Below are 72,089 nucleotides of genomic sequence, written 5' to 3'. Positions count from 1 at the left end.
GTTGAGACACAAGGACCAGAACTGCACACTGTATTTCGAATGAAGCTGAATGAAGATATAGATCTATATAGGTGTCCAGGTTTTAGAAGCCCACCTCCACACTTACTGAGGCTAGCAGATGGGGGAGATCCAACAACATGGTTTCATCCCCATTGTGCTCCCAAGAAAAGCTGGCGATAGCAGTAAAATTGCATAGCTCCTTTCAGGAACTGCAACTAGCAGCTGGGCCTGTTCCCAGCTGGCCAGCCGGCCCAGAATATGACCAAGGAATTTGTCAGCAAGGGATAAACCTCCTATCCATCTGAAGTTTTAGTGGGACAGTCACTCTTGCGGGATTTCCCTGGGACTTCCTGGATTGGTGGGGCTCCAGTGATTCCTTTGAAAGGAGAGCCAGCAAAAGGACTTGTTTGTAGGGCTGCCAAGCTCCCGGTCCAGACGGGGATTCCCTCACCTGGAAGGTTCCCAACCCCCTGGCCCATATTGGGCTTGCAGGGGGAACCTCCCCCAACATCACCGGCATGATGGCTTCACCCAGAAGTGACATCATTGCGCCATTGCCATCATGCGCAACCGCTCTAGGCATTTCTGGGAAAACTCTATGGTTTTCCGAGACGCTCTAGCCATTTGGGAGGGAAAACTGTATGGTACAATAGGTACCATACAATTTTTCCCTCCCAAATGGCTAGAGCATCTGGGGAAACCACAGAGTTTTCCCAGAAACGCCTAGAGCGTCCGCACACAACATTGCAATGACATCACTTCTGGGTGACATCATTGTGTCATGCATGCGCTTTGCACATGCACGAAAGTCCCTCACCAGAGAATACATGGGACTTGGCAACTCTACTTGTTTGGGCTCTCTCAGTCAGACTGTGCAGCAGCCCAATCTGGAAGAGAAAGGATGCAAAGTATTGCTCCCAGTTGCTCAGACCATAAAGACTTCTTACAAAGAGCACTGGAGAATGACCAGCTTTAGGGGTCAAGCCTAGCAGCCCCAACTACTGACAAACCAGGGCATGAGAATCTGAATCCCTTTCTTAGTAGTGTTGCCTAACTCCAGGTGGTGGCTGGAGATCAATTACAACTGATCTCCAGATGACGGAGATCAGTTCACCTGGATAAAATGGCTGCTTTGCAAAGTGGATTCTATGGCATGATTCCCAAGTTTGCCTTTTTTCACTGCTGTGACACACTGAGCTGACATTTTCACTGAACTATCCACTATAACCCCAAGATCTCTTTTCAATCTCAGCAAGGTAAGCAAATTGAGGTAGATCAGCCACAAATAAATTAGTTAGCTCACATTCTGATATCTCATCCTTATTTGCGTACTAGGCAAAGTCATATTTTTTGTTTTATTTTTCTTGGAGGCCAAGTTTTTTTTTTCTTCATGTAGTTTCCTCACATGATACTAATCAATGATGGCTATAAAATGCAAATATACCCATCATTTGGGAGGACAAAAAAAAAAAGGAGGTTGCGAGGAGAGAGCTGGATATAGACAGGCAGGAATGCAGAGGTAGCACAGCAAGTTTCTAGCTGGAGATTCCTGAAACTAGAAGTATAGGTTTGAAGAAAGAGCTGCTCCAGTTGTCCCCTGGAGATCTAGTGCAGGCACTGCCATCTGCTTCTAGGAGTTTATTTGCCTCTTATACATTCTTCTGATATACTTGTAAGTGAAATAGCTATTACTCACTAGTCTCCTGTGTTCTCCTACAAAAGAAACTAAATCCTGCTGATAATGCATAGGAATGTAAGGTGCATTTAATAAAATCATGTGTGCGGTGGGGATCCTAAGAGAATTTCTAGAAGGCATCTCCAAAACTTCACCAAGAGGCAAGGCAGGCACCAAGACGGGCAAGGCAGTTGGCCCCCTTCCTGGACCCCGACGACCTAGCAACAGTGATCCATGCTACGGTCACCTCGAGGTTGGATTACTGCAATGCCCTCTACATGGGGCTGCCCCTGTGCCAGACCCGGAAATTGCAGCTGGTGCAGAATGCCGCGGCCTGGCTGTTACTGGGCCTCCCAAGATGGGGGCACATTCGGCCGGGTCTTCAGGCTCTGCACTGGCTTCCAATAACATACCGGGTCCGGTACAAGGTGCTGGTCATTACCTTTAAAGCCCTATATGGCCTGGGACCTGCCTACCTGAGGGACCGTCTCTCCCCACACGTTCCCCAGAGAGTACTGAGGTCTGGGACTCAAAATCTTCTCAACATCCCAGGCCCAAGGAAGTGCGTCTCAAGATAACTAGAGACAGGGCCTTTTCTACAATGGCCCCTATGTGGTGGAACCAGCTACCGGAAGAGGTGAGGGCCCTGCGGGATCTTACTCAGTTCCGCAGGGCCTGTAAGACGACCCTCTTCCGGTTAGCCTACGCCTGACTGGATAAATGTAGCTTTCTAGATTTCTGTGATTACTGTATAGTTTTAATGCTAAAAAATTTTAAGGTTTTTAGGTTTTTAAATGCTTGATTTTAAATGTAATTACTTTGTTCCAATTTTATGGTTTTATTGTTTGTTGTAAGCCGCCCTGAGCCACTCGTGGGAAGGGCGGGATATAAATCCCGGAATAAATAAATAAAAGGATAACAATTTACCTTGGGGCAGGACTACTGATAGGAGGACACTAGTGGAAAAAAAAGATTTTGAAGGCCCTACATTTCCATGGGAGCCCAGAAGGCTAGGCAAGACTCCACTGATGTCTGGCCATAAATGCAATAGACACTTCGTTGTGGGGTAGAGGAGCAGGAAAGATCATCTTTCAGCCTGATCTCCTTAAAATTATAGAATCGTAGAGTTGGAAAGGACCTCCAGCAATGTTCCCTCTAAAGTGAGTTAGTGTGAGTTAGCTGACAGATTTTTAGCCTCCAGCTCACAGATTTTTGTCTTAGATCAGGAAGGATGACCCCAGATCACAATAATTTATACAGTAGCTCAAAACTTTAATGCCAGTAGCTCACAAAGTAGAATTTTTGCTCACAAGACTCTGCAGCTTAGAGGGAACATTGACCTCCCAGATCACACACCTGCACAATGCAGGATATTCACAAGTACCTTCCCCCACACCCCAGAATGATCCTTGTTCCATGCCCAAAGATGGCAAAAAACCACCTGGATCCTTGGTAAAACTGGCCGGGAGAAAAATTGCTTCTTGGCCCCAAAGTGGCAATCAGTATTTCCCTGGGCACATAAGAAAGGGCCATGAGAACTAAGCACTGATGTAACCCTTCCTGCCCTCCCTCTTATGACCTGCCTAAGTTCACAGAATCAGCATTCCTGTCAGATGGCCATCTAGCCTCTGCTTGCAAACTTCTAAAGAAGATCCCACCACCTCTCAAGGAGGCCTCAAGAATTGCTCTGTCAGGAAGATCTTCCTAATGTTTAATCAAAAACTCTTTTGCTTTAATTTCAACCCATTGGTTCTGGTCCAGCATTCTGGGGCAACAGAAAACAACTCCATGCCATTCTCTATATGACAGTCCTTCAAGTACTTGAAGATGGTTATTACATCACTTCTCAATTATCTCCTCTCCAGGCTAAACACACCCAGCTCCTTCAACCTTTTCTCATAGGACTTGGTCTCCAGAACTCTCACCATGTTCACTGCCCTCCTCTGGACACATTCCAGATAGTCAGTTTGGTGTAATGGTTAAGTGCATCTGGGAGAAACATGTTTGATTCCCCGCTCCTCCACATACAACTGCTGGAGTGACCTTGGGTCAGTCATAACCAGGGCTTTTTTTGTAGAAAAGGCCCAGCAGGAACTCATTTGCATATTAGACGACATCCCTTGACATCACCATTACTCCACTCAGGGCTTTTATGCAGAAAAAGCCCAGCAGGAACTCATTTGAATATTAACCCACCCCCACTGACACCAAACCAGCTGAAACTGTGTTCCTGTGCATTCCTACCCAAAAAAAGCCCTGGTCATAACTCTCTCAGAACTGTTCTCTCAAGAGCAGTCCTCAGAGGGCTCTCTCAGCCCCACCTACATCACAGGATGTCTTTTGTAGGGAGGAGAAGGGAAATAAGCTTGGAAACTGCTCTGAGACTCCAAGTGAAGGGTGGGGTATAAATCCAATCTCTTCTTTTTGTTTTAAATTGTGGTGCCCAAAACTGAACAAAATACTCTAGGTGAGATCTAACCAGAACAGAATAAAACAATTTATTTCAAGAAACTAGGTGTTCATGCACTACCCCAATGCCAGTTCTGGGCTGCAACTTCCTTCCTTCATTATGTGTTCTGTTTTTGCCACGCTGAGCACCATATCCTTCACCAGAGAAGACTGAGGAAAAGTAGAAATTGAGCAGTTCTGCCCTCCCTTCATCACCTGTTACAATTTCATTTTTTGTCCCCTCAATGGGCCTACCATGTTGTTGACAAAAGACTGTGTTTATCAACAACCCCCATAACTGTATTGGACTCTTATGGACTGTATATGGATTGGCATTTGCACCATGCCAATTATGGGCAACAGGCCCACATGGAATGTCATTTTGCTGAACCAGGCCAGGTTCAGAACACTCCTCTGAACCTGTTAGCACTCTGTTAGCAACTTTGTTTATCCAGCTATAACTACGCCAGATCATGCTTCACCTCCTTGACTGCATAGCCAATGCAGACCATCAACTGTGATCCCGATTCCTGCAAACACGAGCAGCTACAGGCCAAAGGGAAGCCATGCTCCTGGAGAATTTTAAAAGGACAACATATTTTCCTGTCAGCCTCCATGAAGATGCTTTGGAAGGCTCACGTACCGCATACCAACACCATTGAATAAGCTTTACTTATGCAACTGTAAATGCCCTGCTGCTAACAAAGAACTGTTGCAATGAACAATAGCCTTTACACTCTGATCAGTTTGGGCCCATTATTGCAAGTGACACTGGTCGTCTCATGCTACCCCTTCTTCTTCCCTTTGTCTTTGCTGTGGAACTGTCTTTCGTCTCACCGGACAGGTAGAATATACCCATCATCAATTCATCTTGCTAATGCAAACGTCTCTGTCTTTTCCTACCTATTTCTCCTAGTGCTGTATTGCTTGTGTTGAATGCATGTTTTCTTTAATTTGTGTGATTGAAATTATCTCCAAAAAATTATTCTTATTTAAGTACAGAACTTTCCTTATTGACTGTGGGGTCTCCTGGGAAATACTGACTCCAGTATACATAGGTCATTGGTTCCTAATTATTTTTGCCATCTTACTCATCTAACTAAAAGTCCACAAAATCAATTTATAAGGCAATTTGGCTAACAATGTCCTTGCTCTTTTTCTTATTTTGAACATAAGAAAAGAACCCATGTTCATTGTTTTTAGCATTTCTCACTAACCTAAGCTCATACTGAGCTTTAGCTTTTCTAATTCTCTCTCTACATGCACTAGTTATTTGTTTATATTCATCTTTGGTTATAAGGTCCTCCTTCCATTTCCTAAATGAGTCTTTTTTTAGTTCTCAAGTCTTAAGAAAGCTGTTGCATGAGGATATTGTGAGGATAAAGAGAAAGGAAGCATGGACTTTCCTGCTCTATTTGGTGGAAAGGAGTGAAATAAATAGGATGAATAGAATGAAAATAGCCAATTATTCAGTCAGTCAGTCAGTTTATTGCGGCTCTAGGCCAATCAACAACAACAACACAACTCATCAATAACAGTACAACACAACACCAAGCTAAAATATAACATAACAATATAAAACTATGTACAACCATCAAAATAGTAATAAAATTATCTGACGTAGGCAACACTTAACTAAGGGCATCTTCTTTCAAATACAAACAGCATTCAATTTCTTCCTGTCAAGGTCGGTAACATATAGAAACTTAGCAAGATCCAGAGAAAGTTGATCACTCCCATCCCCTAAGAGGAAGTAAATGACTTGGGCCTGATTTAAAGATTTAGCTAGCATTAGATGGTTCCGCAGAAGTCTGTACCTTGCCTCTGTATGGAAAAGACAGTTCAGAATGAGATGTGGAACCGTATCGACCTCCTCCAGGCCGCACAGACATATCCTGTCTTCTAACGGGATCTTGTGGAAACGGCCCCTCAGTACTGCTGTGTCAAGAATGTTCAGGCGTGCCAAGGACAGCATCCGCCTGATCTTAATTGGCTGTATCTTTTCTAGATACCTGGCACATTTAAGATCACTTGTAAAAAAGGTTGGGATATACGTCCCCCCAACTTTGGCCAGAGATTGTTTTAACTCCAATCCCAGTAATCGGTCTTTGATAATTACTTTTGCCCCGTTCTTGAACATGAGGGCTAGGGAATCAATATTCAGATCACATTCCTCTAGTTTGGAATTTAATTTCCTCAACCAATTGCTAACAAATGAGTCATAGAAGATTTGATGTACTATATCATCCGGATGAATAGAATGAAAATAGCCAATTATTGGCATAACTAAAAGTCACATGATTTGTTTTTTGGGTGGTAGATTGGGGGTCCAGAGGAAGTATTTGCCTGAAGGTTAGTGGCAGCACCCCTCACTTTCCAATGTGGAAGAGGAACCAGAAAACAAAGACTGGCACAGTAACAGCATACACAATCCTTTTCCACCAGACTCCCTCCCTGCCTAAGATGAACTGCCAACAAACCTTGTTCCTATGGCATTTAACATTCATTGTGCAGGGGGTTGAACTAGATGATCCTGGAGGTCCCTTCCAACTCTATAATTCCAAGCTGTAGGAGCCAAGATCCTCCAAATACAAAAGAGTTTACTGTAGAAATCATGCTATGACATAGAGAAGAAGGAAGCATCTTATACAACCGGTCATTAATAAAAATGGGATGATGCCTACAGTGCAGCTTTGCTGAATCACACCCCCAAGCTTTCTCCCAGCTGGAAACAACTATTTATTGTTTAAAATTTCTTTGTCATTGGTAATTTTTTTTATTTCTTAGTCATCCATCACAGGTGCATATCATTATCACAAAGAATGGAATTCTTCTGTAACCTTTTATTTCTCCTCCCTGTTTTAGCCATGGGACTATTAAAGCTTCACTAAATTTAATTGTACCTTCAAAAGGCCTTGTTAAACTCATCATTCTTGTAAAAGAAATGGTTACATCCCTCCTGAGTTAAGTTACATCCATGCATTTTTGTCAGATTGGGTTGTCAGAGATCAGAAGCCTGCCTGTACAGGGTAACTGTATGAGGAAGGTTTTCCGTCTTGATTTTTTTTTTTTTTGGGGGGGGGGGGATAAGCACAGCAACTCTGCCAGGAAAAAGGAGGCAACTCTCATCACAAGATTAGCCCAACTCATGAAGTGGATAATAACTATGACAGATAAATAAAACCCTTTACTCAGAGATGCTGTTGTTATTGCTTAACATGGCCTTAGATGTGGATTTAAAAAATCCTGCAAAATCTGACCATGTACAGATAGGAGATTCTCCTGAAAATCTGGGGAAATCCCCAGCTTTACAAGAAATAGTTTTTTTAGAATTATGAGGGAAGGTTAACATTGCCCTCAAAAGGGGATGTCAACTGAAACATCATAAAATCTCTTGAGATCACAGATTCAGATGGGAGCCATGTTGGTCTGAAGCAGCAGAACAAAGTTCGAGTCCAATGGCACCTTTAAGACCAACAAAGTTTTATTCAAGGCATAAGTTTCCATTTGTGCACACACTTATTCAGATACATTGAAATGGAAGTTACCAATCCATACATATGGGTAAAGGGTGAGCAGTAAATTATTATACAACATATCAAATTGCGGTTTGTTACCATGCATCTATTTGTTTGTTTGTTTGTTTTATTATATTTATATCCCGCCCTCCCCTGGTGGGCTCAGAGCGGCTAACAACAATTAAAACAGCATAAAATTAAATTGTTACAATAAAATCATAGTAAATTATTAAAACATCTCAAACGTATACAGTTTTAATCCCTAGATGGTGGTATTATTAATTCTTGATTAGCGCTGTTTGCCATGATGTTATTGAATATTATTGAGCGCCTTACATTTGGTTTGGATCGGGTTAAAATATTAATGCAGCGGGGTGGTGAAGCACTGGTCACCTCCATTTAGATGTTAAAAGCCTGTTTAAACAGTTCTGTCTTGCAGGCCCTGTGGAATTGTGGCAAGTCCCAAAGGGCCCTGATGTTTTCAGGGAGAGCATTCCAGAGGATAGGGGCTGCCACTTGCCATACAACATATTCAAGTTTCCTCAGAGGCTGAGGGAATTCATATGTTGATCAGATGCTGCTAAACCCATCAGCCAAGCCACCACTGGAGTAAGGCAAGACCAACCAGGACATGTTCCAGTCATCGCCAGGGTGCAGCTTCCTGATAAGGTCATTATCTATTATTTATCTCTTTCTTTAGTTCCACCCAGTTGTTGCACAGCCAGATCTTTCAAAAAGGCAGCCCTGTTAGTGTGGGGGGATCTGCCATTCATCTATCCCCACTTCTATTTTTTTCTCTCCCCCCCTTAATTTTCAGAACTCGTCATCCATCCTAGTTGATAACTTAGAATGTTTTTAACCATATAACAGCAAACTTTTTTTTAATATTATGAACAGGAGGGAGTTGTTAGTTCCCCATAAACAAAGTAGTAAAAAGATGCTTCTCCCCCTCCACCCTTTACATACATGATAATAAGTGCCCAACTGCCTTAGTGATAACTGAATGAGGAACAGAAGTTAGAACATTTATTTATTTATATATTTCACCTTTCTCCCCAAGGGGGACCCAAAGTGGCTTACATCATTCTACTCTCCTCCGTTTTATCCTCATAACAACGTCATAACAATCTAGGGTTACTAGATCCAGATCACCTGCAAGCAGGGGAATGGGGAGATACTCTGGAAGTGGGAAGTGACATCACCCCCATTCCTCCCCCCAAAAAATGGCATTGCATACAACATGTCTGCATTATCCAGAAGTGACATGTGCACAGTGGTGACATTAGGAGTGATATTTGGTTTTTGAGCAAACCATAGAGTTTTGCCCCAAAACAGAGCATCATCCCCCCCCCCCCACAATCACCAAAATGCTGAAGTCACTTCCAGGTGATGTCGGCACACCATGTGTGACATCACTGTTTGGATAGTTGGAGGGAATTCCCTCCCACCAGCCAGCTGGCTGATGGCAGGCAGGCAGGAGCCCACAAAAAATGGGAGATTGCTCAAACCCACTGGGCAGTTGGCAACCCTATAACAACCCTATGAGGAAGGTTATACTGAGAGCTTCAGAAGTGTTTCCTTTTAAAAGGCCATGGCACTCTTTCAGTACTTTCCTTTCATCATTGTCATCTCTTTTTTTAATGCATTTGGAAATTAGTGAATTGCAGATAATTATCTTGGTGCTTGGGGGGCAACTGTGGGACAGCTTCTAGTGTCCTGGCCCCACTGATGGACCTCCTGATGGTACCTGTTTGTTTGTGGGTTTTTGGCCACTGTGTGACACAGAGTGTTGGAATGGATGGGCTATTGGACTGATTCAACATGGTTTCTCTTACGTTCTTATTATACTTTGATGCTGCCATTTTAGACCATGCTGGTTTTATTGCTGATGCCTTGCTGTTTGATTTTTATTATGTTAATATGCTGATGCTTTGCTTTTACCAGGCCTTGATTTCAGAAGGAGCTCACAGGAGCACATCTCCTGAACCTTTCTGGTGCCCCCCCTCCTCACCTACCTTGTCTATTGAATAGTAGGTGCAGCTGTAAAACAATCCCTGGATTAGGAGAATGGGCAGCTGGGCAGCCACCAGGAGCTTTGCCACATCCCCAGCAGCCCTCATTAACCCCTGGGAAAGCCCACACCACCATATGCTAATGAGTTACGCAAATGAGCTCCACCATCTATTTTTCTACAAAACGTCCCCTGACTTTTACTACCTTTTTTACTCATCCAGAATGCTATTTAACAGAAAGTTAGGATGTAAATATTTAAATTACATAAATGTCATTATTAATATTTTGCTAAGGTTATCATGAGCCCTGAGATAACTGATTTTTCTCTCCCCTCCCCTCCCCCCCCGGCTTGCTTAATCATATCAGATTTCAAAAGCTCAGCAGGGTCAGCCCTGGCTAGTATTTGTATGGGAGACCACCAAGGAATACCAGGGTCATGATGCAGTGGAAGACAATGGCAAACCACCTCTGAATGTCTCTTGCCTTGAAAACATCACAGGGTCACAAGAGTCAGTTGTGACTTGATGGCACTTTACACACACACACAGACACAGACACAGGTTGCTGATTTTAATCAGAAAAACCACATTTGGCTGTACCTGATCCATTGTGAATGGACTGCGAGGTAACAGTTATCACAGTCACTCACAGAAAGTGAGGCTGGATGGACCTTAGTCTGATTGAGCAAGACACTTTTCATGTTCTTATATCCGCAACCAATTAGCACCAAGCTCCCACAATGTCAGTGGTGATTCAAGACCACTTGAATCACTTTCGGGGACGGACGGTGGCTCAGTGGTAGAGCAACTGCTTGGGAAGCAGAAGGTCCCAGGTTCAATCCCTGGCATCTCCAAAAAAGGGTCCAGGCAAATAGGTGTGAAAAACCTCAGATTGAGACCCTGGAGAGCCGCTGCCAGTCTGAGATGACAATACTGACTTTGATGGACCAAGGGTCTGATTCAGTATAAGGCAGCTTCATATGTTCAAGACAGTCTCCTTAATTACACACAGGTCAAAACCATGGGCTGTGTTAAAATATATTGCTCCATTGCTGTGCATTCGTTTTGAAACACAGCAAGAGAGGCAGTAGCCAATTATGCTAATCCCCAGTAACCAGGATGGTGAAATTAATGGGCTCTGCCTGACAACGGGTTAGAGAACCTTTTAACTTTGTGCCTTGCATTTAACCCAATTGACTCTGTAGTGCAGATGATCAATTCTTTTGGAGAGGAAATTCTGCATTGCACTCCGTTGCATAGCTGTCTGATGGTGTTCTGTGAAACAGCTTCCAAGAAATGAATCTTGATTTATTATTTATGGGGTAAAACCTCATTATCCCTTATCAGTCTGAAGGCACTATTGGCAAGAAAAAGGAGAAAGCTCACTATGCATTTCTGTTTTCCATCCTCTGTTTATGGAACATAATGCCCAGAAATCTTGACTTGAACAACTGTTCTGGGCTAATAATTTGCATTTAAATGTCTCATTGGTAGAATATGATTTTTTATACCCACAGGTAACAAAAGTTCTTCCTTTAGCTGAGCAGGAGACCATAAGCATTTTAAGGATGCATTGAACCTGTGGCATCTGCTTTCTGTTTACTGTGACCTAAGTATCTCAGAAGGAATTTCACACATTACGTTGAACAAATGTACATTTATGCTTTAATTATGCAGAACTCTTTGTATGAATTTCTGAATCCCACATTCATTTTGATATGGGGTTGCCAGTGCCCCCCTGGGTCACTGTCAGAGAATAGGGGATAGGGTTGCCACATCCAGGCTGGAAAACTCCTGGAGATTGGGTAATGGAGCCTGGGGAGGACAGGAACCTCAGTGTGGTACAATGCCACCCTTCAAAGCATCCATTTTCTCCAAGAAACCTGATCCCTGTAGTCTAGAGATGACCTGTAACCCCAGGGGATCCCCAAGTCCCGCCTGAAGGCTGGCATCCCTAGTTTAACACCCTATAAAATCAAAGGTCCAGTTCACATATAGAGTTGTTTGCCTCTTACATGAATGTGTGCTCAGTTGTAAGAATAATTCAACATTCATACACATACTGGGCTGCATCTCAGAGAAGATTTCTACACATACCATAGCTCTTAGTCTCATACAGCACCTAACACTAACAATGCAATCCTAAACAGAGTTATGCTCTTCTAAGACCTTTGACTTCTAATGACCTTAGAAGGGTAAAGGTTCATAAGCAAATCATAACAACCAAGGAAGTCAACTTCTTTTAAACTGGTCCTTTAACCCCAGCGCTTCTCTTTGCATTGGCTCAAGCCATCGCTTCCCCACCAGTTGCTCCATGGTGCCTTTTGCTTTGGGGCTTCTTCCCACTCCTGTCATGGCAGCTGGAACTCCAAAAAACCAGCACCCTGTTGCTGTGATGGTAATGGGAAGGAGCCGTGATGCAAGAGGTGCCCACAGAGCAACTAGTGGGGAATCCATCGCTTGAGCTGGTGCAGGGAGAAGCATGGGGCAGAGCAAATACTAGTGAGGAACCAGTCTTAGTGTAAGGTATAGCTTCTAATTAATCCCTGAAGTGTTAGTGCAAGTTTAATGTGCAAACAGGTTGATTTGTCCATCAATCTCTTTTCCCTTCCCCTCCCCTACCCACACCAGGCACCATGTGAGGTGGGTGGGGCTGGGAGAGCTCTTTTGAGAACTGGTCATGAGAGAACAGCTCTGAAAGAGTATGTGACTGTCACAAAATCATTCCAGCAGGTGCATGTGGAGGAGTAGGGAATCAAACCCAGTTCTCCCAGATTAGAGTCTTCACTCTTAGCCACTACTTCAAACTGGCTGTCCAGAATACAATTTAAACATCAAACAAGGAAAACACCTGGACTGCCAACAGGTCTGAAGAAAAAGAATGTCTGTCCTGAACTTTCAGTTCTTATTCCTGCCACTGCTCCAAATGGCATGGGGGGATTAAACTGGCAAAAAACTGACATCACTTCCAGAGAAGTGATGGCAAGGAGCTCTAGGAATTGCCAGAAGCTCTATGGTAAACCATAGAATTCCTGGCAATTCTTACAACTATATGTCACCACTTTTGTGTTTTTCCAGAAAATATGTCAACATAGCAGTGGCAACAGCCCCCATGTTCTTGCTATCAACCATTTCACCAGTTGCCAGGTTTAGCTTGGCAACCCTAGGAAATGGGTAGTTGAAACGTTTCATGGAGGTAAATAACATCATCTGTGTTTTGCTGCAAATCAAATTGATAATAATGAGACAGCTAGAAGGACTAGTTTGAAAGCTTGCTACCCTATATGCACACAGAAGGTCCCAGGTTCTGTCCCCCACATCAGCCATTCAAAGTATCAGATAGTAGGTGATAGGAAAGACCTCTATCCAAAACCAGAAACAGCAGCTTCCAGTAAGAAGAACAGAACAGAAAACACTGATCTTGAAAGTTCAATAATTTGGCTCAGAATAAGGCACTTTCATATATTCATATGTTGCTGTTTCAGGAACTTATAAATTTTTGAATGCAAGTAGGAACAGGAAAGAATTGCAAGTAAGAAAAATCAAGAGTTTTCTCCTTTCCATGTAGGGGCATCTGTTAACAATTTGTTGATAAAAGAAGAATTTCCCAGGTGTAGTGTTTATTCTCCCAGTCACAATAACAGAAAAAGCTGTACCTGGTACATTTACCTCACTGTGAGATGATGGTACAGCAGCCTGTGCCACTTTCTCCATCTTCTTTTCCCATTGATTCCACATATATTGCTGTCACTTCAGAGATCTTCTGTATATCACTTGCCATTTCTGGACCCTGTTTTGATTCTGAAGGTTTTAAAAAAGATATAGCACTGTGAAAATGCCAGTAATCTTATAATTGTTCGGGCTAGCATCAGTGTCCCTGTGGGCTTCACAACTGTTCAACAGTTAAAGAAAATGTACTTGTTTTCATTGTTGGCATGGAAATGCATTCCCAAGCTGCCAATGAGATTAAGAAAAATGTCAGTTATGAGCAACAAGGGAAAAGGATACCTTCCAAAGCATTTCAGGGAGCTCTTGAGAACCAGTACCGTTCTTCAAAGCAATGAAATGACCTGGCAGATATCTTTAGGTGGTTACGAGTATTAACGTTGCATTACACGGGGTCTCAATGAAAATGCTGCAATCCCCTTTTGAACAGACTTGTAAGAGTATACGTTGATATTTCACATATTAGTCATAGCCTATGGATCTATACAAATTTATGCAGCTTATCTTGAGGTGACTCATATATGTGTGCACAAGCTCATTTGCTCATTTGTCTATCATGATAAATAAGAATGTATGGATATGCCCCCTTTTTGTACCAACCACTTTTTCATTGTTAGTGTCTCCTGATTTGTTTGTTTCTTGCACAGCATCTTTACACCATTTTCCTGTCATTTTAATGCTGTTTATGCAGTCAGTGCAAAAATAACAGGTTAAAATGCATGACAGGAAAAAATTGGCATAAAAAAAGATAAAATGGTACACCTTTGAACTGGCTGGAGTAACAAAGGAGAAAACAAAGCAAAGATATTTGAGTTCAGACAGTTGGCTTGTGGCATTCAGTGGCATCCCTCATGCCAGGAGACTGACATGGACTGTGTATGATTAAAAACTAAGATTCTGAGACCATCCAAGTGGTGTGTCAGCATGATCATCAATCAAATCCACTTTCTTAAAAGGTATTTTGATCTGCAGGATTTGTTCACAATTAGTTTATCCCTGAGTAATTTGTCTTTGTCCTTTAAAGCTGAGCAGAGTAAAAATGCTACAAATCTGTATGCAGAATCTCAGTGATATTATAAGGGGGTCCTCTCTTGTCAACACTCCTTGTGAAACACTGTTTTTTATATTGATCCAAAGTGTATAGACATTTTCCAAAATGTTAGTTTTGATGCTAGCATTAGAGTGTTCCTCAATTAATGGAATAGATGCATGGTTCCAGACTGAAAAACACAAAAAATGTTTAAAACCATGGTTACCAGAGGCAGAATTCTACAAGCAGCTACTTTGCATATTAGGAGCCCCTTTGCATTGCCTTGTAAGCTCTTGGAGGATTGGCTACATCAGGGGTGTGTGACCTAATATGCAAAGGAGCTCCTGCTAGTATTCCACCCCTGATGGCTACCAAACTATACCAGTTTGGTGTATTGGTTAAGTGTGCTGACTCTTATCTGGGAGAAGCCGGTTTGATTCCCCACTCCTCCACACACAGCTGCTGGAATAGCCTTGTGTTAGCCACAACTATTGCAGAAATTGTCCTTGAAAGGGCAGCTGCTATGAGAGTCCTCTCAGCCCCACCCACCTCACAGAGTGTCTGTTGTGGAGGGAGAAGATATAGGAGAGTGTAAGCCACTCTGAGCCTCTGATTCAGAGAGAAGGGCAGGGTATAAATCTGTAGTTGTCTTCTTCTACAAGCGAGGCCACCAAAGTATGCACAGACCAGGCTTGGATGGAAAACTTTGGCAGCTCATAAAGGCCATCTTCATTCCAAGGAGATAATTACAGCCCTAGGAGTTTTCTGGCTTAGATTGACAACAAAGATAAAGATAAGACCTGTTCCTCTCAGTGTTGGGTTGCCAGGTCTAACTCAGATAACATCTGGGGACTTTGGGGGTGGAGCCAGGAGACGTTCCTTGAAATAAATAAATAAAAACACAGCAGTGCAGTTCCCCTGAATACTGTCTTCATTTCCTCACCCAAGCAACTGCAAATCATCTCTCTCTCTCTCTCTCTCTCACTCACACACACACACACAAGCAAAAATAAAAGTTTGCAATCCCACACTTGTGTGATCTCACTGGGGCAATTTACTCACAAGTTGCTGAACTTCCAAGAACACAGGGAAACCAAAGGTTCTAGTTTACCCTTTACTATGCAAACAACCTAGGCTTGCCAATCCGCATGTCCCAGCGGGGGTTCTTCCACTTTCCCAGGCTCTTTCCTGCCCCCAGTCAACTGGCTGGTGGGGGAAGCCCTGTCCCCAAAGCCACCATGTGACTTTCCCTCTCCGGAGGCTCCAGTCTCCGATTGGAAAGGCTTCCTCTTGGGATGGGGTGTCTGTGTTACTTGGAAGAAGTTGGCTGCAACTCGTGAGTAGGCTTTTGCTTTTGACATGTACTGGCTGCAACTCATGACTCACTTCAGAGTAGCCAGAAATGGGGGGGGGGGGGGACTTCATTATTCCCTATGTGGAGATCGATTCTCATAGGGCATAATGGGGAATTGATCTGGAGGTTTTGGGGGTTCCGGGGGAGCTGTTTTTTGAGATAGAGGCACCAAATTTTCAGTATAGTATCTAGTGCCTCTCCCCAAAGTACCCCCCCCCCAAGTTTCAAAACGATTTGACCAGGGGGTCCAATTCTATGAGCCCCAAAAGAAGGTGCCCCTATCCTTCATTATTTCCTATGGAAGGAAGACATTTAAAAAGGTGTTCTGTCCCTTTAAATGTGATGACCAGAACTCCCTTGGAGTTCAGTTATATTTGTCACACCCTTGTCCCTGGCTCCACCCCCAAAGTCCCCAGATATTTTTTGAATTGGACTTGGCGACCCTAAAACGACCTCTGAAAAGCTTGTTTAACAAACTGAGGGTCTGGGCAGCTTTCACAGCTACTGGGAGCAGCCACATTGTTCTGCCTGCTCACCCCGCACCAATTCAGCCTTATAGATATAGACACACCATCCAAAAAGGAAGCCTTTGCAAGCTTTCTCCTAGCATTCTGAAGGGGAAAGGCACATAGTAGCTGTGGGGACAGAGCTTCCCCCCGCTAGCCAGCTGACTGGGGGTGAAAAGGAGACTGGGAAAACAGGAGAACCCCTGCTGGGACCTGGGGATTGGCAAGCCTATCTCAGTGCCTTCATCTCTTATTTATGGGTCTCATGGTGTCATCACAGTCAGAGATGTCTCTCTATTCTCCATGCCTCCCTCCTTGGGTAGTCTGAGCCCTTTATTGCTGTCAATTCTTTCCCACACCACTCCCATCCCTCATGAGGGTAACTTTGGGAAGGGGTTACAGTACCAAAGTCTGGTTTGGACTAGGCCCAAAAGGTAATTACAGCTTGATTCAAATGGGCACCCAAACTAATGTGCTTCACTCAGGTTTTTCCTGAATCAGACCCTTTTTGATAGGTGGCAGCTTAGCCATCACAACCACAAATAGGGATGCCAGCCTCCAGGTGGGACCTCAGGATCTCCTGGAATTAAAGTTCATCTCCAGACTACAAAGATCAATTCGCCTGGAGAAAATGGATGCTTTGGAGGGTGGACTCTATGGCATTGTAATAGGGTTGCCAGGTCCTGCAACCTCCCTAATGGGGGACTTTGTGGGGGGGGGGTGTTCCTGGAGGGGAAGGGACTGTCCCCAACATGATGGCATCATGCAGAAGTGACAACATCATGTTGGGGATGCAGCCCCATGGAAGGTGCCCTCAGCACCAGCTTGCAAGAACAATTTAAAGGGTTCTTTGGTTTTTGTAAGCAGGAACATTGATGCCTTGCATGCCTTTAAAAGCTTATTGAGAGTGAGGGCACATTGCCTGAACTCCAAGAGGTGAATTCACCACTTGGGGTTCAGGTATGTAGCCGGCAGCCACCCCTCTTCCTCCTCTCCTGTAAGATTTAAAGGGCCTTCCAACTGATTGGTGGGCCACATGCTCCTGCTGATCAGCTGGAGAGCCCTTTAAATCTTGCAGGAGGGGAGGGAGAGAGATGGCCATAGTGGTCACTGTTGTGGGCAGGGCTCGGGGGTGCCAGTTGATGAGCAGTGGGCAGGAAACTATGAAATAAAGGGATCCCTGCCGCCACCTGGGAACTGGCATCCCTATATTGCACCTCTCTGAGGTCCCTGTCCTCCCCAGGCTCCACATCCAAATCTCCAGGAGTTCTCTAACCTGGAGCTGGCAGCCCTACCCCCTATCAGTTGCCAGGTCATCCCAATAACCATGACTTGGCAACCCTAACTATAGGTTAGTTCTGATTTTTGCATGCCTCTGCTTTTTGTAATTCCCCACCTATTTACTAACCAAACTGCTATTGTTCATTCTTTCTCTTTCTTTAATTAAGGAATGACTTAATCAGGGCTTTTTTGGGGCAGGAACTCAGAGGAACACAGTTTCAGCTGGCTTGGTGTCATGGGGTGTGCCCTAATATGCAAATGAGTCCCCACTGGAGTTTTTCTACAAAAAAGCCCTGTGTGAAACAATGGTGATGTCAGGGGTGTGGCCTTATATGCAAATGAGTTCCTGCTGGGCTTTTTCTACAAAAAAGCCCTGGATTTAATTGCACAAATTAGCACCCCTCCCTTCTTTATTTTCTTTTTGTGCTGTTTTGCAATATCTGTTCCAGCGCTTGCTGCTATGACTGGAGAATTTAGGAACAGCCACAAATATGCTGTTTTCATTCCTGGAAATGAACATCACAACTAGTTGCTTCATCCCTAGTTATTAAGTTATCATGAATTTATTTATTTTTTATGCCACTAACCAATTCAAGCATGTGCTGGTATTGCATTCAGTGTTCCTACAGCACCTGCAGATTTTTACTGATCATTCAAAAAAAGTATTAACTTATCTCTTTGATCATGATTTATTACTTAAGTATTCCACATAGCACAAGGAGTGAAAGAATCTCTTGAGTCTCATTGCCCATGTAAACTGCTATGGGAGACCTCCATAAAATGGTCTTGTAGAAGAGCTACACAGCACCAAAGGTGGGAGGACAGCTGGGATGAATCATTTATCAAAGCATTAATCAAGCATGTGAGAGTTTCCTATTGCGAGTTAGGCTCTGTCAGATTGAAATATTGGAGTGAGGGAAATTTTAAAGGCCCTGCAAAACACATGCTTGGTCAAGGGGGGAGGATTAAAACAATGTCATCCTCTGATTAATAACATTGGCCTTTTTTATTATTATTATTATTGTGTACAGTGGAGGTTTTTTTTTTTCAATTGCCCCTCTTTTTTTTCTTTTCTTTTTTTTGGTGCTCCCTAAACTGCCAGAGTTCAAAGGAGTTCAGTAAATACACACAGGGATAAACTCATATTAGTATGAAAGGGTATTGGCTGACAGCAAATAGTAATAATAGGACTCTTTTGTGGATTCCAGAGAGGTGGGCATTCCCTCAAGCAATACAAGCAATGTGATCCAGATGAGCAAAATAATTCAATGGGGCAGAAACCTCATACATCATTTTTAGTCATATAGAACTGTATTTCTTAAAGCAAATCCCATGATACTGAAGGGAAAAATAAACCAGAGGGTACCATATTTGGGGGAGGGGAAGTCAAAAGGCCCATTCATAGCTATACCATATTTAAATTGCAAAAAGGGAGGGAGGGTTACCCCTGACAGAATGATAAATATTTGCCTTTGATCTTTATTTGGGGAAATTATGACCAAAAGACAGAGCGTAGCGAGAGGTCAGGTCCCAAACAGACCCTCTTGTTAGAGGCAATGACCAGGACAAGTAGTAAAATAATGGGGTGGCTTACACACAAGATATAGAAACAAAGAGAGGAGTGGGTGAAATAGCGGTAAGAGAGATGGGGTAATACTATACTAGATCTTGGAGAATGGTTCAGCCTGAAGATGGACAAAAGGAGGGGTGCATGTAGAATGACCAGCACTCTACACAGCAAAGACATGACATGAGTCAGGGGTACATGGAAAAAATGGAATGTATTTATATCAAAAAATGTATCCTGAAAATATGTTAATGTGGATAGACTAATATGGCAAAGGCCTGATGAATTTAAGAGGTCCTGACAAAAACAAGGTCTATGTTCTCCCAAGTGTTAGACAAAAAGTAGGGTGCATCTTAATAGGTGTGATGACAAATTCTATAAAGTGGTGGCTGGGTGAAGCTGCCCAGATAATGGTTCCTTGGTAGCCTGGCTTGAGGAGGAGAAATGCAGAAGATATATTTTAAGTGACTACTTGTAGGAGGAATATACTGAAGTTTCCACAGTATGGAAAAAGGGTGATTGGTTATGTTAATGTTGACAAACATTAGAATAGGTATGTCCACACCAGAGTGATGGCTAGAGGGAAGAAATGTCATTAAAATCAGAGTGTGACAGGATATAACACAACATAATTCATTCATACCATGGAAGATGTGCTAGAATAGAGGCATAACCTTTTGTCTGTGCACCTTTTCCATTCCTGTGCAATAAACCATGTCTTCTTGGTGGTCTCCTATCCAACTACTAACTTGCTTTGCTGCCAAGCTCTGATGAGATCAGGTTAGTATCCATTAGGGCACAAACCGAAAAATGGTTCAAGCACGAACTGGGCTGTTTCATGGTTCATTTTGAACTGGTTCAGTCTTTTGGTTCATTTTTTGTGGTTTGTTTTTCCAGACAGCCTGGCACCAATTCAATCAAGAACTAGACAATGCTGGGGGTGGACTTCTGGGAACCCTAGAAACTCCCCTAGTAGTTATCCATAGCTTGATTGACAGTTCTGGGAGTCAATCACAGAGCTTCCATTCTGCTGTAAAGGAGCAGACACCTTGACTCAGCTGCTTTAACTTTGCAGAATGAAAAGAGAAGAGTTAGTTATCATAAGAGCTGAAGCTAAGCTTTCCTGTGGGTACCTGATTTGGGGGGGCTATAACTTGGACATTACAAATCCAGTCTTTACCAAACTTGGAGGGTGGGTAGAGGAGAACCTGCTGAAGACTCCCGGTGAGTGTGGCATCTCTAACTCATGAAGGGGCTGTTCTGCACCTCCTGAACCAAACAAACCATGAACCATTTTGGGCAATCAAACAAACCACAAACCACCATTTTCCCAGTTCATCCCCATCTCTAGTATCCATATATGTCTGGATGACCAGATATTTAAATTTGTTTGTTTATCAGACTGGCTAATTCATGGTAGTAGAAGAAGAAAACTGTAGATTTATACCCCACCCTTCTCTCTGAATCAGACTCAGAGCAGCTTTCAATCTCCTATAACTTCTCCTCCCCCCCCCCCCCACAACAAACACCCTGTGAAGCGAGTGGGGCTGAGAGGGTTCTCACGGCAGCTCCCTTTCAAGGACAATTCCTGCAACAGCTATGGCTAACCCAAGGCCATTCTAGTAGCTGTAAATGGAGGAGTAGGGAATCAAACCTGGTTCTCCCAGATAAGAGTTGGCACACTTAACCTCTACAATATACTGGCTCTCACAGATGCATCTGTAGGTTTAGGTATGTTCTATTTCACAAGAAATATTCCCCCCCAAAATAGACAATTCAAGACAACTCTTTTTTTTTTTTTTTTTTTTGCTGTTAAAATAAAGAATGAAGAAAATTGCAACTGCAGTATATTTTCATTGTTTACTGAAGAATTCACATTTGTACATTTTTTGACAGACACTTCTTGGGGCTTTTCATTGCTGTACCAAATATACCCTCAACTAGATTATTGTCAGGAAGGACATGGGAGACATAACAGCTAAACTGAAATCCTACACAATTTGTAGCATGTCATTTATGACATCCGTGTGAGGAGATTCTGCTATTTTCTGCCAGTCAATTTGGCTAAAATAAACACTGGCACAAGCAATTTGCCTCAAAAATGTGAAGTGTTGAATGAGGACAGCTTAGCTCCACAATGTGGCTACAGCAGATACAACTATTTCTCCCTCTCTCATAATATTAGGATTTAGGCATCTAATATTTGGGACCTGATGTGTGTAAATTCATATTTTTGCACCTAATGTTTAATACATTTATGACATTGTTGCCAGAAGCTACAGCAAACCTTAGATGGTTTGGGAAAGGGGTTAGATAAATTCGTGGAGGATATTTATGAATAGGTATTAGACATAATGGCTAAAAGGAACTTCCATGGTTAGAAATAGTATATATTTGAATAGTAATTGGAGTAACAGCCTGAGGAGGATGACAATATTTTTGCTTGCTTCTAGGTTTCCCAGGGCTATCTAATTGCTCACTGTTGGAATCAGGATGCAGGACCTAGTGCAATCCCAGGAACTCTTTCAGGGTACAAGGCCCACTAAATAGATCTGAATAGGATTCTGAGTAGGCCTGTATAGATGGACTCGTGGGCCCGTCTTACTTGTTATAGCGTGTAGGCTTGCCAGTTCCCAGGTCTGGGTGGGGAATGCCCCAGTTTTTCAGGCTCCTACCCACTGCCAGCCAGCTGGCCAGCAGGTGGAAACCCCACCCCAACAGCCACCATGTGCCTTCTGATCTCAGCAGGTTTAGAAGAGGCTTGCAACTGTTTGTATTTCTGAATGTGTGTATGCTTTTAAATATCATCAAGAGGAAAGCTGCAAGGGGCAGGGTGAGCAGACAGAGCCACATCATTTTCAGTCCCTCTGTTTGGAGGAAAACTTCACTACCTAGGCTGTTCTTTCATTTTCCTATTAGTCTGAAAAAGTTGGTTGAAATAGAGCAGATGGTTATATGCAGCAACATGAGTAAATTGCCCCAGTGAAATCACAAAAGTGTGTGCTTGCTAACTGTACTTATTTTGGCTGCTTTGTGAGAGTGTGTGTGTTCACTTTCATTTAGTGGAAGTTTAGCTGCTGGGGGACAAGGAAATGAAGACTGTATTCAGGGAAACTGCACTGCGGTATTTTTATTTATTTGTTTTAGGGAATGGGAAGTCTCCTGGCTCCACCCCAAAATTCCCCAGATATTTTCTGAGTTGGACCTGGCAACCCTAAGGTATGTATTTACCAATCAGACTGTGTAAGTACCAGATAAATTGCTTTATATGTAACCATCACTGGTTTGACTGAACAGTGGATAAAATATTACTGAAATATTGCATACAACTGAAATGATACATAGTTTTGAAAATCACACAGACTGGCAAAAACAAACAGTCTGTCAACAAAATCCTAACAGTTCTAATTTTTGGAGCCATAATTTTTTTTTAAAAAAAAGTATGCGTTTCCTAACTAGCCCAGGTGCACCTAGCTCAGTACTTTGTCTACTACAATACTCAGCCAGCTAAGCTTTGGTCCCCAGGTGATCAATCCCAGCTGTACTTATAATTCTGGTTATTAATATTATGAGATGTACAAAATTAATGGTACACGTTCTTAATATACTTTGCCTTTTTCATTGTAATTCTGAACTCATACAAGGGCAGACCTGTGCCTCCCCAGTTACTGAAATCTCCCTGAAAATCAAATCCAAAATGGCACAGAGCACCAGTCAATCACAAAAAGTCTAGCAATACTGGAGATCAGCCACAGAAGGTATTGTTTGGTCAGTACTACACATGAAATTCCGTTTTGGGAGATACTGAAAATTGAATGTGGGACTCTGCACAAACAAAAAGAAAGGTTAACAGAAAGCCAAAGACAACCCCCTCCCCAAGGGAAAAAAATGTGGCTGGATCCAAACTGCTTTTTCACTTTATCTCATTTAATTTCCCTCCTTATTAGAGCCCCCATCCTATATGGCTTTTGTCCACAGAGGTTCTGTGATCCTCAGCATAGCCTTTTTGGTAGTCAAAGGGAAAACGCTTATCCATTTTTCTTTCGATCCAACCCATGATGTGGTCACAGAGCTGGAAGCTTAACTAGGAAGGCTGTGAAACAAGCTGCTTCCAAAAACATTAGCACTGATAAGAAAATAGCTTTCCTTCTAAGGACAAATGAGGTCTTTTTCCCTCTATAAAAGAAAGATAAGAAGAAAATTATGAGAATGTAGAGAGCCCAAATGGCCAATTAACTAAATATAGAGCTATTGAGGTAATTGCTAAATATTCTGCAGTGCCTACATTAGTCACGTCTTTGGAATGGAATCTGAACTGGTTTCATTTTGGTAAATACACTGACTAGTTTGGTGTAGTGGTTAAGTGCGCAGACTCTTATCTGGGAGATTCCCCACTCCTCCACTTGCACCTGCTGGAATGGCCTTGTGTTAGCTATCGCAGGACTTGTCCTTGAAAGGGCAGCCCCACCCACCTCACAGGGTGTCTGTTGTGGGGGGAGAAGACATAGGAGATTGTAAGCTGCTCTGAGTCTCTGATTCAGGGAGAAGGGCGGGATATAAATCTGCAATTCTTCTTCAATTTTTCTATTTCGAGGAAAAGAAGACCTGATTACTGGAGAGATCAGTTTATGAAGTTGTAATGTACTGAGTGACGAGACGTGTTGAAGGCAACATAGTTTATTGGCAAGTACAGCACAAGGGAAGGACACGTGGGCCGGTCCCGATTATATACATACCCCAGAACAACCCTCCGTCTGGCCAGGTCCAATCCTGGCCAGTTAAACTTCCCACCACAGATCTTGATTGGCAGAGCATATTAGCGAGCTACATCCGGGGACCAGTGGACTTCCACTGGTCGCCTCTGTAGCATTCACTGTGTTGTAACATCATGACTGAAATGCAAGACATAACACTCCTCTCCCCCTAGTTCAGGACACAAAGTCTTTTAAGTAGGCTGGCACCCTGTGTTCCCTGGTCGACCTCCTTAGGGTTATTTGGGGAGTTGGAGCGGCTGCTGTGGCTGGAAGGGCGGCTGGTTCCTCGTGTTGGGGTGATGCCAGAAGAGGACTATCCGCCGCTTGTTGCTCTTCCAGAATCCCCTCTCTGGGGGGGTCACTCCCACCACTGTGATGCTCTTCCGCCTGTATAGTCAGTGCAGCCAGCATGGGCTGGGTAGCTTTCGGGGATGTTGCTGTCAGTTCTCCCCCGCTCCCCCGATTGCTGCCGGTTCCTCTGGCAAAGTGCGGTGGCACAGCTGGTCGATATGCCTCCTTAGGATCTGGCCCCCCTCCGACGAGACCTCGTAGGAGTGCGACCCGGTCACCCGCAGCACCTGGGCGGCTAACCACTCCGGGCTGCTTGCAAAGTTCTTAGCATACACTGGATCCCCTGGGAAGAACCCCCTAGCGGCTTCCCTCGTTTCGGGGGAACTGCAGAGGTCCGTGGCCCAGTCAGGATGCAACCTGTCTAGCCTCGTGATCAACTTCCTCCCCATTAGTAACTTGGCAGGGCTCAACCCAGTGACGGGGTTGGGGGTGATTCTGTTATCAAATAGGAAGGCTGCCAGGCGGTGGTCCCAATCTCCCTGTACAATGCGCCCCAGGGCCTCTTTAGTGGTGTGCACCATGCGCTCTGCTTGGCTGTTGGTGGCCGGATGGAAGGGGACGGACCGAATGTGCTGTATGAGGTATCTATTCAAGAACTCCTGGAATTCCCGGGAGGTGAAAGCAGTCCCATTGTCTGTGACGAGGGTATCGGGAATCCCATACGTGCAAAAGACCCTACCCAAGGCTCTGACCGCCACCACGGTGGAGGTTGAAGCTACAGGAATCACTTCCAACCACTTGGTGTATGCATCTACCAGAATAAAGAATATTTGGCCCTTGTATGGCCCCGCAAAGTCTAGGTGTAACCGGGACCACGGCCTCCTATTGGACTCCCAGAGGTGGACAAGGGCACTGGGTGGATCAGGCCGGGACTCTTGGCAGGGTTGGCACCTTCGAACCCACCCTTCAATCTCTTCATCCATTCCCAGCCACTATACATAGCTGCGTGCCAGGGCCTTCATCCGCACTATTCCCAGATGAGTTTCGTGTAGGGCTTTCAGCACTTGTTTCCACAATGGGGGGGAACCACCACCCTGCTTCCCCAGAGAAGGCACCCCTTGTGCATGGACAGTTCTTCTCTGCGTGATGCGAATGCCCTGAATCCTGCATCCAGTTTGCCCGCGGGCCATCCCCTTCCTACCCAGTCTAAAACATGGGTGAGGATGCGGTCTCTACCCATGGCCTTAGCTACCTCGGCAGCGTGGAGGGGCCTCTCCGGTAGAGTCTCTATAAGCATCACATAGTGGGCCGCGGCCGGGTCCATAGAGGGCAGTGGCAGGAGGCTGAGGGCGTCAGCATATCCCATAGCTTTGCCCAGGTGGTGGACCAGGGCATATGTGTATGAATTGAGGAACTGATTCCACCGCAGGACACGCTGTGACAGAATTTGCGGCATCTGGGGCGAGGAGGCCCAGTAGTGGATTATGGTCCGTGGCGATCGTGAAACGCCTACCATACATGTAGTCGTTGAATTTATGCACACCTGCCACTATTGCCAAGGCCTCTTTGTCAATCTGGGTGTAGTTGCGCTCAGCGGGGGTCAGGGTCCTCGAATAATAGACGACGGGAACCTCCCTCCCTTCTGGGAGTTGGTGCCCCAGGACGGCGCCCACACCGTACGGGGAAGCATTGCATGCCAGAATCACTGGTAAGGATTCGTCAAAATGGTGGAGCACCTCATTGGAGACTAGTAGGTCCTTGACTGCCTGAAAAGCAGCGGCCTGCTTCTTTCCCCAGACCCACAGGGCATTTTTATCTAGGAGCCTATGAAGGGGTTCTGCGATGACCGCTTTGTAGGGCAAAAATGAATGATAGAAATTTAATAATCCCAAGAAACTTTGTAACTCTGTCTTGCACGTGGGCGCCGGGGCGTGGACAATAGCCCTGGTCTTGTCGGCTGTCGGGTGGATGCCCATGGCATCTACTGCAAACCCCAAGAACTCTATCCTCGACACCCCAAGGGAACACTTCTCTCGCTTTACTTTAAATCCCGCCGCCTGGAAACGGCAGAGTACCTCACACAGATGGTTGCTGAACTCCTCAGCGTCTGGGGCAGCAATCAAAACGTCGTCGAAAAACGGTTGCACCCCTGGGATCCCTTTGTTTGAGAAGAAAATCCATTATGCTCTGAAAAATCCCCGGAGCCACACTTACCCCAAATTGCAACTGCCGTACCCGAAAAGCTCCCCTGTGGGTCACAATGGTCTGGGCTTCTGCTGTCTCGGTGTCCACCGGGAGTTGCTGGTACGCCTGGGCCAAGACCAGTTTCCCAAAAACCTTTGAGCCCGCTAGTGCTGCCAGCACATGGCTGACCATCAGGACGGGCTATGGATTGTCCTGAAGTGCCTTATTTACTGTGCACTTATAGTCTGTACGGATGCGCACATCTCCATTAGGCTTCACTGGAGTGACTATGGGTGTTTCCCATGCAGCGAAGGAAACTGGTTCTAGCACTCCCTGGGCCGTGAGGCTGTCTAGCTCCGCTTCTATTTTTGGCTTAAGTGCAAACGGAACTCGCCTGGCCTTCAGCTTTATCGGTCTCACGTGGAGATCGAGGGATAAGATGATGGGAGGCCCTTTGTAGCACCCCAGGGACCCATCAAACACTTCCGGAAATTCCCAGCACATGTGTTCGAAATTTTGCGTTCACAGCTGCTGCACCCCCACTATCTGAATACCAAGCGGTTGAAACCAGGCCAGCCCCAGTAATGTGGTGAGCTGGCGTTTGACCACAAGTATGTCCAATTTTCCCCTAAAGTTCTTAAACTCTACCCTAACAGTGGCCCAAACCAAAATCTGTACGGGATTTTTTTTTTGAAGTCCCACAGTATGAAATCAGCCGGTCACAGCCTGGGCAAAGTTTTCTTAGAGACTCCTCCAAAATTATGGAGATGGAGGAGCCCGAGTCCAGCTCCATTAGGCATGGAGCGCCCTCAATTCGGATCGACACCCTGACCTTATCGGGGGTGTTGAGGGGCACGTTCATTACCTGCAGGCTAGTTGATGCGGTCGAGTAGTCATCGGTTGAGTCGTGGTTGGTGGACTGGTGTCTGCGGGTGTCCTTGGCCCAGCAAGCCCGCGCTATGTGGCCGACTCTTCCACAGTTCCTGCAGTCTATGTTGCGATAGGGGCAGTCCTGTCGCTTGTGTGGATCCCCACAGCTGGCGCACTTGGTGTTGGCTGGTCTCTCGGTTGCTCGTGGCCAATTGGTCGCTCTCGGCCCCATTCCTGGTTGACGACAGAGCTGGTGTGCCTCCTCCTCCTCTGGGTTGCCCGGCGCCATCTCCTCTTGGTGGACGGCTTCTGCTCGCGGGTTGTGGAAAGGTTTGGTGGCTCTCTCGAACACGGTGGCTTCATTGAAGGCAAATCGGAGGGTGAGCTCCTCCTTTGCGAAGAGCTTTTGCTGCACTTTCATCTCAGAGGCCCCAGACAAAGTGATCCCTCAGGGCTTCATCCAGCTTGTCGAAGCTGCAGTTCCCTGCAAGTTGGCGAAGGGCAGCCAGGTAGACTGCGGCCATCTCTCCCACCCCTTGATCCCTCTTGTGGAAGAGAAATCGGCGGGCAATGATGGATGGCTGGGGCAAGAAGTGCCCAGTCAGGAGTCTGACTATCTCCTCATACGTTTTCTCCGTGATCTTCGCGGGGGCCGAGAGACCCTTTGTGATCTCGTATGTGGCCTACCTGCAGACACTCAGGAGCACATCTCTCTTATAGCTGTCGTCCGTGATCATGTTCGCTCATAGGTAGCAGTTGACCCGCTCCCTGTAGGTCTCCCACCTATCGGGGTTGGCGGGGTCGAACTCTGCAAGGTGGCCCATCGTCACACTCGGCTTAGCCATGGTAGCAGTGATGGTGGGTGCTTCAGTCTCCCTAGACTGCGTGCCTTCCTCGTCTCCAGCCAGGTCAGCGAAGTCCTACTTGGGGAGTTACCTGGCTAGGATCCCAGCCTCGTCGCCACTGTAATGTACTGAGTGACGAGACGTGTTGAAGGCAACATACTTTATTGGCAAGTACATCACAAGGGAAGGACATGTGGGCCTGGTCCCAATTATATACATACCCCAGAACAACCCTCCATCTGGCCAGGTCCAATCCTGGCCAGTTAAACTTCCCGCCACAGATCTTGATTGGCGGTGTGTATTAGTGAGCTACATCCGGGGACCAGGATGTCCGTTCGCTGTGTTGTAACATCATGACTGAAATGCAAAACATAACAAAAGTACTGTGAGCGTTTGGTATTGTCTTTCATTTCTGAATCACACAATAGTTTGGCTCTCCAATGCAACCAGCCCCTGCTGCTCCACCAAAGTGTTACTCTGTTAATCAATGTGAATGAACTAGGAAGCAATACAGAATACCCACAGACTACCATATGCATCACTGTCTTCAGTGATACCATATGCATCACTGATGTGCAGTATGCAATATGCAATACGCAGTTCAGATCACATTGACCTGGATTGTTGTATTTTGTTAAGGTATATGAAACTAGATAAGCTCAATAACAGGTTCTTTTGGACTATTACTCAGACTGGTTGATGGGAGCTTAAGGAATGTGCCAAATATTGAACCCCAAGGCAAATTGGCTCTATCACATAATTCATTTTGGGAAGTGAAACTATCCTGGCTTGAGTGACCCCAGAGAAAAACTGTTGGCAGGGGGTGCCCCAACAAGGGCTTCACTAAATTTCCACCCTTTTCAACTATCAAATAGGAATTTTGATGGGTAGATATTTGTTCCTGAAAAGCAAATTGATTTTGTGAATATGCACCTTTCCTCACTGCTATTGAACACCATTGTTTTCCTCAGCTTCTTCTTTTCCCTAAAATTAGTCACAAGGGCAATTCCACTAAAAGGGGATCCTGGTGATGTCATAATGCTAAGGCTGATGTGATAGCCTCTGTTACGCATGCTTTAGTTAATGCTCAGACTTGACTACTGCAACACATTCCACGTGGGGCTGCCCTGGAAGCTGGTTAGGAAACTTCAGTTGGTCCAAAATGCTGTAGATGGAATACTTACTGGCACCTACTGCAATAACTTTAATAAACTGATTTTGACATTCAGAACCTTAAATGACTTAGGCCCAGAGGACCACTGTGACCTGTATCTAGTAACATGAGACTTGAGCTCAGTTTGGAAAGGCTTCTTCTGAGAGGAGAGCCTTCTCAGAAGTTTGGTTGATGGCAACTCAAGGCACAGCTTTCTCTGATGCTGATGACCAGATATAGATGACCAGAAGGGTGTACTGCAGTTCACTGACTTAACAGTTGTCAAGTGACAACAAGAAGCCAAAGAGGCTTTATATCTGGCTTGGCTTCTCAGTAAAACAGTTTGTAAAGTTAAAAAAAAGTGCACTGTTCAGATTGCCTGTGCCTGCTCACTGTATGTCAGTTTGCCTTCTTTGCTTTACCTTTCCAAGCCTACCTGGCTGCTGCTGATGACCAGCTTTCTATCTGCCCAGTTCAGATACATTTAGGAGGCTCTTCTGACCATCATCCCTAGCAGTGTTTATCAAAAACCCCTCATCAGAAACGGCAAGTTAATAATTATAAGCTTCTCTGAAGAACACAAGGCTGGAGCTTGGTTTTTTTCTTCTATGAGTTGTAATACACTGAATTTACTTTAAAATGTTAATCCGTTTTAGCCAAAGTCCTGGGCAAAATTGAACTGAGATACAGCTAAGCAAACAAAAACAAAACGTTAGTTTGTAAGGCTCATGGGAACTTTCCAGAGTGTGCAGGGGAGGGGAAGAGAGAAAAACCATGCAATCCAAGAACTTGCTTACCCAGGGCCAGGAAGCTCCTTAACCAACAAAGCCAAATGTATTATAATTTTTTTTGAACCATAAGGAAGATGAAATATAAATGTTTTAATAAATAAGTAAAAATACTCCCCCCCCCCCGATACCTCATATCCCCCTGATGCAACAAAATGGATGGCTGATACTTCAGTGGTAGAAATATAATAGCTATGCTGGAACCACAGCTATGGCAGAGGACTTCTGACCTCAAAACATGCAGGCTACTCTCCACCAGGACTTTAGACAAGTGCCCTAGTTTCTCTAAATCTTAGAAGCTGAGCCTTAACTCTGAAGACTATATAAATCAAGTGAATTAACACAGAACTTGGAATTCTGATAGGCTTTAATGTAATTTTTAGTCAAAAGGTGCTTCCCTATTTGTATCTACCACCTAGTGTCCATTTCATTTATACATGTGGCTAATACTGCAATCACAGCATGTGAAAGAGCTAAATCCTGACTGCATCTACTGTGAAATATAATTACATCAACTCATCTTCTACCTAAAAAAAATCATTTTATTTTCTCATCTCTTTTTTTGCTTTATTTTAGCAGAAAATGTGATGCCATAGTAAAGGTAGAAGTTGCGCACTCAACATTACTTACATGAAGTTGTGACATCGTTGTGCCCTAGCCATTACATACCTCTTTAACAATAATTCCTTTTAACTAACTTTGGAAGTTTCTGGTGGGCTGCCGATGTGGAGGACCACTGGCAAGGTGAATAAAGCAGTCTCTGTAGTCCTTGAGTGTCACAGAGCTGCTCAGTTCTGACCTGGGCACCAGTGATTATAAGAAGGAGTGCAGACTTGCCTGTCAGGTGAATCTATGCCTACTGTTGTAATCACTGTAGCCCAGGTCTGAACCAAAGGGTGTTGTCACTGACAGCACTGCAAGGGCCACTTGGTGCCATGACTCATCCCAGGACTATTTAAATGTCCTAACCCACCACCAGTAGCATGGCTCCTGTGGAGAGGGGGAAGTATGGCATGCCAGCATCCAGTAAACATTTACCTCTGTGCCTATCATGTGTAGTCCAACAGAGAAGAGAATGACAAAGGAAACACATTGTTTATACAGAATTACATCAAAACCCTTGTCCAGCCTAATGGGCAATATGATGCATAAGCAACACTTTGAAATGACAGATCTATGTGGTAGGAGAGGAACAAAATATGCTGCCCATAAGGTTGGGATTTGAGTCTAATGAAATATGTAACAGTCCAGCATTTCCCAAAATGTTGATATCTGGATCCCATTGTATTTTCTGGATTAGAATTGGGAACATGTTTCAGTCAGACCAATAACATGTATATTTTCTCAGTTAACCCTAAAACAACTGTTGCATATCCTCCTTTCAACTGCAAGATGGCCCAGTTAATATTACTTTTGTCTCAGATATGGGAGTGTATTTTCTGGGCAATAACAAAGTTTCAGTGCCAGTTTGATGCAGTGGTTAAGTGTGCAGACTCTTATCTGGGAGAACCGGGTTTGAGTCCCCACTCCTCCACTTGCAGCTGCTGGAATGGCCTTGGGTCAGCCATAGCTCTCACAGGAGTTGTCCTTGAAAGGGCAGCTTCTGTGAGAGCTCTCTCAGCCCCACCTACCACACAGGGTGTTTGTTGGGTGAGGGGGAAGGTAAAGGAGATTGTGGCCACTCTGAGATTCAAAGTGAAGCGTGGGATATAAATTCAATTACTTCTTCATCTTCATTCTGAGACATCCCGATGCCTGTCAGCTGAAGCACAGATTGTGTCATGTGGAATCCCTGAGCATTCTTATACCTTCCCTTTGTCACTATGCATACATTGGGGAGGAGAGACAGGGGATCAGTGTTATCCAGGATCACCCTGCTGCAAAGATAGTCAACCGAGGAATACATCCAAATGTGTGTGTATGTGTTTTAAAGGTATACTTCAGTCCCTCCTGTGATCCAATCTGGGAATCTGTTTCCCAAATTTTGACAAAAATCTATCACTAGGATCCAGTGGAAGATTTTCATGCATAGAAGGACATGTACCCCAGGAGCAGCATTTGGAGCTGCGGTGGAAGAGGAAAGGTGAGAAAGTCATGCTGTGCAGGCAAAAAACTTAGAAATGTTTCACTGGATCCAAGCCTGTGATTTTGATGCTTAAAGGCTGAGGTTTCATTTCTTCACAATAACAATGGACTAGATGTTGTAAAAATGTAAACTCATTCATCTTTTAATAATGAAAATAAATGAAGATCAGGGCTGGCAGATTCTTGTCAATGTACCAGTTTTGCGGTGTTATGTTAGGAATATAGTTTAAGGGCTAAGCTCTAGAGGACTATGACTGGCAGTTGGCAGATCTAGGTCACAGCATCTGTCATTCACTGTCAGTGACCAGTGATCATCTGTCTTAGAATAGGTAGGAAAAGATTCCATTTTTGACATATTAAATCAAACACATGGCTGACTAGGGTGGAAAAGTTAAAGGGGGGATAGAACAGTCTACATTCTTAGAGAAGTGTGCGCGTGTTTGGATATATATATATAAAATTGTCCCCCCCCCCCCCCCATGGAGTTCCAAGATTACAACAGTTCTTAACTTATTACAAAATTTCCAAGTCAAATACTGATATTAAGAATGCTACAAAATGACACTGAAAAGATTTACATTTCAGATGAGTCTTGTACTGGTAGAAACCTAAAAAACAAAACACCCCTTAATCTCCATGGCTTGCAGTGGAAAGTCAAGGTAGTGCGATTTGAACCCCAATCTCCTCATTTTTTTTGCAAAACCCAAGGAGGTAACAAACATTCCAACCACACAGTGGATCAGAACATTCATTCAATTTATACATTGTTACCTTATTCTCTAATATGAGCCAAAGCAAGGCAGAATTAAAACAAAAAAATTAAAACAAACAACTGCATAGTATTTTTCTCATATTGATCTGTTTGTACTCTAAAAAAAAAAAAAAATTGCCAGTTTGCTGAAGTGTCTAAACAACAGAACCAAACAGATGCCCTACAAAAAGAATACTACAGAAGTGAAAACTGCTAAGTGAGAAAGTTATGCCCCAGGAATGAAGTTCAGTTAGGGAGAGATCTTCCTTATCTTTTATTCTAATAGCAAAGTTGGCCAAATCTTTGGATACTTCAGTCCTATAACTGGTGCTGCAATTGAGCAAGACAGATCTTTCTACAAATCTGAAAAGGGCCCCAGGTTTGCAGAAAAATGTGAAATAGAAAAAATACACTAGAGCTTTTAAAAAACCCACAATGATAAAAGGAGTGCCTGTAGCTTTAAAAAACTGATTCCCTCAGTGGCTGTTGCTAGGCAACAACTTCATTCCAAGCTTCAGTTTTTGTAAGTAAAGGGGGGGCAGGGCCCTTTCAAGGCCTATTTTGGCCTTTGCGGGTGAACTCATTGTTGCCAGCCCTGGGCTATATTTGCTCCCTCAAGATTGAGAAATTCCTGAAGATTTTGTGGTGAAGCTGAATGCAAGGTTTCAGGAAGAGAGAGACTTCAGCATGGTATAATCCCACAGAATCCACCCTCCAAAGCAGCCATTTTCTCTAGGGGGATAGATTTTTGTTATCTGGTGTTCAGTTATAATTCTGGGGGGTCTCCAGGTCCCACCTGGAGGTTGGCAATGCTAGCACTTGGCAAAAACCTCCAAGTGACTTGATACCACAAGACTTCCATGACTCAAGAAGCTCTAGCTGTTTGCTTCTGTTCAACATCATGATAGCTACTTTGGTGTAGCACAGAGCTTCAGAGTAAGCTCTGCAAGACGCATGTTCAGAGACTCATCTTGCTGTGGAAGCTGTCTGAGTGATTTTGGACTAGTGTTGCCAAGTCCAATTCAAGAAATATCTAGGGACTTTGGGGGCGGAGCCAGGAGACTTTGGGGGTGGAGCCAGGAGACATTGGGGGTGGAGCCAGGAACAAGGGTGTGACAAGCATAATTGAACTCCAAGGGAGTGCTGGCCATCACATTTAAAGGGGCAGCACACCTTTTCAAATGCCTTTCTTCCATAGAAAATAATGAAGGATAGGAGCACCATATTTGGGGGCTCATAGAATTGGATCCCCTGGTCCAATCGTTTTGAAATTCGGGGGGTGTTTTGGGGAGAGGCACTAGATGCTATACAAAAAATTTGGTGCCTCTACCTCAAAACATAGCCCCCCCCAGAGCCTCCAATACCTGCAGATCAATTCCCCATTATTCCCTATGGGAATCGTTCTCCATAGGGAATAATAGAGTGCCCAGTAGACATTTCCCTCCCCCCCCCCGACGCTTTCTAAAGGGGGGGAGGGCCTCCAAACCAGGGGATCCCCTGCCCCCTCCCTCTCTCACACACACAAATACTTACTGGGTCTTGTTCCTGCAGAATATTCCTGCTTGCTCTGAAAACGAAACCAAAAGAAAGGGAGGGGCCGTTCTCTGAGGAAACTGTTACAGATCCTTTCCCATGAAGCCCTTCTTGATTCCTGATTCCTGCTCAACCTTAAAGGGACACATTTTAAAAACTGTTTGCAGGTTTCTAAACCTGCAGGAGCTCTAAAACGGCGGTGTATGTGCGTGCGTGCTGCAGACGGAAGAGCGACAGCAGGGAGAGGTTTGAGACTTCCCAAAGCTACTTGGCTTAGCTCTTTAATTTTGCAGTTGAGAGCCTGACCTCCTAGAAACCATACACTGCACATCGTATACAGAGAGCCTGCATTCCCCCCCCCCCCCCGCTTCCGGATTTTTGGAGAGCGGGAGAGGAGGCTGCTAAAACGGGGGTCCCCCACCAGGGCGGGGGGGTTGGGAAGCCTATTTTGGACCAGTTACATACTTTCAGCCTAACCTTAGAAACCAACAAGAGTTTGAAGGTATAAGCCAGAAACTACCTTGGCACCTGAGTTTTGGCCACTGTGTGACACAAGGTGCTTGGATGGAATGAACCATTGGCTTGAACCAACATGACTTCTCTTATGTTCTTATGTACCCATTTGCAAATGTTTTGGTCCACATATAGTGGCACACCTAAGGCTACTGGATATATTCAGGGCTTACAGTGGGCCCTGTAATAAGAACTCTGTAAGCTCTTGGAGGATTGGCTACATCAGAGGTATGTGGCCTAATATGCAAAAGAGTTCCTTCTACAAAAAAAGCCCTGGATATATTGAAGTATTGTCCATGTAAATTCAGAGCAGGGACATGAAAATTAGTGGTACAGTCATGTGTCACTTCCTGTGGTGGTGTGTGGAGGGTACTACCACTGCTGAGTGGCATGCAAGGTGTGAGAGAGGACCCTGCTCTTATTACAAATCACAGCAGAAGCAAGTGAAAGCTGCACAATGTATAACTTTTGAAGAATGAGTAATAGAGTAGTGAAGAATGGACCAGTGATGTCATCAGGACATGCTCAGAGGACACTTTTCATGGGCCGTGAACATACAGCTATTGCCTTGCCTTTTATTATTATACCAATGTATGCCACCCCATAAAAAGTCTGCTATGAAAGCGTCATGTTGTGACGTCACCCCAGAGTCGGAAATGACTGGTGCTTGCACAGGGACCACTTTCCCTTTTTTGTGAGTGATTCTGACTAAGCCATGCTGCTATAAGCAGTTGAGATTCTGCTGTATGCAATGTTATTTGTGGATCATATTTGGACCCTAATATTCCATGTAGAGATCCAATGTGGCATTGCAACCATCTGCAGAGGTCCATGTGGAGTCTCTTTTTTGGTAGCATTGTTTTTATGGTATGTGGCAGTAAGTATCTTGTTCACTGGTGGATTGGAGGGATGGTAGCTGTTCTCCAGTAGAGTTTGATCCTGGCAGAAGCTATATTCAAGTAGCCAGCTCATGGTTGACTCAACCTTCCATCCCTCTGAGGTTGGTAAAATGAGTACCCAGCTTGCTGGGGGTAAAGTGCAATTAACTGGGGAAGGCAATGGCAAACCACCTCGTTAAAAAGTCAGAATAAAGAGGCTGACACATGAAATTGGGTAAATGGGCTACTTTATTAACATAACTGTGACTTAACTTGGTTGGCAAGGACTACCTAAGCTGGTCAAGCCCCGGGGTCATCCCATGACCCTTCCTTGTCCAGCAATGGGCGAACCACCCTGCCCCCTGCATGAGCCATCGTAATGCGGCTAATGTTGGGCCGGCCAGGCCAATAGCCCTCACCCCGTTCCCAGTCTCAATCACCAGAAAGAGCCGGACCTGGGTGGAGCCATCGTAGCAATTTGCATTATATGGCATTGAGCCATATAGCCCATCTGCCGCTCATGCACATCACCTGCACCCAACAGGTGCATAGCCCTGGGTGCTCACCAATAACAGTAACCCAATCCTCCTTCTGCCACTGCAAATACCAAGCCTCTGCTTAGGCATTCGCACCCACCGGGTGACCTAGAGCCACCCGAAGCCCTTGCCGCAGGTCACTCAAAAAGGCCCGGTTACCCTGCTCTGATAGGTGGACTCCATCGGGCCTATACAACTCCCCCCTTTCCACCCAAATGTCGGGGTGGGGAAGAAAGGTGCCCAGACTCCCCTCCATTGCCTTTTGCAGTGCACAGTTAGCTTTATGCCTGGCCCGCCCAATGCCAGCCGGGTCCCAGGCTGCCCTCCAGACTCTACACGGTAGGATGGCGGACCAAACCAGGCAGACCCCAGGCCACCTCTCCACGATGGTCCTGAGGTCTGCCACCACCTGCATTGAAAAAACCTTCCCCTGCACAAACCCCAGGTCAAACCCCAAGGTGGATGACCAGGATGTGAGGCGGCGGACCTCTCCTCCCCTGGAACAGCAATGGAAGTAGCCCCGGTCAATGAAGACCACGTCAGCCCTGCCACTCCATCACTACCCACTCACTCAGTCCCAGCTGAGAACCAACAGGGGACCCTCTGGCATAATGGGTGGCCCAAAAGACCATACTGTGCTCGCAGATGAGGATCCGTAGCCTCTCCTGATGAGACACAGCACCTGAAAAGAAAGAACAGTCAATCCAGAACAATAACTTGCCCAACAGGGCTTAATCCATATTAACAAACTTGCCCCCCAACTTAGGGGATAGCTAGGGGGCGCACATACACTCGGTAGGCTCTAGACCACCAATGGCCCACCCTCTGTATTTTCCCGACAGGGTACCCCATTGCAGCCGCAGTTGATGTGGCATCAATCTGGAAGGAGTGGGTACTGAAGCGAACCCCTCCCAACTCCAGTTTTGCTAGGGCCCTGGTGCTCACTGCCCAAAATTGGTATTTAGTTAGGGGGAACCCGTCGCTATGGCAAAACAGTGGCCCCTCCGCTTCCCCCCTAACCACTACGTACTGACACAGAGCTCAGACAGGGCATAACTCCTTCTTCCCACAAGGGCCAAGTGTAATGGATGTGCCCCTTTGCCGCTGATCCGTCTTGGATCACTGGACAGTCAAAACCACCAGGTCCCCCCAAAATTTGTCATCCATATTACGCAATGCCCAATTCAACTGGTCCCGACGGGATTGCACCACCAGCTCGCTGACCCAAAGGGCGCCAAAAAAGGCCATCAGCACCGCAGCATGGAACAATGTACACTCAAACTCTGAAGCGCACACTCCAGGCCACACTCTGCCCAACCCCTTAAGTACAGAGGGTGATATGGGCTGACGGGTGTCCACCCATGGCCCGCACTCCCTAGCCCATCCCTCAAGCATCTTCTTTATACCGAAGTCCCCAGTTGCTTCTGGGAATCCCTGAGCCTTGCTAATAAAAGCTAAGGTCACCAACTGACCCCTAATGGATTTTACTGCTAACTCCTTCTCCCTTTGGTGCACACAAAATTGCATGAGGTGGCGCACGGGGACTGGCCAGCTGTCCTGCAACCCCTCTGCCCCTCTAAACAATATAAATTGCAACGCTGCTCTCTCATATGCTCGCTTCATGCTTGGGGCCAACTCTAACAGGATTGTCCTACCGGCTTCGGCCTGCCAAGCAACTACAGGTCCTGGGGCATTCGCACTGGCAGGGGGGCGGCCTCCAGAGCCAACTGGTGAAATCATTCCATCTGTCGTCGAGGCAGAGCATCTGCCACCCCGTTACAGACACCAGGAATGTGCCGTGCCAGGAACAACATATTCAACAGTGTAAAAGCTCTCACCAGGGTCTATTACTGGAGCAGATCTGGACGACAATGAGTTGATGACATGTACCACTGCTAGGTTGTCGCACCAGAAGTGCACCACATGGTTGGACAGCTGGTCTCCCCAAAGCCATACTGCCACGACAATGGGAAAAAATTCCAGGAATGCAGGATTCCTGCATAGGCCATTGGCCAACCAATCCCTAGGCCACTGCTCGGCACACCAGTGTCCCCAGAAGAAAACCTGCCGCATCTGAGGAGATCTGGAGGTTGGCCTCTATCTTCATGTCCTCCCTCCAAAAGGAAACCCCGTTGAATGATTCCAAAAATTCTTCCCAAACCTCCAGGTCCCCCCCCGCATGCCCGCAGTTATCTGGACCCTATGGTGGGGCAGGTGGAGAGATCCCATGGCATCACAGAGTAGCCAAAGGAATGCTCTACCTGGCGCCACCACTTTACAGACAAAATTGAGGTGTCCCATGAGCTGCTGGAGCTCCAGCAGTGACACCTTATGCTGCACTTTGAGGGTAGCAAGTCGCCCTGAACCTTGTCTGCAGGAAGCCATGAAACTTGCTGGGATGTATCTATCTCTATACCCAGGAATGTCAACATGGTGGCGGGACCTTTGGTCTTTTTGTGCACTAGCAGCATCCCAAGCTCCTGAGCCAAATGACTCCAATAACCTGGCACATCGCCCAAAGCCCGCTGCTCCCACAAAGAGAAAGTCATCCAAATAATGCACCGTCTCATTTAACCCAGACTTGACCCTCGGAGACCATTCCAAAAAGGAACTAAAATACTCAAAGGCCACACAGGAAACTGAGCACCCCATTGGCAGGGCCCTGTCCTTATAGTATTTCCCTTCAAAAGTAAACCCCGATAACTCAAAATCCTTGGGGTGAACAGACAACAGGTGAAATGCCGACTTAATGTCACATTTGGCCATTTCAGTGCCCCGCTCACAACCCCACACAACTTTGACTGCTTGGTTGAAGGATGTGTATTTTACTGAACAGAGGTAGTCAGGAATGGCATCATTGACTGACCTCCCTTTTGGGTAGTGGTGAATAAGCCGGTACTTCCCTGGCGCCACCCCCAGTGGGGAGACCCGTAAACATGGCACCGGTGGAACATCAAAAAGGCCTAGCACCCGCCCTTCTGAACACTCCATCGCAATCTTTGCCTCAACCACATGCTGCATTCCCTGAACTGAACGAAGGTTGGACGCCATACAGGGGACCCTAGGCCCCTGAAATGGAATATGAAAACCCTGAGTGAAGCCATCTAGCAAATAAGCCCTGTCGGCCGCCACAGGGTAACCCCCAAGCCAACGCCTAAGTGCCATCAGCCATATGGGGATGGGACCCTTTTCCAAGTGCCCCCTTTCAGTTTGGACCTGCTGCAGGCCGAGAATGCATGCAAACCGCCGCATAACGGACACTCGTGCTTGAACTTGCACGCCTTACGGGAGCACACTCTCTGGGATGAAAACTTCCAGCACAACAGCCGGGGTTGAACCGGCTGGTCCACAACTGGGTGGGCTCCAGACAGATTGGTCTGTTTGTGGACTAAATGCCCACTGTCAGATCTGTCCCCCACATTGGGTCTTGCAGGGGACATCAACTGCAGCCACAGCTGCTGGTTGATCTGATCCCAGGGGAAAGAAGGATTAACCGCCGCCCTCATTTGAAACGCCTCATCGTATTGCAACCAGGCAGCCCCAACGAAATCAGCATATGCCCGGTATACAATATCACAGTACTGGAGCAATAGTGTGGCCCGAATAGGCTGTGCCCATGCAATGACTCCAGCATAAATTAGGAAACCTGGCAGCCAATTGGCCCAGGTCCTGTCAACCTTTCTCCACTTCAGCTTTTCCTTCTCCTTCTCATCCATTTCCTCCTTACTTTTCCTCTCTAACTCCTAAAAAAGTAAGCTGAATACATCTACATATTCCCCCCTAAGTATTTTATCCCTCGTAGCCGGAGTAAAATGGTCACCCAAGGGCATTGCTGTGTCTCCAAAAGGGAGTGCATGGAAAGGGACCAACCCATAAGGATTCGGAGGATAAGGCCATGGACTCCAATGGCCACTGGGCCAGCCCATGGGCTGGGACATTAACATGTGACCTCCCCAAGGAAGGTCGCCTGGCAGTGCCTGTGATGCAGCGTTCCCTTGTGAGGTCACCGCCGCCACTGTGGAAGCAGGCGTCTGACTTAATTGGTCAGGCCTAAGCTAGGGATATGTTGACACCACCCAGGATGATCCTGACTGGCTACAGCCCGGCCACTGTCCCCCTTGCCCCATTGAAGGCACAACCATGCTGGGCCCACTAGAATGCCCTGGCATAAAGCCTTGGCCCCACTGACCCCAAGGCCAGAAAGGCACCTGATGTGAAACGGTGCTCCTACCTTCAGAAACTGCTGGTGCCACCGCCACTGCCGCCGGTGTGACCGGCCTATCGCTCTCATCCACCACCTCCTGCTCATGGACCACCACGATCCACCCATCAGCAGCCTGATTACTGGCCTCCTGTAATGCAGAAAGTCTTGCCAGCACCACTTTTTCAAACGTCAAGGTGCCCAACTGACCCAAAGCTCTCTGACGCCCCTACCATGTGGAAGCTACCCCAGCAACCCCTCTCTCCTGCTCTAGGGCCCCTAACTGCTCAATAATAAGGCTCTGCTCCTCCGTCCCCTCCTCTGGCCTCACGGGTTGGGCCCTCTTGACGACCTTCACCGGTTGTTTCCTTTTGGATGGCCCCTGCCCTTTCTTAGGCCCCATCGCAGAAGCTTGCCCAAAAACACACCATTTGGTGTCTGAATAGGGAGTGGGGGCAGTTCTGAGGCCTGCCCAGGCCAACCCGGCCCTCACAACCAACGAGGCCCAGCACTAGATGAGGCAAGGGGGGGGGGGAAGGTGTCCCTTCGACTGCAGCCTAAGCAGGCCTACCAGCCTTCCCCAAGCTTGGCACAACAAGCAGCAGTTGCCCACTAGCCAGCCCCACCAATCCTCGCAGGCTCGCCACCCACACCCTTCAACTGGTGGCAAAAAGGCCCCAGGCACAGCCACCCTTAATTGCTTCCTCCCTGGCCCGCAGCTTCCTCGCTGCCACCTGCCCAGCCACCCGGTCAAATAAGGAAAGAGGGGCCCAGACTCCCTTTGCCTGAAGACCATGCTGCTCACGAGCCATCCTCCACCGACTGCCACTGCCCAGCCAAAACTGCCTCTGCTTAACCAAGCTGCATGCCTCCTGCTGTGTCTCACGCCGGTTGTCTCCTGCCCCCCTTGCTCTTGGTCTCGGAGCGAACGCAGTTCTGCTCGGACCAAGAGTTGCAAAAAACTGCACCACTGAGGGCGGGGTCTGGCTCTTATAGCCCCGGTGCTCTGCCCTCTCCCAGATCCCTGGATGCCCAGGAAGCCGGGCAGCCTCCCATCCTCCGGGGAGGCAAAGGACGGCCCAGTGGCCTAAAGCCACTGTGTGTCTTGGCTGGGGTGGGGCCAAATTGTTGGAGGAGTTTTTGCTATTACAATTAACAGCCTGCAGGGGGGGGGTTATTTTTTGTCACTTCAGCAGCTCCAATTGAGAGCAGTAGATGGCTTGTCTTTTATTGTGGAAATTTTGCCAAGCAGGTTAGTTGCTTGTAGCAATGTCTACCCACCTGATGCTATAAGCACATGTATACAGTTGATCAACCAAACAAATTTACATACACTTGCTGCTAACTGGAAGAACTGAATGTATTTACTGTCCTTCTGGAATAACTACAAAAAAGACAAAGATGAAGCTGGAATTGCTGTTGTTATGTCTTGCATCCAAGTCTTCATGTACAACACAGCGAACGCTACAGAGGCGACCAGTGGAAACCCACTGGTCCCCGGATGTAGCTCGCTAATACGCTCTGCCAATCAAGATCTGTGGCGGGAAGTTTAACTGTCCAGGATTGGACCAGGCCAGACAGAGGGTTCTTCCGGGGCATGTATATAATCGGGACCCGGCCTGCGTTTCTCCCTTTTGTGATGTACTTGCCAATAAAGTATGTTGCCTTCAACACATCTCGTCACTCAGTACATTACAGCTGTCCTTATATTTGTTGCAATAGGAGATGACATACACACATGAATACCTAAAGCTGTCTTATACTGAATCAGACCCTTTATTACTTAGATTGGCAGCTGCTCTCCAGAATCTCAGGCTGAGGTCTTTCACATCATTTACTACCTGACTCTTTTAGTTGGAGACACCAGGGATTGAATTTGGGACCTTCAGCATGCCAAGGAGATGCTCTACCACTGAGCCACAGCCCCTTCCCAAATATAAATTTTATTATCTCTTGCATGCAATGTCTGTGAATCTTGTTTAGATGGAACATAGATACACTGTGTCTCTCCCTTTACATCATTAAGAAGGACTTGTTTCCCCCTTGCTTCCCACTGGATTCTGCGCAACTAGCTGATCTAATTAGCAGGCAATTTCTATGCAGAACTGACGCGAATCTGAAAAGAGAAAGCGTGGAAAGGCAGACAGCAACACAAAACAAGTGAAATCTGTATTTATGTAGAGCGTGTAATGAGCAGATGGCTAGAGATAAATATGAAAGGCAAGCGTGTCTATCAGAGAAATCAGCTGGTAGCATGTCCAGGATGGGGGAGGGATTATTTCTAGTGTAAATGATAATAGAAGCCCCAAACACAGAAAGCTTTTAGGGCATGCAAGTTCATCAATCAAGTGGTGGCTTGCATTGTTAATGAGCCACTAGGGGTGCGGTCAGACGACCAAAAAACCCCGCTACAGGCATGAGTTGAGCCCGCAGGCATGTCGGATTTTACCCGGACGTTCACACGTCCGCATCTGTGAAGTGTGCTTAGCCCGTGCCCGTCCCACGCTGATGCGCCTTGCTCGCGGATTAATTTGCTAGTGCTTTTAATCCGGAACAAGACGCTCCCTGAGCGCTTCCTGAGCGCTCTGCAGCATCTGAACCGGCAATCGTTGCTCAGTCGCAGCAGCGCTTCCTGCTTCCAGCTTCCCGCCATGCATATCACTGCGCCATCGAAGGAAGGAATCTGGGGCGTGCGAAGGATCCAGATAGCCTTAAGGCAGTCTCTCAGAAAGCAACGCACAAAGCAGCATGGCTGAGAGCCATGGCATTTGTTTTTTTTTGTTTCCCCCGCTGGTCTATCGATATATCGACATATCGATGCATCGAAATGGAATGTGATGTCCCGTGCGCGGTATCAAATGCCATGGGAAAGAAGGAAAGCGGCTGCGACCCCTCATTGTTACGATACCAGACCAGGGGGGGGGGGGAATGAATGGTTGCCAGGGCGCCTGGAGAACTGAGCTCGCACACGTCTGGCCAGAGATTGCGGGCAAAACTATCCAGGAGTATAAGTGCCTGCTAGCACAATGAGTGTCTTGCCGTAGTCGCGGGGGCCAGCCGTGGAACGGAAGAGACTGCGCCGCCAAGGAGCTATCCAGGCGATTGGTTCTGAACTTCATCTCATCTTAGTAGAAGGCTCACGTATACACCAATGTCACCTTTAGCGTTCAAACAACAGTCTTCCCCATGAACGGATTGCCACTATTTGAAAATAGGCCAGTGCAAACACAAACGCGCATGCGCTCAAACGAATCCAAAAAAGCTGTTAGCGCCCAGCACTGCGCCTGCGCTAATGCTGGTTGCCGCCTTATGAAAGTAGTTCCGGTAGGGCGCTGTGTGATCGAGCAATGATGGGATCAACATGGGATAGCATCGGAACTCCACGCTGTCTGATCAGGGAGCTGGATGCAACGGATTATTTGAGAGACGCGTTAAAGACGCTTTAAAGATGGATTTAATGTAAGTGTGACCGCACCCTAGGAGAGATGAAACTCCAGACAAATCTTATCTCATACACAATCCTTTTGGCATCAAACACATTCAGCTATGCAGTGTATCTGAGGCATCTGTCCATCATGGAGAAAGCATGAACAGAAACTTTCAAGAAGTCCATACCCCGCATCCACCCATACATGCACCAAGACGGGCCTCATTCTTTCCCCTTTTAAGTTGAACTGCATTTTTCAAAAGCAGCAATTAGTTTTAGTAGAAAGCTTCATGCAAGTGCTGCTGTGTTGGGTAGCTTAGAAGCAGATTTGCTGCATTGTGTTTCAGTAATACACACATAGCATTCAGGCGGTATCCTGTACACCAGCTTCCTTTTAGGAACTCAGGAATAGGCTAAACTAAAGGACAAGCCAAGCTTTGGATTATATTACATTACACCAGGTTAAGTTTTTGTTTCAGATCTTTCAGATCTGATTAAGTACTGAAGTGTTTTGGATCATTTGTTCTGGTTTTTGCAACACAAAGGCAAATGTGGGGAGAGTTAGCAGGATGTGCCCCTCCAGGTCAGCAGTGGCACAAGTAGCTGGGAAACCTCCAATGCACTCCTGATGAGTTCACTGGTCCTCACCAATCTAGAACTAATTTTAATAACTGGATTAATGTTGAGATGCCCATTTTTGAGACTCATGCCATACCTGGTCAGAGGAGATGTCTTCCCCCAGAGTTGCTGCTGTCTAAGTCAATTGAGTTCAATGGACTCAGAAGGGTCTAACTCTGCTTATGATGGCAATGTTAGAGGCTTTAATTACTTGCAGCCCTTTTCCCTTAAACAGTGAGTTTTTGAAGCATCCTTTGCACTTTGCCAAGTAACAAACCCAAGTTTGCCACCAAATACATGTGCGCTCTCTGGTGAGTGTTCTTGTGTGGCACAAGTTGTTTCCAACAACTTTTTGCCTCACTTACATTTCACAGTTTTAGAGATGCACAGGTGCCCATGTCACATTTTGAATGCAACATTTTCATCATGCAGCTCCCTGATTTTGAATGTGTATGATGTTTTGATTCACATCCTATAAGCTCTTCCTCTGCATATGATAGAACCTACTCCACTCAAGCGCTTGGAAACTAGTTTCACTTCTGCTCTCTTAGCCATGCACAGTATAGTCCCTGCCAGCTAACACAGTATTTATAGTATGAGGAAGCTAAGGCTATAATGCTACAATAACTGGTGATAGCAGTGGTATATCTCATGACCATTATTGCAGGCTGAAAATAGGCAAGTTGTGTTTAATTGTACAATCGATAAATGGGTGCCAAAGATACTTGGGACACCTAAAAATATTTTCTAGCAGATAAATGATGCACCAACTCCCTGTTAATTATGCAGTCTTTAGCTCCATTTGCAAGATAGCCTGATGGTATTTAGTCAGTGACTTATTAAAAGATCAATTAACATTTGACTCTGACTGTGAAAAGTCATAAAAGGTCATTTGAGTCTCTGGTCTCTTCAGCTCATGGTGCGGCACAAGCTGCAGATCTCAAATTGCTCTGCTGGCACAAGTCTACTCATGTAAGTAGGACAGTGATTAATGGTGCAGTTCTAAACAGTGTTAGACCCTTCTTGACTGCAATAGACTTTGAAGGGTGTAACTCCTCTTACGATTGTGCTGTTAGTTAATTGGGCTGGCAGCAGTCAATACCACATATCTAAGCCATACATATCTCATCCAGTTCCTCACTTTCTTTCCCATTGTACCATGAACTGGAAATGGAACCCAGGATCTGGTGAGGTAGATGAAGGGGCTATGTGGAGAGGAAGAGATTTGACTCCCTATTGCTGTGGCCACCAGGAGCAAAATTCAAAATTCAAACTCCACCCACTGGTGTCACTGTGAGGTTGTCATATTGTATTCATACTCATTCCTGTTACCAATCTCTCTTCCTCCTAGAATTTTCTACATTTCTGATGGACAGGGTGGCACCATGGTGGCATGTCGCTCCTAAGAGGCAGAGACAGAAGCAAGATTTAATTTTTTCCTCACTCATTGTTTACTTTGGCACCCAGGGGATTGCAAAACCCCATACTCATACCATCTTGGATAAGTTTTAGGCAAGTATGGACAAGTTGCCCCCCTTAAGCAAGTTTTCTCTCAATACTAAGAGGTGTTTTCCCAGTGTTTACAGTGTATATTTACATGCAAGGAGTTATATAAATGTGTGTATGTGCATTCAAAGCTAAAGAATGCATGAACAAACTAGAATAAATCTGGGGTGACATGTATGTACATTTGCTTCCGAGTGTATATGGTTGTATGAATTGTTTATCACCTGTTGACAGAATCTGGTTTTGAAAATTTGCCTTCCTGCCCATAGTGGTACCCAGCAGGAACTAATTGTTTCATACAGGGCTTTTTTGTAGAAAAACCCAGCAAAACTCATTTTGTACATTAGGTCACACCCCCTGACACCAAGCCAGCTGGAACTGCTTTCCTGTGCGTTCCTGCTTAAAAAAAAAACCTTCTGGTGGTACTAATATAGAGTAGTGAGATAATATTACAAGAACTCATTTGCACTGTATATTGTTTCTGCATGCTTGTTTCCTAATGCAGCTGTACCTGATTAGTCATAAAGCAGGAAGGTACCTGATGTGTCATCTAATCAGACATTCCAAGCTAGAGGATCCATGGTTTGTGACTGTCTAGCCTCTAGTGAGGGAAACACACACACTATTGTTGAACTGATATCAGCTTCGATACAGTTGAGCCAGAACTAAATTAAGCCAGAATTTAAGCCGTGGGGGCACTCTGTGAAGCGTAAGATAGGTCTGTGTTTGGAATGTGAAGTAATGAAGAATTAAGTCAGCTCTGTGTTTTTAATGGGAAGCAATGCACACTTAAGCTAACTGTGCTTGCAATGCATAAAGCAAAATGAATGATGATACAGTAATTGTAAAGTGCACATATCCATTTACCCGGTTTTTAATTTAAAAAAAATGATGTTGATGTGTGATTAATACATTCAGGAATTTTTTCAGAAATCGGAAGTCTTTGCACGTTCCTAAGAATTTTGATATATAAGAATTTTGAGACCACTGCTCCTATCCAGACCTTAACCATTTTCTGTGTTCCACCACTCTAATACACATTCCACAGAGCTACCCTCATTGAAATGCCTTGTTTGATCATACTCCATTATCTTCAGATGTGTAATATCTGTGCCCTTGATATGATTGCACTCTCCGCTTCTTGTATTTATTTATTTATTTATGATAGTCTTGCTATGGGAAATCATCTCTGATGCACACAACCCCCAGCTGAAACATGTGTCAGTACAGAGCAGTACCATTTGATTAACCTACAACAAACACATTTGCTCCTCAAAAACAAGCTCTCCATTGATTTGAAAATTGTCTTCTTCTGGAGAGACAGGGCAGTTGGCTATTGATTTATTCAAAATGATGTGCCCAGTAGCTTCTCTGAATGATTTCTCACATCGCAGCTGGCTGGTTCTTCTGAACAGTGTTCAAAAGATCAAGGTCCAGGAGGTAAGTGGTTTGTGTCTGATTGTGAGCCAAATCAATTTGTCAAGTACCAACCACACAAAGAAAAACGAAACACCAACAGTGATCTGGTACAGCACTGAAGTTCTAATACCCTGGCTTTCATTTGATGTATTGTGACCAGATAGGGATGATACCAGGTATTTCCTCATTTAAATTTGTTCCTGGATTTTGAGGTACTAAATTATCTGGTCTTTTCCCCCTTACTAGAACAAAAGCAGTAAGTTCCATTTTTATTTCCAAATTTTATATAGACTACTATCTTCTGCAGCTTCCTGTTCTTTCAGTTCCTTTATAACATTTCCCTTCACTACATTACTGAGGGACGTGATTTCTTGCGTTTGGCAGAAAGCCCCTCCCCATCAATTATTACAATTACAGATGTATCCAGATGTTTTGAGTGTGGCATTCTATCAGTGTGAAGAAGCACAAGTGGCGGTACAATTCAAAAATTATTGTTTTAATTCCATATCAGAAAGTTGGGAAGGACATAATTACCATATTCATTAAATATGAATTAAATGAAAATATTAGGAGTATAAGAGTATTGTCATTATTCTGGAAAGACCTGACAGGAAAATTTTCTGTTTTAATAACTATCAAAACAATAATCCAATTTAGTGAAAATAGTATCTTGCTGAAGGAAACTAAGTGATATTTTTTGAAAGGCCTCCTTGTTACCCTAAGTGGGGGGGGGGGGAGGGTGTCTCCTAATATTTGATGGAATATCATCATTTGAAGGAGACCCTAGGCTTAGTGAGAGAAGGGGTAACTGGGATCTTTACACCAACTTCTACTAGGATTTTCCCCCGAAGAATGCTCAAAATAACCAATCTGTTGCTTAACCAAGAGAGGCTGTTTTATTAGTAAGAGGAAAATAATACAATAATGCATACAAACAGGAAAAATGCACATGGAGAAACAAACACACAAGTTCCAGAAATACAGAGGTGAAAAGGGATTTTTAGGAGAGATTTTTCACAGGGAAATAGCTACCTGTCCAGTTGTGCAGAATCCATGGAATCCATGGAGAAAGGCTGTGAGAAGAGCCAGTGTCTCACAGAAGAACCCAGAAAAATTTGGGCATGTAACGTCAAATGGGTGCCAGGGCATGTGGTAAACTAGGTGTACTTATACTCAAAAATATATCCTGAGGATATGATTACAGGGTCAAGCTAATATGATAATGGATGTCTTGACAAAAGGACTATGAATTTCCCAGGTGTTAAGACAAAAAGAGGATGTTTCCTAATAGGTGAGAGGATGAGGCTGGATTGGGGCAGTTTGGTAAAACTGAGAAGTGAATGTTTCTCCTTGATAGCTTGGAATAAAGGAAGGAAATGCAGATGTATAGCAAACATTGGAAGAGCTGTGTTCAGGAAAAAGATGATAGCCAGGAGGGGAAAATTCCATCAATAATACTATAATATGATAAGATTTGAGAGAGGAAAACAGATTACAAACACGATCCACGTAGACGGGCTAGAGGCATGATTCTTTGTCTATGCTTTTGCCAGACAATAAGCAGTCTCTTGGCTGTTGCTGTTGAAATCTTGGGGGCATTGGACCGGGATTGCCTACCTGCCATTCCATGAAGAAGGAAAGAGACAGGAGGGGGGGGGGGGATTGCTTGGAAGAGTGTGACAACCAGCCCTGTCTTTGGCACTTGTAACTCTCTTCGGTCCAGCAATTCCGGGGGCACTACTGTGGAGGTCCATAGGTCTTTCAGGATGTTGGGGTATCTCTGTTCTCATGGAAAGACCACCCCTGATTGGAGAGCTGTTGCCATAGTTACATCCTCCCCTAAAAAAGCAGCAGCAGGGAAGGAGATAGGGAAAGGAAGTACTCCTCAACCCCAGCTGGTTCATGTAGCATTCTTTCTTTAGATGTAGATGGCCTGGCTTCTGAAGCCTTAAGTTTTGGAGAGCAGGTCTATTGTTCACAGAAAATAACAGCCCTTTAAAATTTAAAGGGATGGTGCAAAACAGACCAGTTGGGCATTCTGAAAATTATGGGCAATAAACCTGGCCACTTTTCTACTGGGTCTGTATTGGTGGATTCTCTTATGGATTAAAAAGTGATTAAATGACAGGAAGTAAAAAGTTGGAATCAATGGACAGTTCTCACAGTGGAGGGTAGGGTCCCACAAAGTCCCTAATTTAATTGATTCATCAATGATTTGGAAATGGAAGTGAATAGTAAAATAGTAGCGGTCAATAGTAAAAATAGTAGTGGCCAAGTTTCCAGATGCCACCCAGTTATTCAGGATGGTGAAAACCAAGACTGATTGTGAAGAGCTCCAAGAGGACCTCCACAAACTGAGTGAGTGGGTGACAATGTGGCATATGAAGTTTAGTGTTGGTAAGCATAAAGTGATGCACATTGGGACATTGCTTGATTGTTTTATTATAGGGGGTTTAACCATTTTATTGTGTTTGTAATCCGCCCTGAGCCCATCATGGGAAAGGGCAGAATAAAAATCTACTAAAATAAATAAATTAAATCAATAAATTAAAAATCCAACTCAAGTATAGGCTAATAGGGTCTGAACTTGCTGAAAATGAGAAAGAAAAAGATCTTGTGGTTGTATTAGATAGCTCAATGAAAGTGTCATCCCAGTGTGCTGCAGTGGTGAAAAAGGCGAACTCTATGGTAGGGATTATTAGGAAGGGGATTGAAAATCAAATAGCCAATATTGTAATGTTCCTTTATTGATCTATGGTGCAGCCTCATTTGGAATACTGTGTACAGTTCTGGTCACCATATCTCCAAAAGAACTGGGAAAAATAAAAAAAAAAACCTTTTTCCAGCTTACAGAACTAGAAAAAGTATAGAGGACACTAATCAAGACGATTAGGGGGTTGGACCACCTTCCCTAAGATGAACGGCTGAAAAGTCTGGGACTTTTCCATTTATAAAAGAGACAACTAAGGGGGAACATGATAGGTAGAGATTTATAAAATTATGAATGGGGTGGAGAAAGTTGACTGAGATTTTTTTTTCTCCTAAAATACTAGAACTCAAGGGTTTGTGAATGGTTCCTCCTCTTGGAGAGGAGTGACAAGTGGAACACCTCAAGGAACTGCCTGGGACCTGTTTTGTTCAACATCTTTATAAATGATTTGGATGAAGGAATAGAGGGAATGCTTATTAAATTTGCAGGTGATACTAAATTGGGAGGGGTTGCAAATACAGTAGAAGACAGAGATAGGATACAGGATGATCTTGACAGGCTGGAAAACTGGGCTAAAACAAGTAAAATGAATTTTAACAGGGATAAATGTAGGTAGGAGGAAGGGCATCCAATGAAACTGATGGGCAGTACAAAAGGAGCAACTATTTTCCTTCAGAACAAACAAAAGTAAATGCTACTTTACACAGTGAGTTATTAAAATATGGATTTTGCTGCAAGAGGATGAAGTGATGGCCACATAAATAAACAGCTTTAAAGGGGAATTAGATAGATTCATGGAGGATAAGTCTATTGATGGCTACTAGCCATGGTTATTGAGGGGAACATCCACATTCAGAGGTACTAAGCCTCTGAATTCCAGGAAACAACATTAGGGGAAAGCCTTGGCCTCTAAGCCTGTTGTTGCTATCCAGAGGACTGGTTGGCCACTGTGTGAGACAGGATGCTGGACTAGATGGACCATTGGTCTGATCCAGCTGGGCTCTTCTCGTGTCCTAAAGAACAGTCATATTAATAGAACTAATGTTTAATGTAAATATTTATATTCTGCTTTTCTCCCCAATGGGGAACAGAGTGGTTTACAACATTGTTCTTTGCTCCTCCATTTTATCCTTCCAACAACCTGTGAAGTAGGCTAGGTTGAAAGGCTGTAACTGGTCCAAGTTCACCCAGTGAGCTTCTAAAACAGTATGTTCTGTTGTGAAGGGCTAGCCTTGGAGGACATGCAGGGTGTTTTACAGCAGCTAGTTAGATATAGTAATAGTGCAATGGTCCAACCATGAAAATTTCTATTTTTAAAAAAATGGTGACCATGGCAAGCAACTCAGAGGTTAATAAGCACAACTGTCAGAACAGGAGGAACATCCTGGCCATGAAGAATAATCAGCTAATGTCCAGACTTAAAGCTATTCAACATGAATTTTAACAGCGACCATTGAAGCAATCCAAGCAGGAAGCTGATGAAGATGAGTTGTGTTAAATCATAGCATGCCTATGATTAACGGGAAACACATTTTTGATAGGCTCCTGGTGTACATCACATAACCTAAATCCCTCCTTCCAGATTATCATAAATTGTTGGAGGCTTCAGCTAGCCAGTTTCCCTTGCCTGCGAATTAATTAGCCTAAAGCAAGAGGGGAACATCCACATTCAGAGGTACTAAGCCTCTGAATTCATAGAATTAGCCTAAAGCAGGCTCAGCCTAACAGATCCCTGACAAGTGCTTGTCCAGTCACCGCTTGAAGACTATCAGTGAGAGGGAGCTCACCACCTCCCTAGGCAGCAGATTCCACTGCTAAACTACTCTTAACGGGGGGGGGGGGGATCCTAATATGCAGCCAATATTTTTCTATCCTTTGTCTTTGCTTTTGAAGGTCAGTGAGAATGCTTAGGCTTGGAGAATCTATGAAGAAGGCCTTCCTTTTAATTTACATGCTAATTTTTCCCTGTGTACATCAGGACCCCTCTAGTATGCAGAATTCTAATTTTTGGTTTTATTTCTTTGCCATACTTCTAACACAGATCCATAAAGTTCACTGTTAGAAAGGGGTGACCTGTAACATGTCCAGACCATTTTCATACAGAAAGCCACAAACATCCCAGATACCATATCTTCTTCTGTTCACAGGAGGCTGAAGTTGGTTTCTTATTCCCAGTTCCTTATTCATTCCCTAACCATTCATACCTATTAACAAATTTGGTTCATTAAGTGGGGCTAGTCCATTAGTTAATGAGGCCAAACTTTGAAGTGTGATTAATACGATTCTTGATTACTTTCACATTTTGCTACCTTGATTACTTTGATATTCATCAGGCTAATTAGCTTGGGTAGTTTCTCAGTTCTTTCAACCTGCCTCATTCAGTCAATTAACAAGTCCTATAACAACCACTTATCGATCAAAATTAGCTGAATGCTAGTAATATTAATGCCTATCACATATCAAAATAATGAATTCTGGATAGTAAATCCACATGTATTAATGTAACGACTATGACTAATTTGTTTTGAATAACAAAGCTGAAAATAATATTCCATGTAAAAGTGCAACAGTCACCAGTTCTAAGGTGCCATGAACCCGTGTGTGTTCAAACTAATGTATTCAAGAGATCAGCAGCTGCCATCTTGTGGGCCCAAGCACCGACAATCAAATGCTTGTTCATTCATGCTCTATCTGCTTCCCTTTTCTCTGAATCCACTGAAATTATGGGTGCAGAAAAAAAATCTAATTTTGTTTGTTCAGCTCAAAACTTTGATGCTTCATATGAGTGCTTTTAGGGAATTGGGCAAAATGCAGCTTTTGGACATGTTCTGCTCATAAACAATTAAAAATATCATTTCTAGACACTGGCACCTGGTAGCAGGGATTCCTGGTTGCTGAGAAAAGCCCAAAATTGGATGTAGGCAGCATTGTAAAATCCTGAGAAACATAATAATTAAACCTGATTTTGAAAAGGAGGGCATTCCAACAAATCCTATAATAACTGGCCATTTTAAATGTGCACAAAATTGTGCACTTCAGTAAGTATGCCATGATCATTAAGGAGTTTTATATACCCACAAAAATTATATGATTAAATTAGAGCATTTCTCTGATTGCAAAACCCATCATGTGGTTTATTTGTTGGAACATGAATGTAGTTTACAGTGTGTAGAAATTTCCATGAGAATGGTTAAAGTGAGGATCATAAAGCATGTTTCTAGGATTAGAAATGATATATTTGAACATGTGATTGTTTTCTCTTGATTACTTGTGTAACACCATGTACCCAGGTAGGTTGAGCATGTCTCTTTAAATCTGCTGGTGGAATATGTATCTGCAAGTTGCTTAAGAACACAGCTGTTGGCCATCCTTTTGCCAGAGATATATAACCCAGAGGCACAGTGTATGAAAATCATATTTGAACAAGTATTTTAATGTGTAATTGTATTTTCAATAATACTCATGTAACACGATATACCCAAGTGGTATAGCTTGTCTCTTTGAATCTAGGCTGCTGGAGCATGTCTCTTTAAGTAGCTTAACAACACAGCTGTTAGCAATCCTTTGGCTAGAAATACATACAGTGGCCAGAGGTACAGTGTATGAAAACTATATTTCTGCCAAATAGAGTGTAGCAGTATGGAGCATTGCTATTTCAGTAGGCTCTTTGAAGTTGTCCTTGGGTAACTGTGCTGCACTTGTGCTTGTGTTTATGCTGATATTTAAGCTTGTAATTATATTTAGACCAAGAAGGGTCTACATTTTTATATCCTTTACTGTGTAATTTACAAATAGTTCCAGTGTTGAATGTGACTATGAAGAAGGAATCAAAATGTCTAACCTGGACTATACCATATGAGCTTGCATTGGTGCAGATTAATTGTTATTGTAAACATTAACTATTCTTGTTAACACAGTGCTCTTTGGTTTCATTAACAATCTTCAGCATGAAAGCAGATGGCAATATGATGTCTGTTGTTCATGGCTTTGCAATTAAAAGATTCTGGCCCCGCCCTGGCCGGGCCGCGAAAGCGGCTACGTGCAGTGAGGCCGTTCTTTGCAGCCCCGGAAGAATCCGAGGCTTTCCGGAGCTTCCCGGCCATCCGGGTGCTGTAGGAGGGCGGAGGGTTTAGGCTATATATATAGCCTCGGCCCCGCCCATCCCCTCAGTTTGATGAAAGCTCTCGGCCCACCCTCCCACCCTGCAGTAGTACAGGTTTCGACTGGTGAGGTGTTTTTTGCCTACCTTGTACTGCGAGCAGTGGTGTGGTTGTTAGGTAGGTAGGTTTAATTTGGTCACTTGGCAGAAGGAGCAAGGGGTTTATTCCTTGCTGGTGAGCACCCAGGCCTCTGCATCTGTTTAGTTGCAGTCAATCCGCAGGAACGGCAGAAGGGCTTTACGGCTCAATGTCGTATAATGCGGATCATATTCAGGCCTCCCCTTGTTAGCCTCCTTCTGGTGATCGGGGGTCAAGTGTAAGGGGAGGATAATTTGTGGCCTGCCAGCCTGGCACTAGCCATAGTGGTATGGCTCACGCTGGGGGCGGGGTGGCTCACCCATTTATGGACTTGGCGGGGTCGAGGCAGTTGCTGGTGGCTGTGGCGGCAGCAGCGGTGGTGGGGGCAGGGGGGAGAGGCAAACTAGGCGGTTGTCTTGGGCACCGGGAGGGCACCGCCTAGTTTGCCTAGTGGGCAAGCCGACCCTGGGGGAATGTGTACTTTACCCCCCTTCCATGGCCATTCCCTGATGTCATTCTTCCCTTTCCCAAATTTGCAATTAGCCCCCTGGAGTGGAGGAGGTTCACATTCCACCCCACCCCCACCCCATGTTAAGTGCAGTTTTTCAGGGCACAATTTACATCAGGGGAATAGCACAGGAAGGAATACACTCTCTCATCCAGTGACACTTCTCCAGTCTTCAAAAGCAACTCCACAGCTTTATTAATGAGTTACAAAAAGTGAAGAATCCTGATCATGGATCTGCACATCATGTCTGGTTGGGTCAAACCCCCTCATCCATTTAGCTTCATATTATAGTTGTCTGAACTTTTGTATCTGCAAGCTTTGTGCATAAAGCAGGATGGCACTCATTAGTACTGCTGCTGCCTGCAGGTGCATGTTGAGCCTCTATGTGCATAGACATTGCATGTACAAAGTAGCGTTGTGTCACAGGGCTACTGGATACCCAAAACCTGAAGCACAGGGCTTTGCGTGCTCTACCATCACTGACCTGTTTAACCAAGGCTACTAGGGTTTGAACCTAGAACCTCAAGCACACAAAATACAAACTCTTCCACTGAGCTATGGCCTACAATGATGCACTTTCACTTTTCCTATCCTTAAAGCTCACATAAAGCAAATGTCACATATCTGACACAGTGTAGGTTAATGATAGCCAAAGGACATAGAGTGAGAGACAAGGTATAAGGTCAGCACAGCCATCTCTGCCTAAGAGTAAATGTCTTATTTATGATCCTATTCATTTTTGTGACAGCATTTTAAACCATGAGATTTAATGACATTGAGTTCCACTTTCTCCCTCAAACAACTTCACTATCTTTTATCTTCCACAAAATTGTTCTTTATACACTGCAGCAATGTGGAAAGAAGGGGCAATTCAATCAGAAGTTTCCTTTGCAAATCCCACTGAACAAAACATTCACTGAAAATGAGCACTACTCTCAAAATGGCTTTCCATGCATATGTCTTCTTCTAATGAACAAGAGAGTACCCCATGTTGAAGAAATTTTTCCAAAATGTTTTGAATACGGTTGGATAAAGGGGTGAACACCCTTTAACCAAATTGCAGTTTGATTATAACTAGCACCCTTGGGAGTGCTCAAAATTATTCTGAACTACTAATGTCCAGTGTATGCAAAATATTTCAGTGCTTTCCTATGGCTGTCCCAGCCCCCTTTCCCCATCTTCCCAACCCACCTGACAGGAAATATATATATATAAACTGACAGCTTAGTCTGCCTCAAGCTGGAAGGGGTGAGAAGAGGAGCATCGAGTATTCAAGCCTTGCCCATTTTCTTTACTCCCAAAGGTGAGCATGTTTATATTAATCAGGTGTTCTAAAACAGATTGCAAAAGCATCACACAATCTCCCACTGCTACCTGGGAGGTATAGTTGAACCCATTAATTTCTGATTGTGAGTCAAAAGGATAAATGCTGTTCATTAATGCCACTATGGCCCAGGTTAGTCAATCTCATCAGATTTTGAAAGCTAAGCAGGTTGACCCTTGTTAGTACTTGGATGGGAGAACACCAAGGAATTCACAGGTTGCTACACAGAAGCAGGCACTGGCAAATCATCTCTAAACATCTCTTGTCATGAAAACCCTACAGCATTGACATAATTGTGTTACAACTTGATGGCACCACTGACATTGAATATGTAGACACCTCAGCAGCACATACCTGTTAAATAGCGAGTGATACATGAAGAGGCCGGGTTGCAGTGATCAAAGCTCTTTATTGTGATTACAGCATGGCAACAGTTAAACTAAGACTGGTAAACTGGGCCAATGGGCTGACTAAATACATTTCAGAGTTCCCACACTAGAACACCATTAGGTCATTTAAACCAGTGGGAGCTGGTGATTGGACCGGGTGATTGGACCAGAGATTTGGACCTGCTTCCCATTGTTCCCAAATCCCCAAGCCTGGACCTAAAGGTCCCAATGAGCCAGGCAGGAACTTACAATCTGCCTGAAATACAAAGTCCACATACACAACAATACCTTTAAAATGCAGTTGTTTCAAAATGATGCTGGATGTTCCCATAAAGATCTTAGGGCATATGGAAACCAAGAAGCCAGTACAGGTGAGCATGTGGCAACAGCAGCCACTCAGCCATCCACAATACTGAATGCCACCACTGCTCATCTGCATAACTACTTGAACAGTATCTCTGAAATACTACGAACTATTATGGCTCAAGAAAAATGAACGCCCACCGTGGCAATTCATGAACCCATTCCTCAGGGCGCTCTTGTCAGTATGGGATTCGGAGCGTCATTTTCTGGCTCCAGGACTCTCTACTATCTCATCTTTTAAAGGACAAAAATATTTCCTTCCTGCCCAACTACCCTTTTCTTTCAAGGTCTGGAGAGACTCCTCAAAAGTTTTTTTCTTTAATCTTCTTTCATCTTCTAAACAACTTCTACCTAAAAATGATCTAGACCAAGTTTTGACTAAGCCAGCACCTTGGTTTGAATACTTTCAAATCAGGCACTTTCTTCAGGACCCTAAAGTGATCTCTTCATTTTCTCGCCCTTCATCTGACTACGAACATCTGGTTCTTCATTTTCACGAAGAGAGAACGCCTAAAAGTCTCATTTCACGGCTGTATCGAATCTTATTGTCTAAACTCGAAGCAACCTTACCCTCTTACACCACCCAATGGCATAAAGACTGTGGCATCATCCTTTCTCCCAACCAATGGGACTCTATATGGGCTAGTGATGCCCTAAAATCTACCATTATAAATATATCTCAACAAAACTTTAAATTGATAGCACGTTGATACCTTACTCCTAACCAGTTCTCCCATATGACCCAGTTAGGCTCTTCAGACTGCTGGAGAAACTGTGGGCTCAAAGCCTCTTATTTTCACTGCTGGTGGGACTGCCCCAAAATCAGACCATTCTGGACCTCAATTTGTGCCCATCTCTCCTCCCTAACTGGGGTCTTGATCCCAGATGAACCAACAAGGATACTTCTCAATCATTGGTCCGATACCCGTCTTTCATCTTCTAAAAAATCCTTGATAGTTAAACTCCTGACAGCTGCTAAAACCACGATTGCGCAGTCCTGGAAAAACTCATTGAATTTGACACTTGACAACTGGCTACTTAAAGTCTGGGAACACATTGTAATGGATAAAATTCAGGCAGCCATAGACCACAAAGACCCATACCAAGCCTACGCTAAATATCTGGCAACTTGGCTTCCCATTCTAGAAAAGCTTGACACCGATCCATTTTATGCTAACTCTTATTCTAAAAATAAAATGTATAAGGATTTCCTTTTGCTATAAAATTCTCTTAACAAGTTAATTTCAAGTTATTTAAAGTGTATTATATTTTCCTTTTTCCTTTCCCTGATCTTATTTTATTTTCAAATACTGTGTTATTATAATTATAATTACTATTACCTTCAGTTTGTATTTTGTTTTTAAAGGTTATTTTTGCTCTGTATTCTGTCTATTAAGCTTACGATGTTATTTCTGTTAATCTTGACGGTAAACTTCTTGCGCTATGGATTGTAAACTACTTTTATGCCTTAATAAAATGTTTAAAGTTTTAAAAAAAAAACAGTATCTCAAGCACTTTTGAATCAGCCTATTTTAAATGTCAAACAAATAATTTGATAATAGGAGACACTTCACTTGAGAGAAAAGAGGCTTTGTTGGGGAAAATAGAATCACTTCTGGATGAGGGTCACTCATTCCAAAGAAGTTGATGAGCAGAATATTCAGGACAGACAAAAGGAAATACTTCTTAATACAATGAATGATTAAAATGTGGAATTCACTGCCAGAGGATGTAGTAATTGCCACAGGCATAGACTGTTTTAAAAGGGGATTAGACAGATTCATGGAGGAGAGGCCTATCAGTGGCTACTAGCCAGGATGACTGAAGGGAAATTCCATGTTCAGAGGCATTTGAATGCTGTACCATTTTGCAGACGATTAGCCTGTAGCTGTTTGTGGGATGAGACAAATGTTCTTTAACTCCTCAACAATGTCACTCCTATTTAGAAAGATCCAGGTAGGCAGCTATGTTTGTCTGAAGCAATTGAACAAAGTTGGAACCCAGTAGCACCTTTAAGATCAACAAAGATTTATTCACAATGTAAGCTTTAATTTGCTAGAAGCTCATTTCATCAGACAATTGTATGGGATGGAATTAGCAGTCCCACAAATAGAGAGAGTGGAGAGTGAATTAGTATACAAAACAGTAGAAATGTTTTAGCAGATTAAAAGAATCACAAATTCAGGTATGGTAATCATCAGTTTGTGTTGAATGGGCAGGGAAAAAAGCAAAGGCAATAAACATCTAATTGGAGATTGATGTCTATGTCATTAAGTTTCCTAAGGCTGATGACAGATGGGCAGTTTGGGCTGACTCAGAGATGCCTCAGAAACCAACATGAAAAATCCTTCCAAACACTAACATCTGCCGCCTGCCCTCATCCCTTACTCACCCCGTCCTCCAGTGTCCTCAGAGCGGTTCAAAAAGCTACCACTTTTGAAGTGGTAGCAAATTTTTGAACCGCACACCAGTCACCTCTTCGATGTCTGGATGTGGAAGTGCACAAGTGAGGCACCTTGGCAGTTTGATCCCACCAGTTTCCCAAAGTGGGCTTGGAAAAAATGAAAACTAAAACCGTGCCAAGGGAATGGTATGCTACAGTCGTCTGACCATGCCAAGGTGCCCCACAGGCTGGATAAGGGCACCTTGTGCAGGAGCATGTGGGTGGTTCGGGACTGTTCTTTCTGAGGCAGTCTGATTTGGTACGCCTCCCATCCACCCATCTGTTATTAGCCTAAGTGTGAAATGTTATAAATAAGAGTCTGTTGTAATGTTCTGTTGATCTCCTCTAAAGCATGGGTTAAAATAACAACATTTTCCTGTAGAATTAAGCTGGAGTGTGCTTTATGCAAATACTAGCAGAAAATACATTTGTATACAGTGGATAAATACCTCCAAGTATGGGTTAAACTAACAACATCCTTTTCTAGAGAGCCAGTTTGGTATAGTGATTAAGCGCGCTGATTCTTATCTGGGAAAAACAGGTTTGAAGCCCCACTCCTCCACTTGCAACTGCTGGAATGGCCTTGGGTCAGCCATAGCTCTTGCAAGAGTTGTCCTTGAAAGGGTGGCTTCTGTGAGAGGTCTCTCAGCCCCGCCTACCTCACAGGGTGTCTGTTGGGGGGGGGGGAGATAAGAGATTGTAAGCTGCTCTGAGGCTCTGATTCAGAGAGAAGGGTGGGGTATAAATCTGCAGTCTTCTTTTTCTCGAGTTTTGAGAATTATGTTGGTGAAATTTCTTCTGCATTTTTGATTTCATGAAGTCTACGGCATAATTTATACCCTTTGACTATTAGCTTACATTGGTTCCTTTAAAAATATAAGTATACTAGAAAGAAGCCTTTGTAGATATCATGTTCATTTTGATTACTCAGAATTACTTTGTTCCAGCTGGCGTGCTCTTCATCAAGGAATATATTCGAGTTGCTTTGTTCTTGAAGACAGGGCTGGCTCTAGACTGTCTGGCATCTTAGGCAAGGCTAACTTCTGGCCCCCCTTCTCCACACTAATAACATCACAGAGTCACATGGGGGTGCTGAATTGGGCACCCCCAGAAGGCTAGCACCCTAGGCAATTGCCTAGTTTTCTTAGTGACAGGGCCAGCCCTGCTTGAAGATATCCCTTGATGCAGTGCACCCCAGCTGGAAATATGCTGGAACTGGTAGTTTCTATTTAAATGTTGATATCTTCTTCCCCTTCCCCTTCCCCCACCCCCATTTTTTCATTATGAAAGTTTATAATTTGGGTTCACGCTAAACTATGTTGGGTAAGGCCAGCTGCTATTCTTATAGTGCTTCCTGATTTAAATTCACTGGTAAGAGTGAATTGTGTGTGTATGAATTAGGCTTGCCAATCCCAGGTCCCAGCAGGGGTTCTCCCGCTTTCCCAGGCTCCCTCCCACCCCCAGTCAGCTGGCCGGCGAGGAGAAGCCCCACCCCCACAGCCATCATGTGCCTTTCCCCCGCCGGAGGCTTCAGTCTGTACTTGAGAAAGCCTTCCTTTTTGGATGGTGTGTCTGCATCTTTAAGACTGAAGGGGAGCGAGAGGGGGGAGGAGGCAGAGCAACATGGCTGTGAAAGGAGCCCAGACCCTCCGTTTGTTACACAATCCTTGCAGAGGTCGTTTGCACTGTGTGAAGGTAAACTTGAACCTTTGGTTGCCCTGTGTTACTGTGAAAAACTTTAAAGTTCAGCAAGTCATGAGTAGAGGTGCCAATCCCCAGGTGGGGGCATGGGAGCCCTGGTTTGGAGGCCCTGATCATCCGGAGCTTCAGGGTCATCAGAAACGGGGGCAGGGGGAGGGAGGGAGGGAAATGTCTGCTGGACCATAGGGTATAATAGAGAATTAATCCCGGGTTATCTGGGGCTCTGGAGGGGTGGGTTTTTTTGAGGTAGAGATACCAAATTTTCCATGTAGCATCTGATGAGTCTCCTCAAAATGCTCTCCAAGTTTCAAAAAGTTTGGACCAGGGCTCCAATTCTATGAGCCCCAAAAGAAGGTGCCTCTATCCTTCATTATTTCTAATGTAGGGAAGGCATTAAAAAGTTATGTGGTCCCTTTAAATGTGATGGCCAGAACTTCCTTTGGAGTTCAATTGTGTTTGTCACAACTTTGCTTATGGCTCCACCCAATGTCTCCTGGCTCCACCCCCAAAGTCCCCAGATATTTCTTGAATTGGACTTGGCAACCCTAATATGAACAAATAGTATCAAGCACTTCTCACTGGGCACGGGTTGGTGGGGGGCACACATTTTTCATCATATTTAAAGTGAATACAATACAGAAGTGTTGACACAGGTTTGAAATAAGCAGGAAAAAGCAGACACTGAGAATAGTATGAAGGCTTTAATTTGTGTATTTATCTTATTAAAATACACCATGCCTTTCTTCTTGGCTCAGTGTGAATTGAGGTTTTTATGAGACCAGAAGGTAGCACAGTTTTCACAATGTGGTGCAGCAGCTGGACCAGGGTGGCCTGGAGTTAGGGCTACTAACCTTCAGGTGGGACCTGGAGATATCCAGGAATTACAACTGATCTCCAGATGACAGAGATGTGTTCTGCTGGAGAAAATGGCTGCTTGGAAGGTAGACTCTATGATGTCACATCCTTACTGAGCTCTCTCCCTTCCTCAGATCTTGCTCTTCCCAGGATCTGATCCCAGATCTCCAGGGATTTTCCCACCCAGAACTGGCAACCCTACCTGGAATCCATCTCCTACATGAAGCTAACAGCCAATCTCTCCATCTACTTTATGTTAAAAGCCAGCTTAAAGAAGAAATATTTACATCTGCAAAATTTTAGCAAAGAGATTGTTTTCCTCATTTCTTAGCAGAGGAGATCACTTTTCCTTGTCATCATAGTATTTGATGGTTGAAAGAGAATGTGTATTGCTAGAAATCCTCCAAAAGAAACCAAATGCAGGGCCTTCACTCATACACATTATTAACTCTCTTGCTTTTATGAGTTCTAAAATTGCTCATAAGGTTTAATAAAAAAAAGAAGAAAGAAAATGTTATGTTAGGCTTTAACATTCTCCAGCAAATTACCGAGTACAGCATGTAAAACGTTAATGGCTCTTGATCATTGTAGTTGGTAAAATGGCTTCATTCATGAGGCTGCTGTGACCAGTGAAGAATCCTTTACGGACCTTGCCTCATATTTGAACAGCTGATACTAATTCTCCGTGCTTTGCTCTCTATTGAGCTCTAAGGAAGAACCAGCGAGCTCATGACTGATTTTAAAGTTGAAATGAATCAGCTTCCCTCCTTAATTATATTCAGAATTCTCCTCTGAGAATTTTCATGGCAAATTGTTTGGAGTGTGTGAATGTTTGGTGGCTATTTCCTATTTAAAATCCAATTATTTTTCAGAAGCAGTCAATATTTGGCAACCCCCGACACATGAACTGAGAGTATTTAACAGCATTTCTAGGTGTCTTCCAGGACCTATAGCCCAGCAGAAAGCTCATTAACCCTTAATTAACCCATCAGTTTTCAGCAAGAAGTTGGAGATGGCCTGAGAGTTTTAGGGCACACAAAATCATAAACTGCATCCTGGACTCAGTGGCTGTTTCATTCACGTTTTTATGGTTGAGTTTTTTCTCCCTTGGTTTTTTTTTCTTTTTCATCCATACAAAGGGCCAAGAGGCCTTTGGCTTGAACCCAAAGGCTTGTGCTTCTTGTAATGTTCAAGTTTTATAAGTGCATAAGGTTTATAAGGCTTGTGCTTCTTGTCATGCTCAAGCTTCATCATAAAAAGGAAATAAATTCACCTCATTCCTGTAGAGAAAAACACGAACAACAATTTGTTAAAATTGGAAACCTAGCCCCAAGCTAACCCCATGAGGGAGACTAATTCTTTCACAGTTAAAAATTCCTCCTGTGGAATACCTCCACATATGCCTTATCTGAAAGACAGTGGGAACTAATCCTGTTCCCCATCATAATCATTTGATTAACCCCAGTGTTGACCAAGTTACCCAGCCTTCAGCTTGATGATCTCCTTCCACAAGAATGTTAAACTGGAATGTGGCAGGCTAGTCTTCCAAGGTTTCTGTGAGGACATCAGGAAATTCTTATCTGCTCTCAATATTGTATTTATCCAGGAGACCTGGATAGTGAAGAAGATATATTATCCTGGCTATTTATCTTTGGGCCATCCTTGAGGAGGGCTAGCATATCTAATCTCTATGGCATTTCCCAACCATAATTCTAAAATGATTATGGCACAGAATTTTGTGTCAGTTAACACTGGGGTCCCATTCGATAATTTTATTTACAGTATTTGTGCCACCTGCAACTTCACATGAATTCAATGATAACTGGGCCTTGAAAGGAATGAATCTTCTGCAAGATGGTACAGCTGGTAAAGATGCATGAATGAGAGGATAGAGCATAACTCTCCCAGACTCCTCTAATTTCTGACAGTACTCGCAGGAGTTCAAGAAACTTAAAAGATCTGCTTTCTACCAACTCTCTATTGGGAATTTTGGTAGGGGAGCAGAGTGTTCAAGGGCTTTAACACAGCAAAGCATTTCCAGTCAGTGTGTGTGCCAGCAAGAAACAAAAGTTAAACGGAGCCTCTTTATATTTTCAAACTGATAATAGGAGTTTATTATAGGAACTCCATTTCTAGATAGGAAAGTAAAGAGATAAATTCTCTATCCTAACTAGCTAGGCTGGATGGAGATGCAGGAAAGCATTCTGCTCTCATGTTGCCAAGATAGAGAATCATGGCATTGCAGGCACTGAGGGAAAAGCTGAAAGGAAGGGTATTTCCCTGAGAATAGCAATCAACACTTCAAAGTGCTAGCATCAGAGAGTAGTAAAAGCAAGGGTGGTCAGTGTCCTGCCTGTTTAGCTCTCTGACTCAATCAAAGAGTTGGAAGGGACCTCCAGGGTCATCTAATCCAACCCCCTGCACAATGCAGGAAACTCACAGACACCTCCCCCTAAATTCACAGTATCTTCATTGCTGTCAGATGGCCATCTACCCTCTATTTAAAAACCTCCAAGGAAGGAGAGCCCACCACCTCCCGAGGAAGCCTGTTCCACTGAGGAATCGCTCTAACAGTCAGGAAGTTCTTCCTAATGTTGAGCCAGAAACTCTTTTAGTTTAATTTCAACCCATTAGTTCTGGTCCTACCTTCTGGGGTCACAGAAAACAATTCCACACTATCCTCTATATGACAGCCCTTCAAGTACTTGAAGATGGTGATCACATCACCTTTCAGCCACCTCCTCTCCAGGCTAAACATCCCCAGCTCCTTCAACCTTTCCTCATAGGACTTGGTCTTCAAACCCCTCACCATCTTCGTCGCCCTCCTCTGGACTCATTCCAGCTTGTCTATATCCTTCTTAAAATGTGGTGCCCAAAACTGAACACAATACTCCGGGTGACGTCTTACCAGAACAGAGTAAAGCGATACCATCACTTCACATGATCTGGACACTATACTTCTGTTGAAAAAGACAAATTTGCGTTTGCCTTTTTAGCCACTGCATCACACTGTTGACTCATGTTCAGCATATGATCCACTAAGACCCCTAGATCCTTTTCACACATACTACTGCTAAGACAAGTCTTCCCCATCCGATAACTATGCATAGGATTTTTCCTACCTAAATGCAGAACTTTACATTTATCCCTGTTAAAATTCATTTTATTGATTTTAGCCTAGTTTTCCAGCCTTGTAGTCTTCCTCTGTAGTCTGAGGCAAAGAGACAGTGCAAAGTCCTTCACTTCCAACACACACTCCAGGGGGCTCACTTAGCAAGTACTGACAGGTCCTCTTAATGCCAGTGGGCATAGAAAGAACACACACACAAAATCATGCTTTGGTGCACCTTAAGAAGTCCACCTATAGGAAATGAGGTCATCTAAGAGGTAACGTTACTGAGTCAAGTGGGACAATCTATTTCCTGATTGGGGGAGCACTGAATAACTTGGAGTGATGGTTCTTTCATGACCTTTCTAATAATTTTTATCAGGGCTCAGAAGAAAAAGAATCTGATGGTAGTGGCAGGCAATTAGATATTGCCAACCCAATAAAATGCCTAATATTTCCAGTATCAGATTGGATTGAGAATATTCAATAGTGGAGAGACCCCAATTTTGGTATTCTCACTCCCAATAGGATCAAAGATACCCAAGAAAGCAGCAGCAGAAGCAGCAGCAGTAACTAGGGAGGAGGGAGCATGCCCTAGCTGGTTTGTGTCAGTTTTATGAGTGGTAGACCTGAGCTCTGGAATCCCAATGCCAAGGGTTCCCATCCAACATATTTATATTGCTGAGCCCTGTGTTCTTTCTTGGGGCTTAAACTCAAGAAAGTTAGATAGGAAGAACACTGAGTGACTGCAAGGCTCTCAGAGCAAGCAAGTCTACTCATAAGTAAGCCCCTGTTCATCTTTGTAGCTTAGGAAAGCTGGGGAGCAAGCAAGTCTGTCAGTAGTTTGCCCCTATGGACAATATAAGACTTCACCTCTGCTCAGCTCAGCTTTCCCCTCTCCTCCCCACAGCCATCTATCTTCTGCAGCCCACCAAGATGCACCATTGCTGGAGTTCTCCCCACTGGCGGGGGGGGGGGGGCACTCTCATCGCAAAGCAGGCAGACTTTGCCTTCAGGTCTCATTCCTGCTTTCCAAGGGATGCTCCATCAAGGCTTTTGGCACATAGGCAAGTTAGGGATGGCCAGGAGGTGCAAAGGGTGCCAGGCTCACCTGCTGGGGGAATGGCTGGGATGGGAGGAGAGGGCATTATGGTATTCACCACTTCAAAAAGAAATAAGGTATGCCTCTGTTTTTAAGTCTTCATAGAACAGCAATCATGGTTTAGTGGATAGAGAGCAGGGGGTTTGACTAGATGGTCTGCATGGCTTCTTCCAACTCTATAATTCTATGATTCTGTGTCTACTTACAGACCGGCACTTTGGGCTGACTCAGAGACACCTCTAAAATCGACTAGAAAAATCCTTCCAAATGGCAACAACTACCTCCCATCCCCAGCCTGTAATCACCCCATCCTCTAGCCTCCAGAGAGTGGCTCAAAAAGCTACCACTTCCAAAGTGGTAGCAAATTTTTAAGCCATATGCCAGTCACCTCCTCACTATCTGGAAGTGGAAGGACATAAGCCAAGTGCCTTGGCATGTGAAACCGCCAAGCTGCCCCCAAGCCACTTCAGGGTTTTTTCTCTTAAAAACCACATGAGTTTTTTCTCTTGAGCACATGAATACTTGAGCGTTTAACTTGTTGGGGTGGGGGGAAACGGTCCAGCTTCTGAGGCGGCCCCATCTGATCACACCAAGCCACCTCACAGTAGAGCCACCTCGCCATGTGGAGGCTTAGGGTCAGCTCTTTTGAGCCAGCTGGATTTGGAATGCCTCCAATCTGCCCCACAATACCCATCTGTTATCAGCCTAAGATTATGATCCAGGAGATCCAGGTTCAAATCCCGACTCAGCCATGAAAGCTCGCTGGATGACCTTTGGCCAGTCATACACTCTTGGTCTAACTCACCTCATTGAATTGTTATGCAGCCTTAGGTCCCTATTAGAGAGAAAATTGAGATATAAATCAAGAAAATAAATAAATATCGGTGAGTTGCTGCTGTTCCTTATTCCAGAGGGAAAGCATGTGTATATGAGTATGTATATTCAACAACAGAGTATAACAGGTTCACAGGGTTGTTTCATACCACTTTGAGTGTTAATGTAACTCAGACCTTTAAGTACCACTCAGAATAACATCTACCCTTGTCCATCAGTTATGGGTTATGCAGAGCCTGTGGCACAAAAGTTTGAGGATCTTTATGTTTGTTCCATTTTAGAATTCCATAAGTTACATCTAAATATTTACATGGCTCACTAGCTAGGAGGTAACATCTTGGCAGCTGCTTTTCAAGGTTGATATTTTCTATAATATAGCAACCCTTATTTTTTCTCCATAGATTTTAATATTATATTCTCAGAAATGTCCTATTGATTTGTAGATACTAGCAAATTTCATTCCAGTTATTCCAGCTGTGGGGTGAATCGATGCCAATTCACTTTTCTTTATTTATAAGTGGCCAAAGAGATGCAATGTCAAACTTTGAAAAGAAAGGAGCACCACTTTCAGCACATCTTGTAATCTGAACAGTTAGTTCAATATAACAAGCCAGCGGGGAACTCTGGCTGAGCTAAATCTGTCATTAGTATGCTCGTTTTTATAAAGAAAGGAAAAGGGATGAGATGGTTCGGGATTTTAATAGAGTGCAAGCATAGTGTGAAACCTGAGATGCAGGGGGAGAAATTCCTGTTCCACCAAAATCAATCATGGCTGGGTCATAACTGTTGGTGTTAAAATTTTAGTGAATCCAGAATTTGATCTGAAATTAATTCTGTTCTGTACAGTAACTGGATGTGGCTGTCCTTTCTGCTTCACCAACAGCCAAATATAGCTAACCATCCTAGCTTCATTCTGCTCTGGTATATTGGGGGGGGGGGGACTATTGGCTAAGGGCTAAACTAGATGTTACATCTGCCACAAGTCAGATTGGGACTCCCCATTACATTTTACAGACAGATATGACATCAGGGAACTAACATTCCAAAGCACTCCAGTACCCAGCTTGAGAATGTTATTTGCCTGACATCACATTCATCTGTAAAATGGACCAGGAAACTGACCCAACTCATGGCAAACATAACATCTAGTATGGCCCTAAGCAATTAAATTCTGTTGGTTCTCTAGCAGCACCAACATCTAATGCTCTTCCAGCAGTTGGATGATGTATGTTGGCTAGCAGAAGAGTTCTCATCTACTTATTTTTGAGAAGTCATGGTAAGCCTATCATAACACTAAATGATACCCAGGGTCACCTCATGATACTCACACATAGCCAAACAGGAATCTTCCTTGTACAACTGACATGTTTCTTTTGCCAGGGTTCTATAACAGCCTTCCACCTAACTATGAGAATCTTGGTAAAAGCCCTTTGCCACAATTGAATGGCAGGGTACTTGGGGAGGGGGTGCTGTTTAATTCACTACTCCCATTTGACCTTCAGATTGCCATTAGCTTAGTTGGCTATAAAGAAAACAGTAATAATCAGGCAAACAATCTCTGAATGCAAAGCAAATGCTCAACCAGTGGGCCTTGAACCCCTCTCCATTATTTAAGGTAGGATAAGTGCATTACCTCCATTAGTGTTAATAATTAAGTAATAAAATTCATTTCTTCCTTGAAACTCAAAGCAATATCCTCAGGATTTCCCAGTGGTCTCTTTTTCATTAAATTTGACTCTCTATTGAGGACCTTATTCAATTTCTTCAGCTAAATTTTCTTGTCCACCTATATAACATAGCATTAAGATCTCTGCCACCCACCAATGAATTTGGAGAGGCAGAAGCTTGAGGCTAGATAAAATTCCTCAATGGTCCTTCACCCCACCTTCCAAACAACATCCACGGCAAGAACAACAGTAGAACTTCTAAACTTCCCCCACCTGGCAGAACAGGAAGGTCCCACAAGTAATATGTGAATTACACATGAAGCTGCCTGATGCTGGGTCAGAACACTGGCCTTCCATGGTCAGTATTGTCTACTCTGACTGACAGGTGTTTTCAGGGTCTTTCACACCATCTATGACAATCTTTTTAACTGGAGATGCCAAGGATTGGACCTGGGATCCTTTTTCATGCCAAGTAGATGCCCTGTCAGTAAGCCACAGCCCCTCCCCTTGAATGGCTGGGAGCCACCACAACCCACAGAGCCCCAAGCAGCTGGCTCTATACAAAAAGCCAGAGTGCATGGAACACACACCGCATACAAAATGCCCACACCACCTCTCCCTTGCTTGGCAAGAAGCTGTAGCAGAAAACAAGGCCACTGATGGGGAGATAGCCGAACTATTAGGTGGGTGGTTGAGCATGCACCAAGGTACTCCCATAGCACTGTTGTCTCCTGGCAGGGCCAGTGAGTCCCATCTCAATTCAGATTATCATTTAGAAAAACAGCTCTCAGGTTTTGCTCCCTTTTTCCTTTTCATGCTGCTTTAGCAGCTGCATCAAAATGCCTGTTCCCAAGAGGCAGAGCTAGCTTATAAAAGCTTATATATGGCCGAGGACCTGCCTACCTTAGGGACCGCCTCTCCCCATATGTTCCTCAGAGAGCACAAACAACGAGGGAGCAAGCCTTCTCAACAATGGCTCCCCAATGGTGGAATCAATGACCAGAGGAGGTGTGAGCCCTGCGAGACCTAAATCAGTTTCACAGGGCTTGCAAAACTGCCCTCTTTCAGCTCGCGTTAAGATGAAACCCGGGAAATGACATCTAGCCATCCTATACATAGTCTGAACTGTAGCACCGAAATCTATAACTTAGAATGGTTTAACCGTCTATCTAATTTTAACTTAATTTATGAATGTAATTTTATCTATTTTAATTGTTTAATTGTTTTATAGTAATGATTGTATTTTACCGTAATCATGGTGCATACCATGTCGTGTTAGCCGCCCTGAGCCTGCCTTTGGCGGGGGAGGGCGGGATATAAAAATAAATTTATTATTATTATTATTAAAAAAGCTCCAAACTGACTGGTTTGGCTGGGTGATCAAAAAAAGCCCAGCACTTGCCCTCATAATAGCCCCTGCTTCCATCTCTAAGTGGGACTGAGGCCAAAATGCCTCCTGGCCCTACAGAGTGGGAAACTTGCTTGTGAATAATCCATGTGAAAAGTCTCTTGAGCAGCGTTAAGGAAAATGTTCAGTTCTTCTCCATGGGGGGGAGGGGGTGACCTTTTGCGATGTAAAAAGTGGTACTGGTGGGCAGTTAGAAGTGCAATAATGCTATAACATGCATATTCATAACAAGAACAGGCTTTCTCAGGAGGAATATTCAGTGAAACAGACTTCCACTCTGGAGGTGGTGGGCTCTCCTTCTTTGAAGGTTTTTAAACAGAGACTAGATGGCCATCTGACAGCAATGGGGGGAGGTATTTGTGAATTTCCTGCATTGTGCAGGGGGGTTGACTAGATGACCCTGGAGGTCCCTTCCAATTCTATGATTCTATTATTCTAGGATTTTGTGACATTATCACAGGGACTCAACAAATTATGAATTTCTGAATGCTGTGTGAAATTTTTCCTAGTGTGAAGAGCAATCTCACTTATTCTGTCTTTACTTTAAGAATATCCACTCCTAAAATTGCTCTGCAACTCTATTCTCTACTGGTGTGTATCCAGTTTATCATGAGGAATACTGGAGGAAGAGTACAGTATTCAAGGTGAGGATGAGCATGGCATGAGTGATATTCTTGGAGTCAGAGTTAGCCTGGCCTTTCTTGATCCAAGGCTTCTGATGTTCCAAGGGAACTCTTATATTGCTGCCTCCTCAATATCTCGGAAAGCTTCAAATACAAAAGGTGCCTGTCACATGACCTGGGCACTGTAGGGCTTGAGTTCATGAGAGGATCCTGGGACTACTGCAGAAATGTTTCTGCCATGGTTCTAGCCTGGACTCTGGTAGGGGCGGAATTTCCCACCCAATCCACAGGGACACATTTCCCTGTAGACATCTGTGAGAAAAGAGGAATGTTATTTAACTTCTCATCAGTGTCACTTCTATGTATGAGGTTCAAAGAATAACAGATGATGGCTACAGTAAGAAAGAGAGAATGGAGAGGGGAAGTGGATTGTCTTATCCACATTTCTTCTTAACCTAATCCCTGAAGGTGTGGTAATGCATTCCTTGGGGAATTGGATTATATTGTTGAGCCATGACTCTACCCCAATAAAGAATGAAATATGGAGTCATGGTTCAACTGAAAGAGCATCTGCTTTGCATACAGAGGGTCCTCATTTCAATTCCCAGTTTTATTAAGCACTAGGCAGTAGGTGATATGAAAAACCTTTACATGAGAACCAGAAAGCTGCAGTCAATACTGGCTTGATACACTAGTGATCTCACTTCATCTGTTTGAAGTAAAAATTATCACAACTTTTTTTCCATGACAGGTAGAGCTTGACATGGTTGAGTCCCCAACCAAGAGTTGCCAACTCTGAGCTGGGCAATACCAGGAAATTTTGAGATGGAACCTGGCGGGGGTGGGGCTAGGGGGGACTTCCATTGATTATAATGGCATATCCACCTTCCAAAGCACCTATTTTCTCCAGGTGAACTGATCTCTGTCACCTGGAGATCAGTTGTAATCCCAGGAGGTCTTCAGCTACCTGAAGGTTAGCAACCCTAAGTCTCCAGTTTATAGCTGTTTTTTGTGTGTGCACCTTTTCAGAATGATCATTTGTCATAGATGCTTTAGGCTGATCCTGCATGGAGCAGGGGGTTGGACTAGATGGTCTGTATGACCCCTTCCAACTCTATGATTCTATGATTCTACAATTGTTTTGTTTCATTCTCCATTTATTGCTTTGGCAACATAACTGTTAAATTCTGTGCCCTGACTTGGATAACCCAGACTATACAGATATTGTCAGATCTTGGAAGCTAAACAGGATAGCCCTGGTCAGTATTTGTATGGGAGATCACCAAGGAATCCCAGAGTTGAAATGAGGATGCAGGTAATGGCAAACCACCTCTGAATGTCTCTTC

Source organism: Heteronotia binoei, chromosome 1, assembly GCF_032191835.1.
Source record: "Heteronotia binoei isolate CCM8104 ecotype False Entrance Well chromosome 1, APGP_CSIRO_Hbin_v1, whole genome shotgun sequence".
Taxonomy (NCBI): domain Eukaryota; kingdom Metazoa; phylum Chordata; class Lepidosauria; order Squamata; family Gekkonidae; genus Heteronotia; species Heteronotia binoei.
Note: the sequence above shows the minus strand (reverse complement) of the source record.